This window comes from Hemiscyllium ocellatum, chromosome 46, assembly GCF_020745735.1.
Source record: "Hemiscyllium ocellatum isolate sHemOce1 chromosome 46, sHemOce1.pat.X.cur, whole genome shotgun sequence".
In the NCBI taxonomy this organism is placed as follows: domain Eukaryota; kingdom Metazoa; phylum Chordata; class Chondrichthyes; order Orectolobiformes; family Hemiscylliidae; genus Hemiscyllium; species Hemiscyllium ocellatum.
Window position 1 is genome coordinate 18865760 of NC_083446.1, and position 72089 is coordinate 18937848.

Here is a 72089-nt window from a genome sequence, read left to right on the forward strand (position 1 = left end):
CAGTTTTGTTGACCATCTTCATTACCGCTGGGACACCCTGTGCAGTATCTACAGGAACAGGATGAGGGAGGAGTTCAGACAGGCCAGTCAAGGGAAAGTCCTATAGCAAATTTGTGATAATCAGCGTAAACATTTGTTCCAGGAGAAGACCCACACCAATATCTCTGACTGTCAGTTTAAATTACATTTCTTACAATATGGAAAAAGGCTCGTCAGCCCAACCTTCTCAAGAGTAACCCATTCCCCTTACCTATTTTTCCCCTGACAATGCACCTAACACTAAGGGCAATATAGGATGGACAATTCACCTAACCTGCACATCTTTGGTCTGTGGTAGGAAACCCATGCAGCCACGGGGAGAATGTGCAAACTTCACACAGACAGTCATCCAAGGCTGGAAATGAAACGGTGTCCCTGGCGCTGTGAGGCAGCAATGCTGACCACAGAACCACCGTCCACCCCCATTACAGCAGCTCACCACGATCTAGTTTAATGGCAACTGCAAAGACACTATCAGTGCTAGGGATTCCACTTATCCCAAGTTATAAAGTTAGGATGACGTCCAAATTATCGGAATTATATAAAAGTGGATTTAGATGGCTTATCATATCTTCCTCCCGTATGCTGTGGAGATAGAGTGGACATTGACAGGGGCCCCTATTAAGTAAATGTGAAGGAACAGACCATACCACCACATGCCCATAGCCTGTCATCCATGAATTCAGCTCCTCTCACATCATGCTGCGGTCCGAACTGCACTCACCTTGATATATCTCGGGGTATTGGTGGTTATGATTGCAGTTTGTCAAAGGCACATGATCCTGATGAATACACACCAGGGGCTATAATGTAGATGGAACTCCCAGGGTCATCACTGTATTCGTATTCATTGACCGGATGTGGGCATCACTGGCTGGGCCTGTGATTATTACCCATCCCTAGCTGCCCTTTGGGAAGGATGGAGAATGACAATAAGAGTGACATCTGTGATACCACCATTTTTAGAAGTCCATATTGTTCTCCCTTCCTCCAAGAAAGCCCTTCATGTGCCTCCAGATACATGGGCAATTAGAGATGGGGAATAAATGCTGACCTCGACAGCAAAGCACACATTCAAGTGTGTAAGAAGAATCGCATTTCCTTCAGTGAGTGAAATGCTCTTGTTTGAAGAGGACTACTCTAGAGAACAGAAGACCAGTCCTGAGATATACTTTCACACATGGAATAAACTGGCTCGATGCAGCATTGGTTGAAATCATTTGTGATCTTGTGATGGGGCTCATGGTAATTGAGTGGGCAGCATTATTGCTGGCAGATTCCAGATTCTGTTTTTTGTGACATCATTATGATGTACTGAACAGCAACGGTCCTTCATAACTGGGATTAAGTTTGTTATTGTAATTAGTTGTTCATTGTCAGAGTTTGAAACAAAGCTGAGCAATGCTTTGTCGTGTCAATCTCCCAAAGGAGCTTTCAGACAGTATAAGGCAGCATCTCTGGGAATGCCATCAGCTCAGAGTTTCAAACAAGGAGCTTGTCAGCTGCCTGAAGGGACAGATCACCTCACATGGATAAATGCATCAACCAGATCAGCAGGTGGAGAAGATGTTCGCCACCATCCTTGCTTTTATTGGCGTTCCTGGTGTGGCATAAAGACATTTGGACTTAGTTTAATCTGCTGCTGATCTGCTCTCTGGTTATACCTTTTGAACAACAATATCGCCATCTCATAGACTTGTCAGCCATATCCAGACCCCAGAACAGTGATAACAATCAAGTGAGCAGCATTCTTGGTACAATTTTCCATTGACAGAGACTCCCAAAGTCACTGCTGTTGCCGAATTTCCTGATTTTAGTATTCTATCATCTGCTCTGGTTTCATATGTTCTGAAGGTATGAAGAGAGATAATGCAACTTAGTTCTGAAGAAGGGTCTCCGGACGTGAAACATTAACTCTGCTTTCTCTCTCACAGATGCTTGCCAGACCTGCTGAACAATTTCGGTTTTGTTTATACAAATGAGGCCTGCAAGAATCGTGAAGGTTAACGATCATCTGAGGAGAAATGTTAGGAAGCACTTCTACATGCAAAGGATGGGAGCGGTTTGGACCTCACTTCCACAAACGACAGTGGATACTGGAACTGTTAGTAAGTTTAAATGAGAACTTTTTTTAAACAAAGGAACTGAAGTATGCACGTGTTTTGAATTGTAAAGTTACATTCATCTACCATGCCTCCCAGAAATGTTCTCGTTCTCACAGTCTCCGGTTAGAGAACTCAAGTCTTGACAGATTCCCTCCTGTTCTCTGTATGTTGAGGCGTTTGTCATGTACAGATGTGTAGCTTCACAGTGCAAATATCACCTCAGTGTGAACACTCACTTGTTGTCACTAAAGCAGCCATGTATGCTCTATTATACTTAGTCAGTCATAGAGATGTACAGTATGGAAACATGCCCTTCTGTCCAACTCATTCATGCCAACCAGATATCCTAACCTAATCTAGTCCCATTTGCCTGCACTTGGCCCATATCACTCTAAACCTTTCCTGTTCATATACCTATCCAGATGCCTCTTAAATGATGTAATTTTATCAGTCTCCCCACTTCCTCCGGTAGCTCATTCCACACACACACCATCGTCTACGTGAAAAAGTTGTCTCCTTAGGTCCATTTTAAATCTTTCCCCTCTCACCCAAAGCCTATGCCCTCCAATTTTGGACTTACTCACCCGAGGGAAAAGACTTTGTCCGATCCATGCCCCTCATGATTTTATGAAACTTGACAAGTCTCCGACGCTCCAAGGAAAACAGCCCCAGCCTATTTCAGCCTCTCCCTATAGCTCAAATCCTTCCGAACGATTTCAAGATTCACAACATTCTTCCGATAGGAAGGAGACCAGAATTGCACATAGATAAGCTGCAGAGCTGGCAAATGGAGGTTAATGCGAGTAAGTGTGAGGTGATTCACTTTGGTTGGAGTAAGTGGAATGCAAACTAATGGGATAATGGTAAGATTCTTGGTAGTGTAGATGAGCAGAGAGATCTCGGTGTCCAGGCAAACAGATCCTTGAAAGTTACCACCCAGGTTGACAGGGTTATTAAGCAGGCATACAGTTTTTTAGGTTTTAATAATACAGTGATCGAGATCTGGAACAATGAGGTTAAGCTACAGCTGTACAAAACTCTAGTTTGGCCGCACTTGGAGTATTGTGTATAGTTCTGGTCACCGCATTATAATAAGGATGTGGAAGCTTTGGAATGGATGCAGAGGGGATTTACTAGGATGTTGCCTGATATGGAGGGAAGTTCTTACGAAGAAAGGCTGAGGGACATGAGGCTGTTTTCGTTAGAGAGAATAAGGTTGAGAGGTGACTTAATAGAGACATATAAGATAATCAGAGGGTTAGATGGGGTGGATAGGGAGAGCCTTTTTCCAAGTATAGTGACAGTGAGCACGCGGGGTCACAGCTTTCAATTGAGGGGTGATAGAGGACAGACGTCAGAGGTAGTTTCTTTACTCAGAGGGTATGGAATGCTTTGCCGGCAACAGTAGTAGATTCGCCAACGTTAAGTACATTTAAGCCATCATTGGACCAGCATATGGACATACATGAAATAGTGTAGGTGGAATGGGCTTCAGATTGGTATGACAGGTTGGAACAGCATCAAGGTCCGAAGGGGCTGTACTGCGCTGCAATGTGCTATGTTTTATGTTCTATGCACGTGGCCTAACCAATGTCCTGTACAGCCACAGCATGACCCTCCAATTCCTATAGTATACATCTACTATAAACCGACTGACTGCCACAGCTACCTGGACTACACCTCCTCCCACCCTACCCCCTGTAAAAACTCCATCCCATATTCCCAATTCCTCCGTCTCCGCCGCATCTGCTCCCAGGAAGACCAGTTCCAATACCGTACAGCCCAGATGGCCTCCTTCTTCAAGGACCGCAGATTCCCCCCAGACGTGATCGACGATGCCCTCCTCCGCATCTCCTCCACTTCCCGCTCCTCCGCCCTTGAGCCCTGCCCCTCCAACCGCCACCAAGACAGAACCCCACTGGTTCTCACCTACCACCCCACCAACCTCCGTATACAACGTATTATCCGCCAGCATTTCCGCCAACTCCAAACCGACCCCACCACCAGGGATATATTTCCGTCCCCTCCCCATCAGCGTTCCGCAAAGAACACTCCCTTCGTGACTCCCTCGTCAGGTCCACATCCCCCACCAACACAACCTCCACTCCCGGCACCTTCCCCTGCAACCGCAGGAAATGCAAAACTTGCGCCCACACCTCCTCCCTTACTTCTCTCCAAGGCCCCAAGGGATCGTTCCATATCCGCCACAAATTCACCTGCACCTCCACACACATCATCTATTGCATCCGCTGCACCTGATGTGGCCTCCTCTATATTGGGGAGACGGGCCGCCTACTTGCAGAACGCTTCAGGGAGCACCTCTAGGACGCACGGACCAACCAACCCAACCACCCCATGGCTCAACACTTGAACTCTCCCTCCCACTCCACCGAAGACATGCAGGCCCTTGGACTCCTCCATCGCCAGAACATAACATCACGACGGTTGGAGGAAGAGCGCCTCATCTTCCGCCAGGGAACGGTCCAACCACAAGGGATGAACTCAGATTTCTCCAGTTTCCTCATTTCCCCTCCCCCCACCTTGTCTCAGTCGACTCCCTTGAACTCAGCACCACCCTCCTAACCTGCAATCCTCTTCCTGACCTCTCCGCCCCACCCCACTCTGGCCTATCACCCTCACCTTGACCTCCTTCCACCTATCACATCTCCATCGCCCCTCCCCCAAGTCCCTCCTCCCTTCCTTTTATCTTAGCCTGCCTGGCACCCTCTCCTCATTCCTGATGAAGGGCTCTGGCCCGAAACGTAAAATTTCCTGTTCCTTGGATGCAGCCTAACCTGCTGTGCTTTAACCAGCAACACATTTTCACCTCCAATTCCTATACTCAATACACTGCCAAATAAAGGAAAGCATACCTATCTGCCTGCAACTCTACTTCCAAAGAACCATGAACCTGTACTCCAATGTGTCTAAGTTCAGTAACGCACCCTTACCATTAAGTGGATTTGTTCTGCTCTGATTTGCTTTTCCAAAATGCAGCACCTCACAATTATCTAAATTAAAGTCCAACTGCCACTCCTCAGCCCATTGGCACACTTAATCGGGATCCCATTGTAATCTGAGGTGACCTTCTATCCACTGCACCTCCAATTTTGTTGCCATCTGCAATGTTACTAATTATATCTCCTATGTTTGCATCCAAATCATTTATATAAATGATGAAAAGCAATGGACTCAACACTGATCCTTGTAGCACATCACTGGCTTTCACTCTGAGAAGTAACCTTACACCACCACCGCTCGCCTTCGAGCCAATTCAATTGACTAATTCTCCCTGTATTCTATATGCTCTAATCTTGCGAACCAGTTTCCCATGGGGAACCTTGTCAAACACCTTACTGAAGTCCATACAGATCCTGTTCACTGCTCTGCCCTCATCAATCCTCTTTGTTACTTCTTCAAAAACAATCAGTCAAGTTCGTGTCACATGATTTCCCACAAACAAAACCATTGCTACTTTAAAATTTCTCGAACTTTGGTCACTGGCCCCAAACAGCTCCCCCACTGACACCTCAGTCACCTGTCCTCAGTCTGTTACCATTGTGATAAGTTGTTTCATTGCTGTGAATTTGAATTACAATGAAAAAATCCCGGACTGACTGGACGCTACTCCTCCATCAAGTAGCTAGTGGGGCAGGATTATTGTAAATTCTGTGTTACATGATCTTGCCTCACTAGCTACCTGATGAAGCTATCGATAGCTCATGCTTCCAAATAAACCTGTTGTACTAAAACCGGGTGTTGTGTGATTTTTAACTTTGGCCACCCCCACTCCAACACTGACACATCTATGTCCTCATAGAATCCCTACAGTGTGGAAACAGGCTGTTCGGCCCAACAAGTACATACCAAGTGAATCTGATGGATTTATTCATTGATTAGAATAAAAGGATATTTCAGCACCTTCTTCAATTGCTGCCTGAAATTTGTCAGGGTCATGGCAAAAATGCCATGCAGCAACTGAGAAACGGCAGCATGAATCGCAATTCCAGCACAATTCATGTAGACATGTAGACCAGTAGCCTATCATAAGCATTTGGCTCCATGTCGAATACATTGTTAACACTGACAGTAACAAGATGCATTTAATTTCGCCTTTGCATTTCGGTGTCCGTGTAAGACTCTCCACTATTCTCCTGTGGGGTCTGCTGGTTATTAAAATGTGTCTGATGCTGAAAATATTGAGGAACAGAATGAGGTGAAATCGGAAAGTCGGGTTAGAATGTGGTGGAGGAACTCAATGATAATCCAAACTCAGGAGTAATAAACAACGATTATTACATCACAAAACCAGGGCGCATTATGCAGCCAATGCTGAGCTAGGAGCAAAAAATATTAGAAAATGTTCTTTAAACAGCTCAGCACAGTCGCTGCTCCCAGAACAGTTTTCTCACTGCAATATTTAATTTTCAGCTACTGGCAACAAATGGCCACAAATTGATCTGAGGTGAAAGATACGGCAAACCACACAGGACCATCCGACCAATGTAAAGCAGTACGGCAAAGATATTACATTTGGGAATGCACAACAGGAAACCGTGGTGCTCTCAATAAACAATAGGAATGTGTCTCAATATCAGGTTGAGGATAACTACCAGTAGACCTGCCACTACCATGGCCACCATGTAATGAGTGTCACATGGAGCCAATCCACAATCTTTATCAAGCAGCATGAAGATCATCACTACATGAACTGTGAAGAAGACAAGCAAACAAATTATACATTAATTTGGAGGTAAGCTTACAGTACCTTAATGGTTAGTACTGCTGCCTCACCGCGCCAGGGACACGGGACTGACTCCATTCTGGGTCAACAGCCTGTGCGGAGTTTGTACATTCTCCCTGTGTCTGCATGGGTTTATACTCAGTACTCCAGTCCAAAAATATGCAGGTTAGATGATTGGCCATGGTACATTTTCCCAAGAGTGACCAGGATTGTGCAGGTTCATTGGAAAGCTCTGGGAAATGCAGGGATAGGGTGGGGGTACTGGGCCTAGGGTCAGTGCAGACTTGAGGGGCTACATGGCATCTTGCACAGTGTAAGGATTCTATTCTGTACTTCGATGTCACACAGCACTCTGAGTAAAGGAGAAATGTCACAAATAGGAGGTGATTTGGTGCAATGATAATCGCTTTAAATGTAAGGGTACTCCCATTTTAAATTGAAATGAGGATTTTCCTTTGTCCTGAGGGATGTGCTAACTGTGGCATTCTCATCTGCATGGAGCAGTGAATATTCAAGGCTGAGCTCAGTAGATCCTTGATGGTAAAGAATTCCAAGTTTATTGGGAACAGAGATGGACTGGGAGTTCAGCCACAGTCAGTTCAACTCTGATCTGTCTGAATGGTGAAGCAGGAAACAAATGGTCAACTAGTGCTCCTACATCCCATGTAATGTCGCTCTGAATTACTCAAGGCTGTTACTGAGGCAGAGCAATACACCATTCAGCCCCTCTGAAGAGTTGCACAGGAACTTGCATTCAGCACGTAGAGCCTACTGCACAGTGTACCAAGGAGATGATGCAACTCTTTAAAACAGCTATAGAGGAAAGAGAGAAGAAGGAATAAAGATCAGTACAGCGCAGAAACAGGCCCTTCGGCCCACCAAGACTGTGCTCACATTGATGCCTTTCCAAATGTAAAATCTTTTATCTTTTCATGGTCCATATCCCTTTATTCCCTACCTATTCAAGAAGTTGATACTGTATCCACCTCCACCATTACCTTGGGAAGCATTTTCCAGGCATTTATCACCATCTGTGTAAAAAACCTGTCTTACACCTCTTTTAAACTTTCCCTTCTTTACATTAAAACTGCGTAATTGAGATTAGCATCCTGGGAAAAAAGCCTCTGACTATCCACAATAATAGCCTTGTGTGTCTGATTGCAGGTGTAGTGATATTATCACACTGGAGTCAGCACCTATCAGGGAGAACACTCAACATTTCTGATCAAATTATTTGCAGTTGGAGACAATAGGAACAGTTGAATCTGAATGTAACGAAGATGTTTATTCAGCAGCTAGACTGAGACAAAATGGGAGACTTGAGATATTGTGAAGTTGGAAGTGAACAGAATTGGTGCTGGAGAGAATATGGATGTACATATCAGCTTAGAGCAAAAGTACTTGTTGGAGTTGTGAACAGTTTGATTCCACTTCAGATATTGGCATTAATATTGTTTGTTAGTGAAGCAAATTGATGCGTGGAGACTGACATTAATGACATTCACTGAACGATTAGGTTCACTTAACCACATTCAAAACAATTTGTTTTATACCGTGGTAAATTAATACATTTGCTCAGTTTGGATTGGGATGTCTGAATGTTTCTGAGGATCGGACACAACAGCAAAGTGATTGATCTTAACTATTTAATGCTCCATAGATATGGAAATGTGGTCAGAGGACTGAAGAGTTTTCAGTTGCCATCTCTTTACATAAAAGAAGAGACAATTTCAGAAAGCTGAGTTGGAAAAAAAGAAGTTTAAATATCCCACAACAATGGCTGACAAAGATAATTAATTCCACATGGTATCAGATGCAAAGAAAAAAAACTTGCTTTCACTTGAGCTCAGTTAAAATTATTACTTCATTCACTGGACTTCTCCACTTCCCCAGCTGCGTATCCTCTTTAAGATGGTCCTAAAAATCTACTTGACATTTTTAACCTGACAGTTCCTTCCAAGTCTGAGTATCAACGATGTCTTATAAGATTGTTGGTGTGTATCTTGCTGCCTAGAGCCACTGCAATCCTATGGCAATCAGAGATTGTAGTATTGTGGGTGAGATTATTTATTCCAGACAATAATGCCGTGTCAGGATAATTTGTTGCAGCAGCATGATGTCAAATGGACAGGGTATCTGTGACTTATTCCTAATGTTTGTATCGGTGCAATAATGAGGCATACTTACTGTTGTGGAAATTAAATCGACTCGTCTCAAATGTTAGCAAAAGCAAAGAAAAATCTTTATTGTAACCTGTACAGGGGAGAATACACTTGGCAAAATGCTGCATGGAAGGAGCTGAACGCCTTTCACGTATTCCTTTTATACATTTCACTTATCCTTATCACACGCTCAAGGAAAAGAACTGGGAACATTCAGCTGTTGATATGAAGCTTATGTTTTCCCTGACTCTTGCTTTGTTTTGCAAGGTCTTCAATGCCAAGTTGTCTGCTTGAGAATCCAGCAAAATCAGATTGTCTACTTTAAACAAACTGCATTCCTTCATTCAATGAAACAGACTGCACGTGTTAATGCAACGAGTCCACCTCTTATTTATTCAATACCATGAGTTTAAGTCCTCGGTTCAAGGAAACAACTGCACACTTGCATTCAATGAAACAGACAGCCCATGTGTAGTGTTTCTGTCATTCATTCATTGAATCAAACTGCACTCATTCTTTCAATGAAATACTCTAATCCAATGAGTAGAGCTTTTGACTTTCATTCAATGATACAAACTACACGCATTCATTCAGGGAAACAGAATGCACGTGTTATTTCAATGAGTAGTGCCTCTCTGACTTATTCAGAATCCCGAGTTTCACACTTTCATTCAATGAAACAATGAGCATGTTAGGTGAATTGGCCATGCTGAATTGCCCCTGGTGTTCGGTGAAGGGGTAAATGTAGTTGGGTTACGCTTCGGCGGGTGGGTTTTGCTTCGGTACAGTGTGGACTTGTTGGGCCGAAGGGCCTGTTTCCACACTGTAAGTAATCTAATTTAAACGCATTTGTTTAGTGAATGCAACTGCATTCATTCCTTCAATGAAACAAACTGCACACATTCATTCAATGTGACTCACTACACGTGCTATTCCAATGAGTAGAGCTTTTGTTATCCATTCAATGAACCACATTGAACGCACTCATTCAAGGAAACAAACTGCATGCATTCATTGAATGAAACAGACTGCATATGATAAGTCAATGTCCCGAGCGTAACGCTTTCATTAAATCAAGCTAACTGCATTCATTTATTCATTGTTATCAAATTTCAAACATTGATTCCATGAATCAAACATAACTCATTTATTTAATGAAACAAACTGCATTCATTCATTTAAGGAAATACTCTGGACGTAACAAGGAAACACAGTCCATGCATTCATTGAATGAAACAGACTGCTCGCGTTAATTCAATGAGTAGAGCTTCTCTCATTTGTTCAATGTCTCGAGCTTAACGCTTTCATTCAATCAAACAACGTGCATTCATTCAATCATTGAATCAAACTTCAATCATTTATTCAATGAATCAAACGTTATTCGTAGATTCAATAAAAAAACTTAATTAATTTATTTATTTCGTGAAACCAACGGCATTCATTAATTGAATGAATCAGACTACACTCATTCATTCAATGTAAAAAACTGTACGTGATCATTCCATGAGTATAGCATCTCTCATTCATTGAATGTTTCAAGCTTAACTCATTCATTCAATGAAGCAAACTGCACGTGTTATTTAAATGAGTGGAACTTCCCTCATTCAGTCAGTGGCATGAGTTTCGCGCATTGATTCGATGAATCAAACTGCACTGACTCATGCTATGAAACAGACTACACATGGTAATTCAAAAATCGGAGCTGCTCTCATTTTTTCAAAGTTTAACGTTTTCATTCAATGAAACAAACTGAATTCATTCAATCATTGAATCAGACTTCAATCATTCATTCAATGGTTCAAACGTTACTCATTGAGTCAATGAAACAAATTTAACTCAATTATTTACTCACTAAATTCAACTCCATGCAATCATTCAATGAAACAAACTGCATTATCTATTCCAGTGAGTAGAGCTCTTCCCATTCATCAACTGACACAAACTTCACACATTCATTCAAAGTAACAAACTGCACACATTCGTTCAACGAGACTGGCTGCACGCTTTAATTCTCTCATTCATGCTTGTCTCGTTCATTCAATGTCATCAGATCCACAATTGAACCAAACCGCAAATATTCATTCAATGAAACAAGCTACATTTGTTAATTCAATGAGTAGCGTTTACCTCATTCATTCAGTGCTCTGAGTTAAATGAATCGTTTAAACGAAACAAACTGCACGCTTTCATGAAATGATACAAAATGCATTCATTTAATCATTGAAATTAAACTTCAATCATTGATTCAATGAAACAAACTTAACTCATTTATTTAGTGAAACAAACTGCATTCATTTATTCAATGGATCAAACTGCACTCATTCATTCAATGAAATACACTGTGCGTGTTCTTCCAATAAGTAGAAGTTTTCCAATACATTCAATGAAATGAATTGGACACATTCGTTCAGTGAGACAAGCTGCATCCATTCATTCAATATAACAATACTGCACGTGTTAATTTAATGAGTTGGGCTTCTCTCGTTTATTCAATACCATGAGTTTAACACTTTCATTCAAAGAAACAAGCTGCACTCTTGCATTCAATAAAACAGACTGCCCATGTAAATACAATAAGTAGAGATTCTGTCATTTATTCCATGTCTCGAGCCGAAAGCTTTCATTCACTGAAACAACATTCATTCCTTCAATCATTGAATCAAACAGTAATCATTGATTTAGTTAATCAAACGGTATTCAGTGATTCAATTAAATAAACTGAAATGATTTGATTATGAATCCAACAGCACTCATTCATTCAATGAATCAAACTACATTCATTCTTTCAATGAAATACTCTGGACGTCCTAATCCAATGAGTAGAGCTTTTGACATTCATTAAATGTGCAAACTACACGCAATCATTCAGAGAAACAGACTGCACATGCTATTTCAATGAGTAGTGTTTGTCTCATTTATTCAGAGTCCCGAGCCTAACAGTTTCATTCAATGAAACAATCAGCAAATTCATTCAAACTTCAATAATCGATTCAATGAATCAAACGTAATACATTTATTCAATGATATAATCTGAACGCATTTGTTTCGTAAATCCAACTGAATTCCTTCCTTAAATGAATCAAACTGCACACATTCATTCAATGCAACACACTACACGTGCTAATGCAATGAGTACAGCTTTGGCTATCCATTCAATGCAACACATTGAACGCATTCATTCAAAGAAACAAACTGCATGCAATCATTGAATGAAATAGACTGCACATATTAATTCAATGTCCCGAGCATAATGCTTTCATTAAATGGAACATTTAATCAAACCTCAAATATTGATTCAATGAATCAAACTTAACTCAGTTATTGAGGGAAACAAACTGCATCCTCTCACCAATGAATATGTACAGTCTTTGAATGAATTCGTTAAACTGAAGGCACTGAATAAATGAGAGAAACACTACTCATTTAATTAACACGTGCACTTTGCTTCATTGAAAGAACGTGTTAAGCTTGAAACATTGAATGCATGAGAGAAGCTATATTCATTGTTTTAACACATGCAATGTGTTTCCTTGAATGAATTCATGCAGTTTGTTTCATTGAATGAATGGCGAAAGCTCTACTCATTGGATTCGCAGGTGTAGTGTATTTCATTGAATGAATGAGCGCAGTTTGATTCATTGAACAAACGAATGCTGTTGGTTTGACTAAGTAAATGACTTTAGTTTCTTTTCTTGAATCTATGAAAACGTTTGATTCATTGAATCAATCATTGTAGTTTGATTCAATGATTGAAAGAATGCACGTTGTTTGATTGAATGAAAGCGTTAAGCTCGAGACATTGAACAAATGAGAGAAGCTCTACTCATTGAATTAACACGTGCAGTCTGTTTCAGTCAATGAATGCATACACTTTGTTTCGTTGTCACGTCCAGAGTATTTCATTGAATGAATGAATGCAGTTTGTTTCACTAAATATATTTGTATGTTTGATTTATTGGATCAGTGTTTGAAGTTTGATTTCAATAATTAAATGAATACAGTTAGTTTCATTTAATGAAAGCATTACGCTCGGGAGCATGGAATTAACATGTGCGGTCTGTTTCAGTCAATGAATGCAGGCATTTTGTTTCTTTAAATGAGTGCGTTCAATGCGGCTCACTGAATGGATCGCAAAACCTCTCCTCGTTGGTTAGCACGTGTAGTGTGTTACATCGAATAAATGTGTGCAGTTTGATTCATTGAAAGAAGGAATGTAGTTGGATTCACTGAACAAATGCGTTCAGATTATATCATTGAATGAATGTAACACGTTTGATGAATTGAATCAATGATTGAAGTTTGGTTCAATGATTGAATGAATATGCTGATTGTTTCATTGTGGTTGTTGTGGTTTTGTGTCGGGATCTGTCAAAGGGGGGTGTGATTGCAGTGTTATGTAGGTATCACGAATGGAGGGTGATTGCAGTGCTAGGTATGCATCAGTCAGGGAGGGGGTGTTTAGTTTATTTGTCCAGATCAGTTGATTCAGTGATGGGTCCGTATACGTCAGTGAGGGGGTGAATGTATTGTGGGGTAGGGATCACTCAGGAAGGCTGAGATTGCAGTATTGGGTTGGGTTCAGTCAGGAAGGGGGAACATTATTGCCTACATTATTGTGAAGAGATCAGGCTGTGAGAGGGAAATTACCTTATTATGTAGGCATCAGTCATAGAGCTTTAGAATCAAAGAGATGTACAGCATGGAAACAGACCCTTCGGTCCATCCGTCCATGCTGACCAGATATCCCAACCCAATCTAGTCCCACCTGCCAGCACCCGGCCCATATCCCTTAAAACCCTTCCTATTCATATAACCATCCAAATGCCTCTTAAGTGTTGCAGTTGTACCAGCCTCCACCACTTCCTCTGGCAGCTCATTCCATACGGGCGTACCACCCTCTGCGTGAAAACGTTGCCCCTTAGGTCTCTTTTGTATCTTTCCAGTCTCACCCTAAAACTATGCCCTCCAATTCTGGACTCCCTGACTCCAGGTAAAAGATTTTAGCTATTTATTCTAAGTTTGGGAGAAGATTTGTAGCTCGCGTGCTCGTTGTTGTATTTCTGTTCGCCGAGCTGGGAATTTGTTTAACAGACGTTTTGTCCCCTGTGTAGATGACATCCTCAGTGCTTGGGAGACTCTTATGAAGCGCTTCTGTGTTCTTTCCTTTGGCATTTGTAGTGTTTCTATCCTATCCATGCCCCTCCTAAGTTTGTAAACCTCTATAAGGTCACCCCTCAGCCTCCAATGCCGCAGGGAAAGCAGCCCCAGCCTGTTCAGCCTTGTGGAACGCCTTACTGAAGTCCATATTGATCATATTTACTACTCTGCACTCATCAATCCTCTTTGTTACTTCTTCAAAAAACTCAATCCTAAGTTTCTGAGGCATGATTTCCCATGCACAACGCCATGTTGACGATCCCTATTCAGTCCTTGCATTTCCAAATACGTCTCCATTCTGTCCCTCAGGATTCCCTCCAACAACTTTCCCACCACCGAGGTCAGGCTCACTGGTCTATAGTTCCCTGGCTTGTCTTTACCGCCCTTCTTAAACAGTGGCACCACGTTTGCCAACCTCCAGTGTTCTGGCACCTCACCTGTGATTATCGATGATACAAATATTTCTGCAAGAGGCCCAGCAATCACTTCTCTGGTTTCCCACAGAGTTCTCGGGTACACCTGATCAGGTCTTGGGGATTTATCCACCTTTACCTATTTCAAGACATTCAGCACTTCCTCCTTCGTAATCTGGACATTTTGCAAGATGTCACCATCTATTTCCCTACAGTCTATATCTTCCATATCCTGTTCCACAGTAAATACTGATGCAAAATATTCATTTAGTATCTCCCCCATTTTCTGTGGTTCCACACAAAGGCAGCCTTGCTGATCTTTGAGGAGCCCTATTCTCTCCCGAATTACCCTTTTGTCCTTAATGTATGTGGAAAATCCCTTTGGATTATCCTTAATTCTATTTGCCAAATCTATTTCATGTCCCCTTTTTGCCCTCCTGAATTCCCTCTTATGTATACTCCTACTTCCTTTATACTCCTCTAAGGATTCACTCGATCTATCCTGTCTATACCTGACGTATGCTTCCTTTTTTTCTTAAATAAATCCTCAATTTCTTTAGTCATTCAACATTCTATATAACTCACAGCCTTTCCTTTCACCCTGACAGGAATATATTTTCTCTGGATTCTTGTTATCTCATTTCTGAAGGCTTCCAATTTTCCAAACAACCCTTTACCTGCGAATGTTTGCCTCCAATCAGCTTTCGAAAGTTATTGCCTAATACCATCAAAATTGGCCTTTCTCCAATTTCGAACTTCAACTTTTAGATCTGGCCTATCCTTTCCCATCACTATTTTAAATCTAATAGAATTGTGGTCGTTGGCTCCAAAGCGCTGCCCCACTGACACCTCAGTTTCCTGCCCTGCCTTATTTCCCAAGAGTAGGTCTAGTTTTGCACCTTCTCTAGTAGATACATCCACACACTGAATCAGAAAATTTTCTTGTATGCACTTAAGAAATTCCTCTCCATCTAAACCTTTGACACTATGACAGTCCCAGTTTATGTCAGGAAACTTAAAGTCCCCTACCATAACTACTGTACTATTCTTACAGATAACTCAGATCTACAGATGTTGTTTCTCAATGTCCCTCTCTCAATCCCAATAAGGAGATCATCCCTTTCTTATTTCTCGGTTCCACCAAAATAACTTCCCTGAATGTATTTCCGGGAATATCTTCCCTCAGCATGTTCCTAACCATGCCTTCTCTGTGAGCCCCTTGCATTGAAATAAATGCAGTTTAATTTATTAGTCCTATCTTTTGCCTGCCTGGCGTGACTGATTGACTCACTTCTGTTCTTAATTGTACCAGTCTCAGATGGGTCTGTTTCCTCACTGTCTCCATGGGTAAACACCACCCCACACCAGCCTCGCATCTTACCAGTTTAAATCCTCTCGAGCAGCTCTAGCAAATTTCCCTGCCAGTATGTTCGTCCCCTTCCAATTTAGGTGCAATCTTTTCATCTTGTTCAGATCACTTCTACCCCGAAAGAGATTCCAATGATGCAGAAATGGGAATCCTTCTCCCATGCACCAGCACCTCAGACATGCTTTTTTCTGCTGTATCCTCCTATTCCTGCCCTCACTAGCTCGTAGCACTGGGAGTAATCCAGATATTGCTAGACTTGAGGACCTCCTTTTTAAATTACTGCCTAACTCTCTGATATCTCCCTTCAGAATCTCAACCATTTCCCTTCTATATCGTTCGGTCCTATGTGGACAATGACCTCTTGCTGGCTCCCCTCCCCCGTGAGAACATTCTGCACCCTGTCTGAGACATCTTTGATCCTGGCACCAGGGAAACAACACACCATTCTGCTTTTTTCTCTGCTGGCCACAGAAATGTCTGTCTTTACTTCGGACTACAGAATCCCCGAACACAATTGATCTCTTGGAAGCCGAACTACCCCTCGTTGAATTAGAGCCAGTCTCAATACCAGAAACTTGACTGTTCGTGCCCCATTCCCCTGAGAATCCATCACCCCCTACATTTTCCAAAACATCATACATGTTTGAAATGGGTATATCCACAAAAGACTATCTGCCTGCCTCTCTTACCTTTCCTGGAGTGAAGCCATCTATGTGACTGTATCTGAGACTTCCCCCACTTCCTATAACTGCCATCCTTCGCATACCGTTGCTGTTGCAAATTCCTCATCGCTTCTAACTGACTCTCCAACCAATCCATTCGATCTGGGATTGAGTGTCGTGACGGGTATGGATTAGTGAGTGAGGTGAGTGGGTGATTGCAGTGTTGGGTAAGGATCAGTTCGGGAGGGGATGATTGTAATTTTGTGTCGGGATCAGTAAGGGACAGTGAGATTACAGTGATGGTAGAGAACTGTGAGGGAGTTGTTGATTGCAGTTTTGTGCAGAGATCTGTCTGTTGGTGCATCTGGTGTTTTGGCGACAGTACTGATACAGATACTGGCTGTATCTGGAACTGTAACCAACGAATCTATATTGTTTCAAAGTCAACAGAGTGTCCGTTCACTGAAGGATAGAAAGTGTTTTTTAAATTTAAAGTACAGCGACTGATGCCAGGTGAGAGATGAGCTGTTCCAAAATGGATACATGTTGCAATTACCTAAGGTTTGACTGCTGTTTTGACCCCAATTCCAATTTACCCAATTAGTTTAAATTATGCCCCGGATACCAGAAACCAATGGAATTTGGTTTGATTATTTTGACACCTTGAAACTGATTATAAGAATTTAATAAGTATTGGGTGTTATACAAACCCGGTATTTTGAAAGTATGAGGGAGAACAACTGCCATCGAATCGTGAGCAACTGCTGTCAAGCCCGAGACCTAAATGCTCTTCTCGAATCTTCATCTCAAAGAAATTAAAAAACAATTTCTACCAAAGGTATCTTTTCATGTAAAACCTTCTCACAGTTAAAAAAACGGAAACAAGACAGCCCAGCGAGATCAGCAGTTAGAGGATTCAAAACAGAGGAACCTATTTGGTCTTGAGATTAAGTTAATGCAATTTATCATGTGTCCAGTTTAATAATTTGAACAGTGTATTTTTCTGGAGTTGGAGTCAGATACTAAGAAGGTAAAACAGAGGGATTTGGATTTGTGAACAGCTGTTGTTTCGTGTTCACTATTAAAGTTAAGAAAATCATTGTTATTTTCTTTAAGTAATCGAATTTTGGAGTTCTCTGTCCCTCATATTTTTACAGATTACAGAGCGAACCAAGACTCTCTGGGTGTTTGCTTTAATTAACAGAAGTTCGACTTCTGCGTCTTAACCAATGGCAGGAAATTTCTGATGAGACGGCAATGGATAAGAAGCCACAGAAACTGGAAGTTTGATGCTGAAAAATAGAGGCCAGCCATTTGTTTGGTGAGTGGGTTCTGATAATATCATGTAATAACCTGCCACAAATCCTTCCTTCAAAACAGCTCATAGGTAGCTATTTTGGGCATTAGTGTAGGGTCGGTTGACATGGAATATTTGCAGATTAACTAGTCTGTTGAATGGCAACAGAACCCGATGAAGAATTTGATTTTGATGGACTCTTAGAGGTTCTAAGCTGATAGGTCATACCCAGTTGGGAATTCAATTTTACTGGACAATCCCTTTGGATTGTGCTAAGATGGGGAATCTGCAGGTTCCCAGCTCAACCTTTTCCCTGCACTGGGAGAAGGACTGTCTGTAGGATGTGATGGAATATGCTCCACTTGCCTGGATGAGTTCAGCTCCAACAAACACTCTCGAAACTTGACACCATCCAGGACAAAGCAACCCGCTTGATTGGCACCCCGCCCACAAATATCCATTCCCTCCACCAAAGATGCTCAATAGCAGCAGTGTGTACCACCTATAAATGCAGTGCAGATATTCAGCAAAGATTCTCAGACAGCATCTTCCAAGCCCACAACCACTTCCATTTGGGACAATGGAAACAAATACATTGGAACACCACCCAATACAAGTTGCCTTCGAAACCTCTCACCATCTTGAAGTGAAAATATACCCCTGTGTTAAATTCCCGGAATTCCTTCCAGAACAACATTATTGGTCGACCTACATGGGCAATAGTGGTTCAAGAAGGCAGTTCACCACCAACTTCTCAAGTGGCATCTAGGGATGGGAAATAAATGCTGGGCCTGGGCAGTGACGCCAACATCCCAGGAATTAATTTGAAAAATGATTTCATGTCTGGAACAATAGGATCCTCCTGTGGCTTCACTAAGGAGTTTTATTTATTCGTTATGCAAGAAATTTGTTGAAAGTGCTGCTTTGCTGTGTTACTGATCTTCAGACTGAACCGAGATAATGTTGCTGCATAAATACTTTTGTTTGTGCAAAAATCTAAGGTCTGCAACATATAACCAAGTTTTGTGAAGTTATGCAGGAAAGGTGAGTAATCTTCAGGATGGACTCCTTGAATAACATAATGTAAGAAACTTAAAAACATAGGTGAAGAACAAAATCACAGACTTCCTTCTGCTCTCCATCTCTGAGTCTCTGTGCTGTAGACACAGCACATTATGCAGTGTTGTTGACCACGTTCATTACCGCTGCGACACCCTTTGCAGTATCTACAGGAACAGAATGAGGGAGGAGTTCAGACAGGCCAGTCAAGGGAAAGTCCTATAGCAAATTTGTGACAAGCAGCGTAAACATTTGTTCCAGAAGACCCACACTAATATCTATGACTGTCAGTTTAAATTAAATTTCCTACAACATGGAAACAAAGTCTTCAGCCCAAACTTCTGAAGAGTAACCCTTACCTATTTTACCCCTGACCGTATGGGCAATTTAGGATGGCCAATTCACCTAACCTGCACATCTTTGGTCAGTGGTAGGAAACTTCACACAGACAGTCACCCAACGCTGGAAATGAAACGGTGTCCCTGGCACTGTGAGGCAGCAATGCTTACCAATGAGCCACCGTTCACCCCCATTACAGCAGCTCACCAAGGTCTGGTTTAATGGCAACTGCAAAGACACTGTCAGTGCTAGGGATTCCACTTATCACAAATGATAAAGTTAGGATGATGTACAAATTATCGGAATCATGGAAAAATGCATCAACCAGTTCAGCAGGTGGAGAAGATGTTCTCCACCATCCTTGCTTTTATTGGCGTTCCTGGTGTGGCATAAAGACATTTGGACTTAGTTTAATCTGCTGCTGATCTGCTCTCTGGTTTTACCTTTTGAACAACAATATCGCCATCTCATTGAATGGTCAGCCATATCCAGACCTCAGAACAGTGATGACAATCAAGTGAGCAGCATTCATGGTACAATTTTCCATTGACAGAGACTCCTAAAGTCACTGCTGTTGCCGCATTTCCTGACTTTTGTATTCTGTCATCTGTTCTGGTTTCATATGTTCTGAAGGTATGAAGAGAGATAATGCAACTTAGTTCTGAAGAAAGGTCTCCGGACTTGAAACATTAACTCTGCTTTCTCTCTCGCAGATGCTTGCCAGACCTGCTGAACAATTTCGATTTTGTTTATACAAATGAGTCCTGTGTTTGCAAGAATATTGAATGTTAAGGGATCATCTGAGTGAAATCCTACAAGACATTAACAGAAAAAGATAAATGATTTACATTGGCTTGCGATGCTCTAACGAGGGGACACAGTCTGAGAATGTGAACCAGAGCATTCAGGAGAAATGTTAGGAAGCACTTCTACATGCAAAGGATGGAAGAGGTTTGGAACTCACTTCCACAAACGACAGTGGATACTGGAACTGTTAGTCAGTTTATAGGAGAACTTTTTTTTAAACAAAGGAACTGAAGGATGCACGTGTTTTGATTTGTAAAGTTACATTGATCTCCCATGCCTCCCAGAAATGTTCCCGTTCTCACAGTCTCTGTTTAGAGAAATCAAGTCTTGACAGATTTCCCTCCCTTTCTCTGTATGTTGAGGTGTTTGTCATGTACAGATGGGTAGATTTACAGTGCAAATATCACCTCAGTGTGAACACTCATTTGTTGTCACTAAGGGAGCTCTGTATGCTATATCATACTTAGTCATAGTTATGGAAATGTACAGTATGGAAACATGCCCTTCGGTCCAACTCATTCATGCCGACCAGATATCCTAACCTAATCTAGTCCCATTTGCCAGCACGTGGCCCATATCACTCTAAACCGTTCCTGTTCATATACCTATCCAGATGCCTCTTAAATGATGTAATTGTACCAGTCTCCACCAAATCGTCTGGTAGCTCATTCCATACACACACCATCCTCTACGTGAAAAAGTTCTCTCATTCGGTCCATTTTTAAGCCAAAGCCTATGCCCTCCAAGTTTGGACTCACTCACCCCAGGGAAAAGACTTTGTCCCGATCCATGCCCCTCATGATTTTATGAAACTTGAGAAGTCTCCGACGCTCCAGGGGAAACAGCCCCAGCCTATTTCAGCCTCTCCCTATAGCTCAAATGAAGTTTAATGCGGATAAGTGTGAGTTGATTCACTTTGGTCGGAGTAACTGGAATGCAAAGTAATGAGCTAATGGTAAGATTCTTGGTAGTGTAGATGAGCAGAGAGATCTCGGTGTCCACGTACACAGATCGTTGAAAGTTACCACCCAGGTTGACAGGGTTGTTAAGCAGTCATGCAGCTTTTTTTAGTTTTTAATAATGCAGGGATCGAGTTCTGGAACCATGAGATTATGCTTCAGCTGTACAAAACTCTAGTGCGGCCGCACTTGGAGTATTGTGCACAGTTCTAGTCACCGCATTATAATAAGGATGCGGAGGAGATTTACTAGGATGATGCCTGGTATAGGGGGGAAGGTCTTACGAAGAAAGGCTGAGGGGCTTGAGGCTGTTTTCGTTAGAGAGAAGAAGGTTGAGAGGTGACTTAATAGAGGCATATGAGATAATCAGAGGGTTAGATAGGGTGGATAGGGAGAGCCTTTTTCCAAGTATAGTGAAAGCGAGCACGCGGGGGCACAGCTTTAAATTGAGGGGTGATAGAGGACAGATGTAGTTTCTTTACTCAGAGAGTATGGAATGCTTTGCCTGCAACAGTAGTAGATTCGCCAACTTTAAGTACATTTAAGCCATCATTGTACAAGCATATGGACATACATGGGATAGTGTAGGTGGAATGAGCTTCAGATTGGTATGACAGGTTGGAACAACATCTAGGTCCAAAGGGCCTGTACAGCGCTGCAATGTTCTATATTCTATGCACGTGGCCTAAGCAATTTCCTGTACAGCCACAGCATGAGCCTCCAATTCCTATACTCAATTCTCTGACCAATAAAGGAAAGCATGCCTTTACAATCATCCCCTCCCGAACTGATCCTTACCGAACACTGCAATCACCCATTCACCTCACTCACTAATCCATACCCGTCACGGCACTCAATCCCAGATCGAATGGATTGGTTGGAGAGTCAGTTAGAACCATTTCCCTTCTATATCTGCCTGCAACTCTACTTTCAAAGAACCATGAACCTGTACTCCAATGTCTCTTTGTTCAGCAACGCACTCTTACCATTAAGTGGATATGTCCTGCTCTGATTTGCTTCTCCAAAATGCAGCACCTTACATTTATCTAAATTAAACTCCAACTGCCACTCCTCAGCCCATTGGCCCACTTAATCAGGATCCCATTGTAATCTGAGGTAAACCTCTTTACTAACCACAGCACCTCCAATTTTGTTGCCATCTGCAAACTTACTAACTATATCTCCTATATTTGCATCCAAATCATTCATATAAATGATGAAAAGCAATGGACAGAACACTGATCCTTGTAGCACATCACTGGCCTTCACTCTGAAAAGTAACCTTACACCACCACCGCTCGCCTTCGAGCCAATTCAAATGGCTAATTCTCCCTGTATTCTATATGCTCTAATCTTGCTAACCAGTATCCCATGGGGAATCTTGTCAAACACCTGACTGAAGTCCATACAGATCCTGTTCACTGCTCTGCCCTCATCAATCCTCTTTGTTACTTCTTCAAAAACAATCAGTCAAGTTCGTGTCACATGATTTCCCACAAACCAAACCATTGCAACTTTAAAATTTCGCGAACTTTGGTCACTTGCCCCAAAGAGCTGCCCCACTTACACCTCAGTCACCTTTCCTCAGTCTGTTACCATTGTGATAAGTTGTTTCATTGCTGTGAATTTGAATTACAATGAAAAAATCCCGGACTGACTGGACGCTACTCCTCCATCAAGTAGCTAATGGGGCAGGATTATAGTAAATTCTGTGTTACATGATTTTGCCTCACTAGCTACCCGATGAAGCAATCAATAGCTCATGCTTCCAAATAAGCCTGACTACATCCAGGTGTTGTGTGATTTTTAACTTTGGCCACCCCCACTCCAACACTGACACATCTATGTCCTCAAAGAATCCCTCAAAGTTTCCCTGTGGAAACAGACTGTTCGGTCCAACAAGTACATACCAAGCGAATCTGATTGATTCATTTATTGACTAGAGTAAAAGGATATTTCATCACCTTCTTCAATTGCTGCCTGAAATATGTCAGGATCATGGCAAAAATGCCATGCACCTACTGAGAAACGGCAGCATGAATCCCAATTCCAGCACAATTCATGTAGATATGTAGACCAGTAGCCTATCACAAGCATTTGGCTCCATGTCGAATACATTGTTAACACTGACAATAACAAGATGGATTTACTTTAGCCTTTCCATTTCGGTGTCCCTGTGAGACTCTCCGCTGGTCTCCTGTGGGCTCTGTTGGTTATTAAAATGTGTCTGATGATGAAAATATTGAGGAGCAGAATGAGGTGAAATCGGAAAGTCGGGTTAGAATGTGGTGGAGGAACTCAACTACGATCCAGACTCAAGAGTATTAAACACCGATTATTACATCACAAAACCAGAGCGTATTATGAAGCCAATACCGAGCTAGGAGCAAAAAACACCAGAAAATGTTCTTTAAACAACTCAGCACAGTCGCTGCACCCAGAACAGTTTTCTCACTGCAATATTTAATTTTCAGCTTTTGGCAACAAATGGCCACAAATTGTTCTGAGGTGAAAGATACGGCAAACCACACAGGACCATCCGACCGATATAAAGCAGTATGGCATAGATATTACATCTGGGAATGCCCAACAGGAAACTCTGGTGCTCTCAATATACAATAGGAAAGTGTCTCAATATCAGTTTGAGAATAAATACCAGTACACCTGCCACTACCATGGCCACGAGATAATGAGTGTCACATGGAGACATTCCACAAAATTTATCAAGCAGCATGAAGATCATCACTACATTAACTGTGAAGAAGACAAGCAAACAAATTATACATTAATTTGAAGGTAACGTTGCAGTACCTTAATGGTTAGTACTGATGCCTCACAGCGCCAGGGACATGGGACTGATTCCAGTCTGGATCAACAGCCTGTGCGGAGTTTGCACATCCTCCTTGTGTCTGCATGGGTTTCTACTCAGTGCTCCAGTTCAAAAATGTGCAGGTTAGATGATTGGCCATGGTACATTTGCCCAAGAGTGACCAGGATTGTGCAGGTTGATTGGAAAGCTCTGGGAAATGCAGGGAAAGGTGGGAGCACTGGGCCTAGGATCAGTGCAGACTTGAGGGGCTACATGGCATCTTGCACAATGTAAGGATTCGATTCTGTACTTCTATGTCTCACAGCACTCTGAGAAAAGGAGAAATGTCACAAATAGGAGGTGATTTGGAGCAATGACAATCGCTTTAAATGTAAGGGTACTCCCATTTTAGATTGAGATAAGGATGTTCCTTTGTCCTGAGGGATGTGTTAATTGTGGCATTCTCATCTGCATGGAGCAGTGAAGATATTCAAGGCTGAGCTCTGTAGCTCCTTGATGGTCAAAGAAGGCCATGTTTATTGGGAACAGAGATGGACTAGGAGTTCAGCCACTATCAGATCAACTCTGATCTGTCTGAATGGTGAAGCAGGAACCAAATGGTCAACTAGTGCTCCTACATCCCATGTAATTTCACATTGAATTCCTCAAGGCTGTTACTGAGGCAGAGGAATATACCATTCAGCCCTTCTGAAGAGTTGCATAGGAACTTGCATTCAGCACTTAGAGCCTACTGCACAGTGTACCAAGGAGGTGATGCAACTCTTTTAAACAGCTATAGAGGAAAGAGAGAAGAATGATTAAGGAACAGTACAGCGCAGGAACAGGCGCTTCGGCCCACCAAGACTGCCTTTCCAAATGTAAAAGCTTTTATCTTTTCATGGTCCATATCCCTTGATTCCCTACCTATTCAAGAAGTTGCTATTGTATCCACCTCCACCATTACCCTGGGAAGCATATTCCGGGCACTTTTCACCATCTGTGTAAAAAGCCTGTCTTACACCTCCTTTAAACTTACCCTTCTTCACGTTAAAACTACGTAATTGAGATTAGCATCCTGGGAAAAAGCCTCTGACTATCGACAATAATAGCATTGTGTGTCTGATTGCAAGTGCAGTGATATTATCACATTGACGTCAGCACCTGTCAGGAAGAAAACTCAACATTTCTGATCAAATTATTTGTAGTTGGAAGACAATAGGAACAGTTGAATCTGAATGTAACGAAGATGTTTATTCAGCAGCTAGACTGAGACAAAATGGGAGACTTGAGATATTTTGGAGTTGGAAGTGAACAGAGTTAGTGCTGGAGAGAATATGGATGTACATATCAGCTTAGAGCAAAAGTGCTTGTTGGAGTTGTGAACAGTTTGATTTCACTTCCGATATTGGCATTAAAATTGTTTGTTAAGGAATGTGGTTTGTGGACAGAAGTCATGGCAATGGCTTCCTTTTTTACAGTATTTTAATTATAAGGACTGTAAGGTAGTTCAAACAGATTATTGAATTCATAGTCAGATAGAAAGACTTATCGGGAATTATAGTGAGGAGAATATAGAAATCAGCTTGAATCAGCAAAGCACACTAAAGATCCACTCAATCTTGATGAAGGTTGTAATGACCCAAATATAAATCCCTGGTCAATATTGGAACGTTCCAATCAATTGTTCTCACATTCTGGTCCATTATTGGAACACTCCAATGCATTATTCTCAGACTCTGAGCTCTTTTCTCCCTCACTCTCGAGCTATTGATCCTGGTTAGTGCTGAAGGTGAAGTTCCTACTGATACTATGTGATAACATATTATAAAAGCCCCTTTTAATAGGAAATAAACCTTTTTAGTGAAACAAATTGATGCGTGGAGACTGACAGTAATGACAATCACTGAACGAGCAGTTTCACTTAACCCTCTTCAAACCAATTTGCTTTATACCATGGTAAATTAATACATTTGCTCAGTTTGGACGGGATGTCTGAATGTATCTGAGGATCGGACACAACAGTAAAATGATTGATCTTCACTATTTAATGCTCCATAGATATGGAAATGTGTTCAGAGGATTGAAGAGTTTTCGGTTGCCATCTCTTTACATAAAAGAAGAGATAAACCCTGTAATAAAGAACAGCAAATGTAATGTTATTAAAATATTGACGATACTTCCAGAGTCTACCTTTTGGGGAGAATAATTTGTTCCTCAGAAGCATTGGATTCACAAGAAGCAACTAGAATAGAGATGAAAATGGAAAACACACGTATGGAGAAGAAAGGTCAGTTTATTAAGCTAGTATCAGAGCAGATCAATGAAGATGGTGCTGTAGATTTTCTCAACTATAATACAATCAAGAGCCATTTAATAGACAATTTCAGAGAGCTGAGTTAGAAGAAAAGAAGTGTAAATATCCCAAAACAATGGTATCAGATTCAAAGAACAAAACTTGCTTTCACTTGAGCTCAGTTAAATTTTTTAACTCATTCACTGGACTTCTCCACTTCCCCAGCTGCGTATCCTCTTTAAGATGGGCCTCAAAATCTACTTAACATTTTTAACCTGACAGTTTCTTCCAAGTCTGAGTATCAACGAAGTCTTATAAGATTGTTGGTGTGTATCTTGCTGCCTAGAGCCACTGCAATCCTATGGCACTGAGAGATTGTAGTATTGTGGGTGAGATTATTTATTCCAGACAATAATGCCGTGTCAGGATAATGTGTTGCAGCAGCATGATGTCAAATGGACAGGGTATCTGTGACTTATTCCTAATGTTTGTATCGGTGCAATAATGAGGCATACTCACTGTTGTGGAAATTAAATCGACTCGTCTCAAATGTTAGCAAAAGCAAGGGAAAAGCTTTATTGTAACCTTTACAGGGGCGAATACACTTGGCAAAGTGCTGCATGGAAGGAGCTGAACAACGTTCACGTATTCCTTTTATACATTTCACTTATCCTTATCACATGCTCAAGGAAAAGAACTGGGAACATTCGGCTGTTGAGATGAAGCTTATGTTTTCCCTGACTCTTGCTGAATTTGACTGTTTTGCAAGTTCTGCAATGTCAAGTGGTCTGCTTGTAGAATCCAGCAAAATCAGATTGTCTACTTTAAACAAACTGCATTCCTTCATTCAATGAAACAGGCTGCACGTGTTAATTCAAAGAGTACACCTCTTATTTATTCAATACCACGAGTTTAAGTCCTCGGTTCAATGAAACAAACTGGACACTTGCATTCAATGAAACAGACTGCCCATGTTAGTACAATGTGTAGAGTTTCTGTCATTCATTCCATGTCTCGAGCTAAACGCTTTCACTCAATGAAACAACTTTCATTCATTCAATCATTGAATCAATCTTCAATCATGGATTTAGTGAATCAAACGGTGTTTCAGTGATTCAATTAAATAAACTGAAAAAATGGTTATGAATTCAACAGCACTCATTCCTTCAATGAATCAAACTGCACTCATTCTTTCAATGAGTAGAGCTTTTGACTTTCATTCAATGATACAAACTACACGTATTCATTCAGGGAAACAGACTGCACGTGTTATTTCAATGAGTAGTGCCTCTCTCACTTATTCAGAATCCCGAGCTTAATACTTTCATTCAATGAAACAATGAGCATTCATTCAATCATTGAATCAATCTTCAGTCAATGAATCAAACGTTAAAGATCCTCTCAATGATATAGACGGCTGCAATGACCTAAACGGTGTGGGCGGCACGGTGCCACCGTGGTTAGCACCACTGCCTCGCCGCGCCAGAGACCTTGGTTCAATTCCCGCCTCAGGCGTGTCTCTGTGTGGAGTTTGCACATTCTCCCTGTGTTACGTGGGTTTCCTCCGGATGCTCCGGTTACCTCCCACAGTCTAAATCTGTGCATGTTAGGTGAATTGGCTGCGCTGAATTACCACTGGTGTTTAGTGAAGGTGTAAATGTAGGTGGGTTACGCTTCGGCGGGTGGGTTACGCTTCGGGTCAGTGTGGACTTGTTGGGCCGAAGGGCCTGTTCCCACACGGTAAGTAATCTAAGTTAAACGCATTTGTTTAGTGAATCCAACTACATACATTCCTTCAATGAATCAAACTGCACACATGCATTCAATGTAACACACTACACGTGCTATTCCAATGAGTAGAGCTTTTGTTATCCATTCAATGAACCACATTGAACGCACTCATTCAAGGAAACAAACTGCATGCATTCATTGAATGAAACAGACTGCATATGATAAGTCAATGTCCCGAGTGTAATGCTTTCATTAAATCAAGCTAACTACATTCATTTATTCATTGTAATCAAATTTCAAACATTGATTAATCAAATAATTAATCAAGGAACCAAACTTAACTCATTTATTTAGTAAATCAAACTGCATTCATTCATTCAAGGAAATACCCTGGACGTAACAACGAAACACAGTCCATGCATTCATTGAATGAAACAGACTGCTCGCCTTAATTCAATGAGTAGAGCTTCTCTCATTTATTCAATGTCTCGAGCTTAACGCTTTCATTCAATCAAACAACGTGCATTCATTCAATCGTTGAATCAAACTTCAATGATTGATTCAACGAATCAAACGTTATTCGTAGATTCAATGAAAGAAACTTAAGTCATTTACTTAGTCAAACCATCTGCATTCATTTGTTCAAAAATCAAACTGCACTCATTCATTCAAAGAAACACACGGCACGTATTAATACCAGGAGTAAAGCTTCTGTCATTAATTGACTATTTCAAGCTTAACTCGTTCTTTCAATGAAGCAAAGAGCACGTGTTAACTAAATGAGTTAGACGTTCTCTCATTTATTCAGTGCCTTCAGTTTTACGAATTCATTCAGAGACACGAACAGCACGCATTCATTCAAAGAAACAGATTGCACATATTCATTCATCAGAGGAGCTTCTCTCATGTATTCAAAGTCCCGAGCATAACGCTTTCATGAAATGAAACTAACTGCATTCATTTAATCAATGAAATCAAACTTCCAACAATAATTCAATGAATCAAACTTAACTCATTTATTTAATGAAACAAACTGCACTCATTCAATAAAATACACTGCATGTATTCATTGAATGAAGCAAACGTTATACATTAATTCAAAGAAAAAAACAACTCATTTATTTAGTAATCAAACAGCATTCAATGATTGAAACTGCACACATTCATTCAATACAACACACTGCACGTGCTATTCCAATGAGGGGAGCTTTTGCTATTCGTCTAATGAACATTTAACGCATTCATTCAACGACACAAACTGCATTCATTGAATGAAAAAGACTGCACGTGTTAATTTAATGAGTAGAGCTTCTCTCGTTTGTTCAATGTCTCGAGCTTATCGCTTTCATTCAATGAAACAACGTGCATTCATTCAATCATTAAATCAAACTTGAATCATTTATTCAATGAATCCAACGTAGATTCAATAAAAAACTTAATTAATTTATTTATTTCGTGAAACTAACTGCATTCATTAATTGAATGAATCAGACTACACTCATTCATTCAATGAAAGTCACTGTACATGATCATTCCATGAGTATAGCATCTCTCATTCATTGAATGTTTCAAGCTTAACTCATTCATTCAATGAAGCAAACTGCTCGTGTTATTTAAATGAGTAGAGCTTCCCTCATTGAGTTTCGCGCATTGATTCAATGAATCAAACAAATTTAAATCATTTATTTACTCACTAAATTCAACTCCATGCAATCATTCAATGAAACAAACTGCATTTTGTATTCCAGTGAGTAGAGCTTTTCCCATTCAACAACTGAAACAAACTTCACGCATTCATTCAAATTAACAAACTACACACATTCATTCAACGAGACTGGCTGCACGCATTAATTCTCTCATTCATGCTTCTCTCGTTCATTCAATGTCATCAGTTCCACCATTGAAACAAACCGCAAATATTCATTCAATGAAACAAACTGCTTTTGTTTAATCAATGAGTAACGTTTACCTCATCCATTCAGTGCTCTGAGATAAATGAATCGTTTAAACGAAACAAACTGCACGCTTTCATGAAATGATACAAAATGCATTCAGTTAATCATTGAAATTAAACTTCAATCATTGATTCAATGAAACAAACTTAACTCATTTATTTAGCTAAAAAAAACTGCATTCGTTCATTCAATGGATCAAACTGCATTCATTCATTCAATGAAATACATTGCGTATGTTCATCCAATAGGTAGAGTTTTTCCAATGCATTCAATGAAATGAATTGGACGCATTCATTCAATGAAACAAACTGCATTCATTCATTCAATATAACATACTGCACGTGTTAAATTAATGAGTTGGGCTTCTCTCGTTTATTCAACGCCATGAGTTTAACGCATTGTTTCAAAGAAATAAACTGCACACTTGCATTCAATAAAACAGACTGCCCATGTAAATACAATAAGTAGAGATTCTGTCATTTATTCCATGTCTCGAGCCGAACACTTTCATTCAATGAAACAACGTTCATTCATTCAATCATGGAATGGAACATAAATCATTGATTTAGTTAATCAAACGGTATTCAGTGATTCAATTAACTAAACTGAAATGATTTGATTATGAATCCAACAGCACTCATTCATTCAATGAATCAAACTACATTCATTCTTTCAACGAAATACTCTGGACGTCCTAATCCAATGAGTAGAGCTTTTGACATTCATCAAAAGTACACACTACACGAATTCTTTCAGTGAAACAGACTGCACATGTTATTTCAATGAGCAGTGTTTGTCTCATTTATTCAGAGTCCCGAGCCTAACAGTTTCATTCAATGAAAAAATCAGCAAATTCATTCAAGTATTGAATCAAACTTCAATCGTCGATTCAATGAATCAAACGTAATACATTCATTCAATGATATAATGCGAACGCCTTGGTTTCGTAAATCCAGCTGAATTCCTTCCTTAAATGAATCAAACTGCACACATTCATTCAATCTAACACACTACACGTGCTAATGCAATGAGTACAGCTTTGGCTATTCATTCAATGCACCACATTGAACGCATTCATTCAAAGAAACAAACTGCATGCATTTATTGAATGAAATAGACTGCACATGTTAATTCAACGTCCCGAGCATTATGCTTTCATTAAATGTAACTAAGTGTATTCATTTAATCAAACCTCAAACATTGATTCCATGAATCAAACTTGACTCAGTTATTGAGGGCAACAAACTGCATCCTCTCACGAATGAATATGTACAGTCTGTTTATTTGAATGAATGCGTGCATTTAATTTCATTTAATGAATTCGTTAAACTGAAGGCACTGAATAAATGAGAGAAACACTACTCATTTAATTGACACGTGCACTTTGCTTCATTGAAAGAACGTGTTAAGCTTGAAACATTCAATGAATGAGAGAAGCTATATTCATGCAGTGTGTTTCTTTGAATGAATTCATGCAGTTTGTTTCATTGAATGAATGGCAAAAGCTCTACTCATTGGATTAGCAGGTGCAGTGTATTTCATTGAATGAAGGAATGAGCGCGGTTTGCTTCATTGAACTAACGAATGCAGTTGGTTTGATTAAGTAAATGACTTAAGTTTCTTTTGTTGAATCAACGAAAACGTTTGATTCATTGAATCAATTATTGTACTTTGATTCAATGATTGAATGAATACATGTTGTTTGATTGAATGAAAGCGTTAAGCTCGAGACATTGAACAAATGAGAGAAGCTCTACTCATTGAATTAACACGTGCAGTCTGTTTCAGTCAATGAATGCATACATTTTGTTTCCTTGTCACGTCCAGAGTATTTCATTGAATGAATGAATGCAGTTTGTTTCACTAAATAAATGAGTTAAGTTTGATTCATTGAATCACTGTTTGAAGTTTGATTTCAATAATTAAATGAATGCAGTTAGTTTCATTGAATGAAAGCGTTACGCTCGGGGGCATGGAATAAACATGTGTGGTCTGTTTCAGTCAATGAATGCAGGCATTTTGTTTCTTTAAAGAGTGTGTTCAATGCGGCTCACTGTATGGATCGCAAAACCTCTCCTCATTGGTTAGCATGTGTAGTGTGTTACATTGAATAAATGTGTGCAGTTTGATTCATTGAACGAAGGAATACAGTTGGATTCACTGAACAAATGTGTTCTGATTATATCATTGAATGAATGTATCACGTTTGATGAATTGAATCAATGATTGAAGTTTGGTTCAATGATAGAATGAATATGCTGATTGTTTCGTTGAATGAAAGTGGTAAGCTCAGGAGTCTGAATAAATGAGAGAAGCACTACTCATTGAAATAACTCGTGGAGTCTGGATCTCTGAATGAAAGCGTGCAGATTATATCTATGATTGAATGTCAAAAACTCTACTCATTGTATTAAGACGTTCAGAGTATTTCATTGAAAGAATGAATGCAGTCTGATTCATGGAATGAATGAGTGCTGTTGGATTCATAACCAAATTATTTCAGTTTATCTAATTGAATCACTGATTACCGTTTGATTATCTAAATCAATGATTGATGCTTGATTCATGATTGAATGAATGAACGTTGTCTCATGGACTGAAAGCGTTTGTCTCGAGACATGGAATAAATGACGGAAACTCTACTTATTATATTAACATGGGCAGTCTGTTTCATTGAATGCAAGCGTGCAGTTTGTTTCCTTGAACCAAAGCATTAAACTCATTGAATTGGAAAAAAATGAGAGAAGCTCTACTGATTATATTAACACATGCAGTATGTTACATTGAATGAATGTATGCAGTTTATTACACTGAATGAAATGTGCAATTTATTTCATTGAATGAATTCCAAACGTTCCACTTTTTCAATGAATGTATGAGCGCAGTTTGATTCATTGAATGAATGAATGCAGATTGTTTCAGTAAATAAATGAGTTAAGTTTGTTTCATTGAATCAATGTTTAAAGTTTGATTTTATTGATTGAATGAATGCAGTTTGTTTCATTTAATAAAATCGTTATGCTCGTGACATTGAATACATGCGAGAAGGTACTCTCACGAATGAAGATGTGAAGTCTGTTTATTTGAATGAATGTGTGCAGCTAGTTTCTGTGAATGAATTCGTTAAACTGAAGGCACTGTATACATGAGAGAAACACTACACATTTAATTAACACGCGCACTTTGTTTCACTGAAAGAACGAGTTAAGCTTGAAACATTGAAAAATGAGAGAAGCTATACTCATTGATTTAACACGTGCAGTTTGTTCAGTTGAATGAATACAGGCAAGTTTGTTTCATTGAATGAACAGCAAAAGCTCTACTCGTTGGATTAGCATGTGCAGTGTATTTCATTGAACGAATGAGGGCTGTTTGATTCATTGAATTAACGAGTGCAGTTGGTTTGACAAATAAATGACTTAAATTTCTGTCGTTGAATCTGCGAATACGTTTGATTCATTGACTAAATGAATGCACGTTATTTGATTGAATGAAAGAGTTAAGCTCGAGACATTGAATCAATGGGAGAAGCTCTACTCATTGAATTAACACGTGCAGTCTGTTTCATTCAATAAATGCATACGCTTTGTTTCGTTGTCACGTCCAGAGTATTTCATTGAATGAATGCAGTTTGTTGCACTGAATGAATGCGTGCAGTTTATTTCGTTGAATGAATTTTAAACGTTCTACTCATTGGATGAACAGGCGAGGTCGATTTCATTGAATGAATGAGTGCAGTTTGATTCATTGAACGAATGAATGCATTTTGTTTCATTTAATGAAAGCGTGCAGTTTGTTACTTTGAATGATTGCGTGAAGTTTGTTTCAGTTGATGAATGGGAAAATCTCATCTCACTGGAATAGATAATGCAGTTTGTTTCATTGTATGATTGCATGCAGTTGAATTTAATGAGTAAATAAATGAGTGAAATTTATTTCATCGAATCAATGAGTAACGTTTGAACCACTGAATGAATGATTGAAATCTGATTCAACGATTGAATGAATTCAGTTTGTTTCATTGAATGAAATCGTTAAACTTGAGACATTGAAGAAATGAGAGCAGCTCCTATTATTGAATTAACATGTACAGTCTGTTTCATTGAACGAGTGCGTGCAGTTTGTTTCATTGAATAATGCGTGAAACTCATGTCACTGACTGAATGAGGGAAGCTCTACTCATTTAATTAACACGTGCAGTGTGTTTCATTGAATGAATAATTGCAGGTTGATTTATTGAATTCATGAATGCAGATAGTTTCACTAAATAAGTTAATTAAGTTTCTTTCATTGAATCTAGGAATAACGTTTGATTCATTGTACAAATGTGTGAAGTTTGATTCAATGATTAAATGACACCGTTCAGCTCGAGACATTGAAAAAAATGAGAGAAGCTCTACACAATAAATTAACACGTACGGTCTTTTTCATTCAATTAATGCACGTTGAATGAATGCGTTCAATGTGGTTCATTAAACGAATAGCAAAAGCTCTCCTCATTGGATTAGCACGTGCAGTGTGTTACATTGAATGAATTTGTGCATGTTGATTCATTGAATGAATGAATGCAGTTTGTTGACGATGAATCAATGCGTGGAACTGATGGCATTGAATGAACGAGAGGAGCATGAATGAGAGAATTAAAGCGTGCAGCGTGTTTCGTTGAATGAATGGGTGCAGTTTGTTAATTTGAATGAATGTCAAAAGCTCTACTCATTGAATGAGCACGTGCAGTGTATTTAATTGAATGATTGTGTGCAGTTTGATTCATTGAATTAACGAATGCAGTTGGTTTGACTAAATAAATGACTTAAGTTTCTTCCGTTGAATCTACGAATACGTTTGATTCATTGGATCAATCATTGTAGTTTGATTCAATGATTGAATGAATGCACATTGTTTGATTGAATGAAAGCGTGAAGCTCGAGACATTGAACAAATGAGAGAAGCTCTACTCAGTGAATTAACACGTGCAGTCTGTTTCATTCAATGATTGCATGCAGTAGAATTTAGTGAGTAAATAAATGAGTTAAATTTGTTTCATCGAATCAATGGGTAACGTTTGAACCAGTGGGAGTTTGGTTTGGGCCAGTGGGCGTTTGGTTTGGGCCAGTGGCGTAATGGATAACGCGTCAGAATTCAGATCTGAGATGTTAGATTCGAGTCCTACCTGGCTCGTGGGGGATGTCTCACTTTAACCGTGGTCCGCGTTGACGCTCCCCACTGAAGTCCTTGTCGGGATGGCGCTTCTGCATTTAAAACTTGTGTTCGTTCTATTGTCCATTTCAAATTTCAGCTCACCACAACGGACACTTCTCTCAGTCTCGGGGTGTCTCCCTCTGTGGGTGGAAATGAGCATGAGCTCCTCAAAAGAGTTGCAATTCGCTGTGAAAACGTCATACTTCTGCCCCATTATTGTGCCATTGAAAAACACAGGATAACTTCATTGACATTTGACCTGAAAACACACAAGACTTTGAGCCAAAGTTGGAAACTGCGACTTGAGGGGTCTCTTTTTCGTCGCAATGCACAATGGGCAGAATGGCCTTTTCCCACTTTGTAAATCTTCGAAGACAAGTTGAAAATAATCTGCAACGAAAATCTTCAGAAAGGGTGTTTTATTTCGCCCAAATACAATAGTATCTATCGCCTTGTGTTGCTATTTACTTGTGAGGATTCGTTACTCAAAGAACTGTGGCCCGGATCCTATTCCCGCTCACGGAATGGTTGTCTTGTTCAGCAAATATTTCGGTGTACCACTACTTCTGCGGATTTTCCGATGCAAGCAGGTTTTGTCCAAAACATTATGAAGGTTAACATAAAACAAACAGCTGCAGTTGCTGGAACTCTGAGCGAATAACGAAAATTGTTCACGGAAAACAGCAAGCCTGGCAACAGAAACGTCGACTTTCCTGCTCGTCGGATGCTGCCTGACCGACTGTGCTTTTCCAGCAATACTCTGATCTAAAATCTGGTTTCCAGCATTTGAAGTCCTCACTTTTACCTAGTTTCTTCAGTGTCGCTTGTTCCCAATTCAACAATTGCATCTCGAGCGGTTTCATGTCTGTTCCTCCATGCTGAGGAGTTGAAGAGTGAAGAAAAGTAACTCACCCCATCCATCTCTGGGGTAATTGGGGACTGAAAGAGAATCTTATCACATTGAAATATATCTACATGCGACTTAATCTCTGTCTTTTATTGGGAAGCATCTCTTTCATTGTAACCATCAGGAAAGACCATTTCCTTCGCCAGAATATGTCACTAACTTTTGTTTGTTTCATGTCCAAGAACACTCAGATCAATAGCTCCCTTGAAAAGCTCTGTTGGTCATGTTCGCAAAGAGATCTAGCAAATTGCCAAGTGTGATTTTCCTTTCAATAAATAATTGTGACTCAGTTTGGCTGCAAATATCTTTTCGTAATTTTGCGCTTTTCTTCTTCTACATTGGTGTCTAGCACCTGCCAAATGACAGCAAAGTTAAGAAAGGAGAGGGAAGCGTTGAGCCCAACACGACAGCGACAGCTTTCAATGCGTTTGCCTCGTTTCTCTGTAGTCATGGCCGAGTGGTTAAGGCGATGGATTTGAAATCCATTGGGGTTTCCCCACGTAGTTTCGAATTCTGCTGACTGCGTTCTCAATGCCTTCCTTTCGGAGCAATTTTCGTTCTAACTTTGCAAACCAGGCCGGTCATTTGATAAGACTTGGGAAACTTGAGTTCTTCAGCAGAAATCTTCCATATTTAAAACGTTATATCTGTTTCTCTTTCCAGATACACTGCTCGAAACATCGGGTTTCTGCAGTTGTTATTGAACTTCCTGAGCAGAAGTGCTGCTTTTCATTAGATTCCTTTAATCCCAGTTCTTGTTCACTGACGCTGGTCAGTGGCAACACTTCTTCCTGCACGTCAAAGTGCCCACTCCCCACCGCACCCTCTCCCATCATTACAAACAACAGTAGGAAATTGCCACTTTACCATCTGTGTTCCAAAGTGAAACTCACCAGCCTCGGGAATCTCTCCACCAAACGGGACTTCTCATGTCTGACGTGGTGCAAGCCAGAGGATTGTGAAGAGAGACTGTGAAAATATTGTCAATTGGCAGTTGGAAAAATGTTTTGGAAGCAACACATGTAATCTAGGCACCAGCTTTGGAAATCTTGAGAAAGTCTTTGGGAAATGGAATCAGAGGAGAATGAAGATGTGTGAACTCTCGGACCGAGTAGAGGACCGAACATTGACTCTGATGTTCTCGGGACAGGAACTCATCTGAGACAAAGAATTCTCGCTCCCGTACGTGAGGAACACAACTTACATCTGGATTCTGGGACAGTGAAAAACTCTGGAACAATCAAGAAAATATCCAAATATTGACTGGGATCGCTGCAGTACGACTACTATAGATGGGTCAATTTTTGTCCAGTGTGGGCAGGTGGGCTTCCTGACACAGTATGTAGACAGGCCTTCAAGGGACGAAGCCACTTTAGATTTAGTAGTGGGTAACGAGCCTAGCCAGGTTTTAGATTTGGAAGTAGGTGAGCACTTTGCAATGAGGAGCTTATTACGAAGCAATGAGGTTGGGTTTAGGAAGCATGGAATAGTGTAGGAAACTGCAGGGGCTGAGCACATTAAAAATGTCGAGCTTATTCAAGGAAAAACTCCTGTGTGTCCAAGATAAGTATGTACTTGTCAGGCAGGGAGGAAGACATAGAACGCTTGAGCCGTGGTTTACTAAGGAAGTGGAATCCCTGGTCAAGAAGAACAAGAAGTCTTATGTTAGGACAAAATGTGAAAACTCAGTTAGAGCGCTCGAGGGTTACAACGATGTCGGAAAAGACCTAAAAAGAGAGCTGAGATGGGCCAGATAGAGACTTGAGAAGTTGTTGGCGGATAGGATCAGGGTTAACCCTAAGGCTTTCCATAGGTTAACCTCAGGCTTTCCATAGGTATGTCAGGAATATAAGAATGACGAGAGTTAACTTTGGGACAGTCAAGGATAACAGCGGGAAGTTTGTAATTCTTTGTAAATCTTCGAAGACAAGTTGAAAATAATCTGCAACGAAAATGTTCAGAAAGTGTATTTTATTTAGACCAAAAATTATAGTATCCCGTCAAATGTCCCACTGCCGACGATAACAGCCCTCTATACTGTCCACGACACCTTCAACCTTTGTGTCATCTGCAAACTTGCTGACCCGTCCTTCAATCCCCTAATCTAAGTCATTAATAAAAATTACGAACAATAGAAGCCCAGTTACAGAGCCGTGTGGAACATGACTCACTACAGACTTCCCTGTAGAATATTTTCCTTCTACTACCACTCGCTGTCTTCTGTTGGCCAGCCAATTCTGTATCCAGACAGCTATGTTCCCCTGAATCCCATTCCTCCTGACCTTCTGAAGGAGCCTGCCATTGTGAACCTTAACAAATGCCTTGCTGAAGTCCACATGCACTACATCCACAGCTCGACCCTCATCAACTTTTCTAGTCACATCCGCAAAGGACTCGATAAGATTTGTGAGGCATGATCTGCCCTCACAAAGCCGTGTTGAATGCATTTAATCAAGCCATGTTCTTCCAGATGGTCATAAATCGTATCCCTCAAAATCCTTTCAAACACCTTGCAGTCGATCAGTTTGGGAGGGCGTGATTGCAGTGCTGGGCAGGGATCAGTCAGGGAGGAGGAGATTGCATTGTTGGGGAGGGGTCAGTCTGACAGGGGATGATTGCAGTGTTGGGTAGGCATCAGTCGGAGAGGAGGTGATTGCAGTGATGGGAAGGGATCAGCCAGAGAGGGGGTGATTGCAAAGTTGGGTAGGGACCAGTCAGAGAGGGGGTGAGTACAGTGTTGGGAAGGGATTAGTCAGGGAGTGGGAGATTGCAGTTTCGAGTAGGGTCAGTCAGAGAGGGGTGAGTGCAGCATTGTGTAGTGATCAGGCAGGGAGGAGTGATTACATTATTTGGTACAGATCAGTCAGGGAGGGGTGAGTGCAGTGTTGTTTACGGATCATTCAGGAAGGATGTCAGTGCAGTGTTGGGTAGGGTTCAGTCAGAGAAGGTGAGATTGCAGTGTTGTGTAGGGATCAGATAGAGAGAGGGAGATTGCAGAGTTGGGCACGGATCAGTCAGAGAGAGGTAGATTGCAGTGTTGTTAGGGATCAGTCAGGGAAGGGGTGAGATTGCAGTGTTGGGTAGGGATCAGTCAGGGAGCGGGAGATTACAGTGTTGGGTATGGATCAGTCAGAAAGGGGGAGATGGCAGAGTTGGGTAGGGATCAGTCAGGGAGGGGGAGATTGCAGATTTGGGTCGGTATCAGTCAGAGAGTAGGGCATTGCAGAGTTGTGTATCGATCACACAGGGAGGGGGAGATTGCAGAGAAAAGTAGGATTCAGTAAGGGAATGTGTGGGTGCGGTGTTGTGCAGGATTCCATCAGGGAGGAGGGGATTGCAGTATTGGGTATGGATCAGTCATAGAGAGGGAGATTGCAGTTTTGGGTAGGGATTAGTCAGAGAGGGGGAGTTTGCAGTGATGGGTAGTGATCAGTCAGGGAGGAGGTAATTGCAAAGTTGGGAAGGGATCAGTCAGAGAGGGGATGAGTGCAGTGTTGGGAAGGGATTAGTCAGGCAGGGGAAGATTGCAATTTTGGGTTGGGTCAGTCAGAGAGGGGTTGAGTGCAGTTTTGTGTAGTGATCAGGCAGTATTGTGTAGTGATCAGGCAGGGATGAGTAATTACAGTATTGGATACAGATCAGTCAGTGAGGGGTTGAGTGCAGTTTTGTGTAGTGATCAGGCAGTATTGTGTAGTGATCAGGCAGGGATGAGTGATTACAGTATTGGATACAAATCAGTCAGGGAGAGGTGAGTGCAGTGTTGGGTAGGGATCAGTCAGAGAGGGTGAGATTGCAGTGTTGTGTAGGGATCAGATAGAGAGAGGGAGATTGCAGAGTTGGGCACGGATCATTCAGAGAGAAGAAGATTGCAGTGTTGTTCGGGATCAGTTAGGGAAGGGGTGAGATTGCAGTGTTGTGTACAGATCAGTCAGATGGGGGAGATTGCAGTGTTGGGTAGGGATCTGTCAGGGAGCGGGAGATTGCAGTGTTGGGTAGGAATCAGTCAGGGAGGGGGTGATTGTAATGTTGGGTAGGGATCAGTCAGAGAGGGTGAGATTGCAGTGTTGTGCAGGGATCAGATAGAGAGAGGGAGATTGCAGATATGGGCCCGGATCAGTCAGTGAGAGGGAGATTGCAGTGTTGTTCGCGATCAGTGAGGGAAGGTGTGAGCTCAGTGTTGGGTAGACATCAGTCAGGAGGGGTTAGTGCAGTGTTGGGCAGGGATCACTCAGGAAGGGGGTGAATGCAGTGTTGGGTAGGGATCAGTCAGGGAGCGGGAGATTGCAGTGTTGTGCAGGAATCAGTCAGGTAGGAGGTGATTGTAGTGTTGGGATAGGAAGCAGTCAGGGAGGGGGTGAGTGCAGTGTTATGTTGGGTTCAATCGGTGAGGGAAAGATTGCAGTGTGGGTTAGGGAACAGTCAGGGAGGGGATGATTGCAGTTTGGGGTAGGCATCCATTAGAGAGGTGTGATTGCCGTGTTGGGCAGGGATAAGTAAGCATGGGTGTGAGTGCGTGTTGGGTAGGCATCAATCAGTGGTGGGGAGATTGCAATTTTGGGTATGGATCAGTCAGAGAGGGGCAGATTACAGAATTGAATAGGATCAATCAGAGAGAGGGAGATTGCAGTGTAGTTAGGGATCAGCAGAGAGGGGGAGATTGCTGAGTTGGGTAAGGATCAGTCAGAGATGGGGAGATTGCAGAGTTGGGTAGGGATCACTCAGGGAGGGGGATATTGCAAAGAAAAGTAGGATTCAGTTAGGGAATGTGTGGGTGCAGTGTTGTGCCGGATTCCATCAGGGAGGAGGTGATTGCAGTGTTGAGTAGGGATCAGTCATAGAGAGGGAGATTGCAGTTTTGGGTAGGGATTAGTCAGAGAGGGAAAGATTGCAGTGATGGGTAGGGATCAATCAGGGAGGGGGTGATTGCAAAGTTGGGAAGGGATCTGTCAGAGAGTGGGTGAGTGCAGTGTTGGGAAGGGATTAGTCAGGTAGGGGGAGATTGCAATTTTGGGTAGGGTCAGTCAGAGAGGGGGTACGTGCAGTATTGTGTAGTGATCAGGCAGTATTGTGTAGTGATCAGGCAGGGATGAGTGATTCCAGTATTGGATACAGATCAGTCAGGTAGGGGTTGAGTGCAGTGTTGCGTAGGGATCAGTTAGGGAGGATATCAGCGCAGTGTTGGGAAGGGATCAGTCAGAGAGCGTGAGATTGCAGTGTTGTGTCGGAATCAGATAGAGAGATGGAGATAGCAGAGTTGGACACGGATCAGTCAGTGAGAGGGTGATTGCAGCGTTGTTCGATATCAGTCAGGGAAGGGGTGAGTTCAGTGTTGGGTAGACATCAGTCGAGGGGGCATAGTCGAGTGTTGGGCAGGGATCACTCATGAAGGGGGAGAATGCAGTGTTGGGTCGGGATCAGTCAGGGAGCGGGAGATTGCAGTTTTGCGTAGGGATCAGTCAGGGAGGAGGTGATTGTAGTGTTGAGTAGAAAGCTGTCAGGGAGGGGGTGAGTGCAGTGTTGGGTAGGGATCAGTCTGAGTGAGGGAGATTGCAGTGTTGGTTAAGGATCAGTCAGGGAGTGAGAGATTGCAGTTATCAGTATGGATTAGTCAAGGAGGGGGAGATTGCAGTGTTGTGTAGGGGTCCACCAGGGAGAGGGAGATTGCGTGTTGGTGAGGGGTCAATCAGGGAGGGGGTAATTACAGTATTAAATTTGATTTGCTACTTTATGGAAACAGGCTCATCATCCCCGCAAGTCATGTTGACCCTCTGTAGAGTAACCCAGCCAGAATCATTCTCCTACCGTATATTTACCCTTGACGAATTCACCAACACTCTGGGCAATTTAGCACAGCCAATTCACCTGACCTGCACATCTTTGGATTCTGGGAGGAAACCCACAGAGACAGTGGGACATTGTGCAACTCCACATAGATAGACACCTGAGGTGGGAATTGAAGGATAGGAATCAGTCAGGGAGGGATGATTGCAGTGTGGGGTGGAGATCAGTTATGGAGGAGCACATTACCATGTTGTGTCTGGATTAATCAGGAAGGGTGTGATTACAGTGTTGTGGAGGGATCTGTCTGGGAGTGGGAGATTACAGTGATGGGTAGAGCTCAGACAGGGTGGATATTCCTTTATTTTGCAGGGTTCAGTCAACGTGTGGTTGATGGTGGTGTTGTGTCGGGATCAGTCAAAGGGAGGTGTGTGATTGCAGTGTTGTGTAGTTATCACGAAGGGAGGGTGATTGCAGTGCTAGGTATTGATCAGTCAAAGGGAGGGGTGATTACTTTATTTTGTCCAGATCAGTCACGGATCAATTGATTCAGTGATGGGTCCGGAGCAGTCAGTGGGGGGGTAAATGTAGTGTGAGGTAGGGATCACTCAGGAAGGCTGAGATAGCAGTGTTGGGTTGGGATCAGTCAGGAAGCGGGAGATAACATTACTGTGAAGGGATCAGGCTGTGAGGGGGAAATTACTTTATTGTGTAGGCATCAGTCATGGAGCTTTCGAATCAAATAGATGTACAGCATGGAAACAGGCCCTTCGTCTATTCCGTGCATGCCGAACAGATATCCCAACCCAATATTGTCCCACCTGCCAGCACACGGCCCATACCCCTCCAAACCCTTCCTATTCATATAACCATCCAAATGCCTCTTAAATGTTGCAATTGTACCAGCCTCCACCACTTCCTCTGGCATCTCATTCCATACACGCGTACCACCCTCTGCGTGAAAACTTGCTCCTTAGGTCTCTTTTATATCTTTCCTGTCTCACCCTAAAACTCTGCCCTCTAGTTCTGGACTCCCTGACACCAGAAAAAAGACTTTCCCTATTTATCCTAAGTTTGGGAGAAGATTCGTAGGTCGGGTGCTCGTTGTTGTAGTTCTGTTCGCCCAGCTGGGAATTTGTGTTGAGACGTTTTGTCCCCTGTGTAGATGACATCCTCAGCGCTTGGGAGCCTCTTATGAAGCGCTTCTGTGATCTTTCCTCTGGCATTTGTAGTGTTTCTATCCTATCCATTCCCCTCATAATTTTGTAAACCTCTATAAGGTCATGTCTCCGCCTCCAATGCTTCAGGGAAAACAGCCCCAGCCTGTTCAGCCTCTCTCTATAGCTCAAATCCTTCAACCCAGGCAACATCCTTGTCAATCTTTTCTGAACACTTTCAAGTTTTTCCAATAGGAAAGAGACCAGAATTGCACACAATATTCCCACGCTGGCCTAACCAACGTGTAAAGACGCAACATGACCTCCCATCTCCTGTACGCAATACACTGGACCAATAAAGGAAAGCATACCAAACCCCTTCTTAACCATCCTACCTACCTGCAGTCCAAAGTCTCTTTGTTCAGTAACACGCTTTAGGACCTCATCATTAAGTGTAGAATTCCTGCTAAGATTACCTTTTCCAAAATGCAGCACTTCGCATTTATCTGAATTAAACTCCATCTGCCACTTCCCAGCCCTTTGACCCATCTGGTGCAGATACTAATTTGAGTTAACCCTCTTTGCTGTCCACTACACCTCCAATTTTAGGATCATCTGCAAGCTTACTAACTGTACCTGTTATGCTCGCATCCAAATCATTTACGTAAATGTCAAAAAGTAGATAACCCAGCACCGAACATTGTGTCATTCCGCTGGACACAGGCCTCCAGTCTGAAAAACAACCCTTCACCATCACACTCTGTCTTCTACCTTTGTGCTACTTCTGTATCCAAATGGCTAGTTTTCCCTGTATTCCATGAGATCTAACCTTGCTAACCAGTGTCCCCTGGGGAACCTTGTCGAACGCCTTACTGAAGTCCATATTGATCATATCTACTACTCTGCCCTCATCAAACCACTTTGTTACTTCTTCAAAAAACACAATCCTAAGTTTCTCAGGCATGATTTCCCATGCACAACGCCGTGTTGACGATCCCTAATCAGTCCTTGCCTTTCCAAATACTTGTACATTCTGTCCCTCAGGTTTTCCTACAACAACTTGCAACCCACCGTGGTCAGGATCACTGGTCTATAGTTCCCTGGCTTGTCTTTACCGCCCTTCTTAAACAGTGGCACCACGTTTGCCAACCTCCAGTGTTCTGGCACCTCACCTGTGATTATCGATGATACAAATATTTCAGCAAGAGGCCCAGCAATCACTTCTCTGGTTTCCCACAGATTTCTCGGGTACACCTGATCAGGTCCTGGGGATGTATCCACCTTTACCCATTTCAAGACATTCAGCACTTCCTCCTCCGTAATCTGGACATTTTGCAAGATGTCACCATCTATTTCCCTACAGTCTATATCTTCCATATCCAGTTCCACAGTAAATACTGATGCAAAATATTCATTTAGTATCTCCCTCATTTTATGTGGCTCCGCACAAAGGCCGCCTTGCTGAACTTTGAGGGGCCCTATTCCCTCCCTAGTTACCCTTTTGTCCTTAATGTATTTGGAGAAACCCTTTGGATTCTCCTTAATTCTATTTGCCAAAGCTATTTCATGTCCCCTTTTTGCCCTCCTGAATTCCCTCTTAAGTATACTCCTACTTCCTTTATAATCCTCTAAGGATTCACTCGATCTATCCTGCCTATACCTGACGTATACTTCCTTCTTTATCTTAACCAAATCCTCAATTTCTTTAGTCATTCAGCATTCCCTATAACTCACAGCCTTACCTTTCACCATGACAGGAACATATTTTCTCTGGATTCTTGTTATTTCATTTCTGAAGGCTTCCAATTTTCCAACTATCCCTTTACCTGCGAATGTCTGCCTCCAATCAGCTTTCGAAAGTTATTGCCTAATACTATCAAAATTGGCCTTCCTCCAATTTCGAACTACAACTTTTAGATCTGGTCTATCCTTTCCCATCACTATTTTAAATCTAATAGAATTATTGTCGTTGGCCCCAAAGCTTTGCCCCACTGACACCTCAGTTTCCTGCCCAGCCTTATTTCCCAAGAGTAGGTCTAGTTTTGCACCTTCGCTTGTAGATACATCCACATACTGAATCAGAAAATTTTCTTGTATGCACTTAAGAAATTCCTCTCCATCTAAACCTTTAACACTATGGCAGTCCCAGTCAATGTTAGGAAAGTTAAAGTCTCCTACCATAACTACTCTACTATTCTGACAGATAACTCAGATCTCCAGATGTTCTTTCTCAATATCCCTCTGACAATCCCAACAATTTGATCATTCCGTTGTTACTTCTCTGTTCCACCCAAATAACTTCCCTTGATGTATTTCCGGGAATATCCTCCTTCAGCACAGCTGCAATGCTATCCTTCATCAAAATTGCCATTCCCTCCTCTCTTGCCTCCGTTTCTATCCTTCCTGTAGCATTTGTATCCTGGAACATTAAGCTGCCAGTCCTGCCCAGCCCTGAGCCTTGTTTCCGTAATTGCTATGATATCCCAGTCCCAGGTTCCTAACCATGCCTTTTCTGTGAGGCCCTTGTATTGAAATAAATGCAGTTTAATTTATTAGTCCTATTTTGTCCCTGCCTGGCGTGACTGTTTGACTCACTTCTGTTCTCAATTGTACCAGTCTCAGATGGATTTCCTTCCTCACTATCTCCCTGGGTCCACCCTAACCCCACCCCACCACATCTTACTAGTTTATATCCTCCCGAGCTGCTCTAGCAAGTTTCCTTGCCAGTATGTTAGTCCCCTTCCAATTTAGGTGCAATCCGCTCATCTTGTACAGGTCACTTCTACCCCGAAAGAGATTCCAATGATGCAGAATTTGGAATCCTTCTCCCATATACCAGCACATCAGACATGCATTTTTCTGCTGTATCCTCCTATTCCTGCCCTCACTAGCTCGTAGCACAGGGAGTAATCCAGATATTGCTCGCCTTGAGGACCTCCTTTTTAAATTACTGCCTAACTCTCTGAAATCTCCCTTCAGAATCTTAACCTTTTCCCTTCCTATATCGTTCGGTCCAATGTGGGCAATGACCTCTTGCTGGCTCCCCTCCCCCGTGAGAACATTCTGCACCCTGTCTGAGACATCTTTGATCCTGGCACCAGGGAAACAACACACCATTCTGCTTTTTCTCTGCTGGCCACAGAAATGTCTGTCTTTACTTCAGACTACAGAATCCCCGAACACAATTGATCTCCTGGAAGCCGAACTACCCCTCGTTGAATTAGAGCTAGTCTCAATACCAGAAACTTGACTGTTCACGCCACATTCCCCTGAGAATCCATCACCCCCTACATTTTCCAAAACATCATACATGTTTGAAATGGGTATATCCACAAAAGACTAGCTGCCTACCTCTCTTACCTCTCCTGGAGTTAACTCATCTATGTGACTGTATCTGAGACTTTTCCCCCCTTCCTTTAACTGCCATCCATCGCATACCGTGGCTGTTGCAAATTCCTCATCGCTTCTAACTGTCTCTCCAACCAATCCATTCCTTCTGGGATTGAGTGTCGTGACGGGTATGGATCACTGAGTGAGGTGAGTGGGTGATAGCAATGTTGGGTAAGGATCAGTTCGGGAGGGGATGATTGTAATTTTGTGTCGGGATCAGTAAGGGACGGGGTGATTGCAGTGTTGTGCAGAGATCTGTCAGGTAGACGCAGATTTCATAATTGGTTTGGGATCAGTCATGGAGAGGGCGATTACACAGTGGGTTGAGATCAGTCAGGAAGAAGTAGATTACCATGTTGTGTCTGGATTAATCAGGAAGGGTATGATTGTAGTGTTTGGGGGGAATCAGTCACGGCGGGTGTGTGTGCAATAATCATTATGGATCAGTCAGCGATGGCACGATTGCAACGTTGGGTAGGAATCATTGAGGGTGGGGAAGATTGCAGTGTTGTACAGGGGTTAATCAGGGAGGGGTTGTTTGCAATGTTGGGGAGAGATTAGTCAGGGACGGGATGATTACAGTTTTGGGTCGTTTTCAGTCATGGTGATTGTGATGTTGACTAGGGATTAGTTAGCGAGCGTATCATTGCAGTGTTGGTGCATCTGTTTTTTTTGGAGACAGTACTGATGGATATATAGGCTGTATCTGGAACTGCAACCAACGAATCTATATTGTTTCAAAGTCAACAGAGTGTATGTTCACTGCAAAATAGAAAGTGCTTTTTGAATTTAAATTACAGCAACTGCTGCCAGCTGAGAGAGGAGCTGTTCCAAAATAGATACGTGTTGCAATTACCTGAGGTTTGACTGCTGTTTTGACTACAATTCCAATTTAGCCAATTAGATTAAGTTATCCCCAGGATATTAGAAACCAAAGTCTTTTGGTTTGATTATTTTGACACCTTCCATCTGATTATCGGAATTTAATGAGTCGTGGGTGATATATAAACCCGATATTTTGGAAGTATGATGGAGAACAACTGCCATCGAATAGTGAGCAACTGCTGTCAAGCCCGAGAGCTAAATGCTCTTCTCGCATCTTCCTCTCAAAGAAATTAGGAAACAATTTCTACCAGAGGTAAGTTTTCATGCTAAACCTTCTCACAGTTAAAAAAAAACAAGACAGCCCAGCGAGGTCAGCAGCTAGACGATTGAAAACAAAGGAACCTATTTGGTCTTGAGATTAAGTTAATGCAATGTGTAATAAGTGTCCAGTTTAATAATTTGAACAGTGTATTTTTCTGTAGTTGGAGTCAGATACGAAGAAGGTAAAAAAGGGGGATTTGGATTTGTGAACAGCTGTTGTTTAGTGTTCACTATTAGAGGTAAGAAAATCATTGTTATTTTCTTTAAGTAATGGAATTTTGGAGTTCTCTGTCCCTCATATTGTAACAGATTACAGAGTGAACCAAGACTCTCTGGGTGTTTGGTTTTATTAACAGAGGTTCGATCTCTGCGTCGCAACCAATGGCAGGAAATTTCTGATGAGACTGCACTGGATAAGCAGCCAAAGAAACTGGAAGCTTGACGCTGAAAAATAGAGGCGAGCATTTGTTTGGTGAGTGGGTTCTGAAAATATCATGTAATAACCTGCCACAAATCCTCCCTTCAAAACAGCTGATAGGTAGCTTTTTTGGGCATTAGTGTAGGGCCGGTTGATATGGCATATTTGCAGATTAAATAGTCTGTTTAATGGCAACAGAACCCGATGAAGAATTTGATTTTTGATTGACTCTTAGAGGTTCCAAGCTGATAGGACTTACCCAGTTGGAAATTTCATTTATTTTCCTGGACAATTCCTTTGGATTGTGCTAAAATCTAGAATCTGCAGGTTCCCAGCTCAACCTTTTCCCTGCACTGGGATGAGGACTGTCTGTAGGATGTGATGGAATATGCTTCACTTGCCTGGATGAGTTCAGCTCCAATAAACACTCTCGAAACTTGACACCATCCAGGAAAAAAAACCCGCTTGATTGGCACCCCGCCCGCAAATATCCATTCCCTCCACCAAAGATGCTCAATAGCAGCAGTGTGTACCACCTATAAATGCAGTGCAGATATTCACCAAAGATTCTCAGAAAGCATCTTCCAAACCCACAACCACTTCCATTTAGGAAAATGAAAACAAATACATTGGAACAACATACAATACAAGTTGCCTTCGAAACCTCTCACCATCTTGAAGTGGAAATATACCCCTGTGTTAAATTCCCGGAATTCCTTCCAGAACATGGTTCGACCTACATGGACAAGAGTGGTTCAAGAAGGCAGTTTACCATCAATATCTCAAGGGGGAACTAGGGATGGGTGCTAAATGCTGCGCCTGGGCAGTGACGCCAACATCCCAGGAATTATTTTGAAAAATGGTTTCATGTCTGGAACAACAGGATCCTCCTGTGGCTTCACTAAGGAGTTTTATTTATTCATTATGCAAGGAATTGTTTTTAAAGTGCTGCTTTGCTGTGTTACTGATTTTCACTCTGAACCGAGATAATATTGCTGCATAAATACATTTGTTTGGGCACAAACTTAGGGTCTGCAGCATATAACCAAGTTTTGTGAAGTTATGCAGGAAAGGTGAGTAATCTTCAGGATTGACACCGTGAATAACATAATGTAGGAAACTGAAAAACATAGGTGAAGAACAGGAGGATATAGCTTCAAGAGATGGCGAAGAACAAAATCACAGACTTCCTTCTGCTCTCCATCTCTGAGTCTCTGTGCTGTAGACACTGCACAGTATGCAGTTTTGTTGACCACCTTCATTACCGCTGGGACACCCCTCTGCAGTATCTGCAGGAACAGGATGAGGGAGGAGTTCAAACAGGCCAGTCAAGGGAAAGTCCTACAGCAAATTTGTGACAAGCAGCGTAAACATTTGTTCCAGAAGACCCACACTAATATAACTGACTGTCAGTTTAAATTACATTTCCTGCAATATGGAAACAGGCTCTTCAGCCCAACCTTCTGAAGAGTAACCCATTCCCCATAACTATTTTACCCCTGACAATGCACCTAACACTATGGGCAATTTAAGATGGCCAATTCACCTGACCTGAACATCTTTGGTCTGTGGTAGGAAACCGATGAAGCCACGGGGAGAATGTGCAAACTTCACACAGACAGTCACCCAAGGCTGGAAATGAAACGGTGTCCCTGGCACTGTGAGGCAGAAATGCTGATCACTGAGCCACCGTCCACCCCCGTTACAGCAGCTCACCACGATCTGGTTCAATGGCAACTGCAAAGTCACTGTCAGTGCTAGGGATTCCACTTATCCCAAGTGATAAAGTTAGAATGACGTCCAAATTGTCGGAATTATATAAAAGTGGATTTAGATGGCTTATCATATCTTTCTCCCGTATGCTGCGGAGATAGAGTGGACATTGACAGGGGCCCCTCTTAAGTAAATGTGAAGGAACAGATAATACCATTACATGCCCATAGCCTGTCATCCATGAATGCAGCTCCTCTCACATCAAGCTGCGGTCCGAACTGCACTCACCTTGATATATCTCGGGGTATGGGTGGTTATGTTTGCAGTTTGTAAAAGGCACATGATACTGATGAATACACACCAGGGGCTATAAAGTAGATGGAACTCCCAGGGTTATCACTTTATCCTTATTCATTGACCGGATGTGGGCATCACTGGCTGCGTTTATTACCCATCCCTTGCTGCCCTTAGGGAAGGATGGAGAATGACAATAAGAGTGACATCAGTGATACCACCATTGTTGGAAGCCCATCTTGTTCTCCCTTCTTCCAGGAAAGCCCTTCACGTAACTCCAGATACATAGGCAATTAGAGATGGGGAATAAACGCTGACCTCGACAGCAAAGCACACATTCAAGTGTGTAAGAAGAATCGCATTTCCGTCAGTGAGTGAAATGCTCTTGTTTAAAGAGGGCAGCTCCTACTCTAGAGAACAGAAGAACAGCCCTGAGATATGCTTTCACACATGGAATAAACCGGCTCGATGCAGCATTGGTTGAAATCATTTGTGATCTTGTGATGGGGCTCATGGTAATTGAGTGGGCAGCATTATTGCTGGCAGATTCCAGATTCTGTTTTTTGTTACATCATTATGATGTACTGAACAGCAACACTCCTTCATAACTGGGATTAAATTTGTTATTGTAATTAGTTGTTCATTGTCAGAGTTTGAAACAAAGCTGAGCAATGCTTTATCCTGTCAATCTCCCAAAGGAGATTTCAGACAGTATAAAACAGCATCTCTGGGAATGCCATCAGCTCAGAGTTTCAAACAAGGAGCTTGTCAGCTGCCTGAAGGGACAGATCACCTCACATGGATAAATGCATCAACCAGTTCAGCAGGTGGAGAAGATGTTCACCACCATCCGTGCATTTATTGGCGTTCCTGGTGTGGCATAAAGACATTTGGACTTAGTTTAATCTGCTGCTGATCTGCTCTCTGGTTTTACCTTTTGAACAACAATATCGCCATCTCATTGAATGGTCAGCCATATCCAGACCCCAGAACAGTGATAACAATCGAGTGAGCAGCATTCTTGGTACAATTTTCCATTGACAGAGACTCCCAAAATCACTGCTGTTGCCGAATTTCCTGACTTTAGTATTCTGTCATCTGTTCTGGTTTCATATGTTCTGAAGGTATGAAGAGAGATAATGCAACTTAGTCCTGAAGAAGGGTCTCCGGACTTGAAACATTAACTCTGCTTTCTCTCTCACAGATGCTTGCCAGACCTGCTGAACAATTTCGGTTTTGTTTATACAAATGAGGCCTGTGTTTGCAAGATTCTTGAAGGTTAAGGGATCATCTGAGTGAAATCCTACAAGAAATTAACAGAAAAAGATAAATGATTTACATTGGTTGGCAATTCTCTAACGAGGGGACATAGTCTGAGAACGATAACCAGAGCATTCAGGAGAAATGTTAGGAAGCACTTCTACATGCAAAGGATAGGAAAGGTTTGGAACTCACTTCCACAAACGACAGTGGACACTGGAACTGTTAGTCAGTTTAAATGAGAACTTTTTTTTTAAACAAAGGAACTGAAAGATGCGCGTGTTTTGATTTGTAAAAATGCATTCATCTATCATGCCTCCCAGAAATGTTCTCGTTCTCACAGTCTCTGGTTAGAGAACTCAAGTCTTGACAGATTGCCCTCCTTTTCTCTGTATGTTGAGGTGTTTGTCATGTACAGATGTGTAGATTTACACTGCAAATACCACCTCAGTGTGAACACTCACTTGTTGTCTCTAAGGGAGCCCTGTATGCTCTATCACACTTAGTCATAATCATAGAGATGTACAGTATGGAAACATGTCCTTCGGTTGAACTAATTCATGCCAACCAGATATCCTAAACTAATCTAGTCCCATTTGCCAGCACTTGGCCCATATCACTCTAAACCTTTCCTGTTCATATACCTATCCAGATGCCTCTTAAATGATGTAATTGTACCAGTCTCCACCACTTCCTCTGGTAGCTCATTCCATACACACACCATCCTCTACGTGAAAATGTTGTCTCCTTAGGTCCATTTTAAATCTTTCCCCTCTCACCAAAAGCCTATGTCCTCCAATTTTGGACTCACTCACCCCAGGGAAAAGATTTTGTCTGATCCATGCCCCTCCTGATTTTATGAAACTTGAGAAGTCTCCGACGCTCCAGAGAAAACAGCCCCAGCCAATATCAGCCTCTCCCTATAGCTCAAATGAAGTTTAATGCGGATAAGTGTGAGTTGATTCACTTTGGTCGGAGTAACTGGAATGCAAAGTAATGAGCTAATGGTAAGATTCTTGGTAGTGTAGATGAGCAGAGAGATCTCGGTATCCACGTACACAGATCGTTGGAAGTTACCACCCAGGTTGACAGGATTGTTAAGCAGGCATACAGTTTTTTAGCTTTTAATAATACAGGGATCGAGTTCTGGAACCATGAGGTTATGCTACAGCTGTACAAAACTCTAGTGCGGCCGCACTTGGAGTATTGTGAACAGTTCTAGTCACCGCATTAGAATAAGGATGTGGAAGCTTTGGAATGGATGCAGAGGAGATTTACTAGGATGTTGCCTGGTATGGAGGGAAGGTCTTACGAAGAAAGGCTGAGGGGCTTGAGGCTGTTTGCGTTAGAGAGAAGAAGGTTGAGAGGTGACTTATTAGAGACATATAAAATAATCAGAGGGTTAAATAGGGTGGATAGGGAGAGCCTTTTTCCAAGTATAGTGAAAGCGAGCACGCGGGGACACAGCTTTAAATTGAGGGGTGATAGAGGACAGATGTCAGAGGTAGTTTCTTTACTCAGAGAGTATGGAATGCTTTGCCTGCAACAATGCCAACTTTAAGTACATTTAAGCCATCATTGGACAAGCATATGGACATACATGGGATAGTGTAGGTGGAATGGGCTTCAGATTGGTATGACAGGTTGGAACAACATCAAGGTCCATAGGGCCTGTACAGCGCTGCAATGTTCTATATTCTATGCACGTGGCCTAACCAATGTCCTGTACAGCTACAGCATGACCCTCCAATTCCTATACTCAATTCTCTGACCAATAAAGGAAAGCATACCAAATGACTTCTTCACTATCCTATCTGCCTGCAACTCTACTTTTAAAGAACCATGAACCTGTACTCCAATGTCTCTTTCTTCAGCAACGCACCCTTACCATTAAGTGGACATGTCCTGCTCTGATTTGCTTTTCCAAAATGCAGCTTCTCACATTTATCTAAATTAAACTCCAACTGCCACTCCTCAGCCCATTGGCCCACTTAATCAGGATCCCATTGTAATCTGATGTAACTTTCTTTACTATCCACAGCACCGCCAATTTTGTTGCCATCTGCAAACTTACTAACTATATCTCCTATGTTTGCATCCATATCATTTATATAAATGATGAAAAGCAATGGACTCAACACTGATCCTTGTAGCACATCACTGGCCTTCACTCTGAAAAGTAACCTTACACCACCGCTCGCCTTCGAGCCAATTCCAATGGCTAATTCTCCCTGTATTCTATATGCTCTAATCTTGCTAACCAGTATCCCATGGGGAATCTTGTCAAACACCTGACTGAAGTCCATACAGATCCTGTTCACCGCTCTGCCCTCATCAATCCTCTTTGTTGCTTCTTCAAAAACAATCAGTCAAGTTCGTGTGACATGATTTCCCACAAACAAAACCATTGCTACTTTAAAATTTCTCGACCTTTGGTCACTGGCCCCGAAGAGTTCCCCCACTGAAACCTCAGTCACCTGTACTCCGTCTGTTACCATTGTGATAAGTTGTTTCATTGCTGTGAATTTGAATTACAATGAGAAAATCCCGGACTGACTGGACGCTACTCCTCCATCAAGTAGATAGTGGGGCAGGATTATTGTAAATTCCGTGTTGCATGATCTTGCCTCACGAGCTACCCGATGAATCTATCGATAGCTCATGCTTCCAAATAAACCTGTTGTACTATAACCAGGTGTTGTGTGGTTTTTAACTTTGGCGATCCCCAGTCCAACACTGACACATCTTTGTCCTCATAGAATCCCTACAGTGTGGAAACAGGCTGTTCGGCCCAACCAGTACATACCAAGTGAATCTGATTGATTCATTCATTGATTAGAATAAAATGATATTTCAGCACCTTCTTCAATTGCTGCCTGAACTTTGTTAGGGTCATGGCAAAAATGCCATGCAGCAACTGAGAAACGGCAGCATGAATCGCAATTCCAGCACAATTCATGTAGACATGTAGACCAGTAGCCTATCACAAGCATTTGGCTCCATGTCGAATACATTGTTTACACTGACAGTAAGAAGATGGATTTACTTTAGCCCTTGCATTTCGGTGTCCCTGTGAGACTCTCCACTGTTCTCATGTCGGCTCTGCTGGTTATTAAAATGTGTCTGATGATGAAAATATTGAGGAACGGAATGAGGTGAAATCGGAAAGTCGGGTTAGAATGTCGTGGAGGAACTCAATTATGATCCAGACTCAAGAGTAATAAGCACCAATTATTACTTCACAAAACCAGGGAGCATTATGCAGCCAATACTGAGCCAGGAGCAAAAAGTACCAGAAAATGTTCTTTAAACAGCTCAGCACAGTCGCTGCTCCCAGAACAGTTTTCTAACTGCAATATTTAATTTTCAGCTTCTGGCAACAAATGGTCACAAATTGATCGAAGGTGAAAGATACGGCAAACCACACAGGACCATCTGGCCGATATAAAGCAGTACGGCATAGGTATTACGTCTGGGAATGCCCAAAAAGAAACTGTGGTGCTCTCAATATACAATAGTAATGTGTCTCAATATCAGGTTGAAGATAACTACCAGTAGACCTGCCACTACCATGGCCACCAGGTAATGAGTGTCACATGGAGACAATCCACAATCTTTACCAAGCAACATGAAGATCATTAACTGTGAAGAAGACAAGCAAACAAATTATACATTAATTTGGAGGTATGTTAACAGTACCTTAGTGGTTAGTACTGCTGCCTCACAGCGCCAGGGACATTGGGACTGATTCCATTCTGGGTCAACAGCTTGTGCGGTGTTTGCACATTCTCTCTGTGTCTGCATGGGTTTCTACTCAGTACTCCAGTCCAAAAATGTGCAGGTTAGATGATTGGCCATGGTACATTTGCCCAAGAGTGACCAGGATTATGCAGGTTCATTGGAAAGCTCTGGGAAATGCAGGGATAGGGTCGGGTACTGGGCCTAGGGTCAGTGCAAACTTGAGGGGCTACATGGCATCTTGCACAGTGTAAGGATTTTATTCTGTACTTCTATGTCTCACAGCACTCTGAGAAGTGGTGAAATGTCACAAATAGGAGGTGAATTGGTGCAATGACAATCTGTTTAAATGTAAGAGTACTCCCATTTTAGATTGAAATGAGGATGTTCCTTTGCCCTGAGGGATGTGCTAACTATGGCAATCTCATTTGCAGAGAACAGTGAAGATACTCAAGGCTGAGCTCAGTAGCTCCTTGATGGTCAAAGAAGTCCATGTTTATTGGGAACAGAGATGGACAGCGAGTTCAGCCACTGTCAGATTAGCTCTAATCAGTCTGAGTGGTGAACCAGGAACCAAATGGTCAACTAGTGCTCCTACATCACATGTAATGTCAAACTGGATTCCTCAAGGCTGTTACTGAGGCAGAGGAATATACCATTCAGCCCCTCTGAAGAGTTGCATAGGAACTTGCATTCAGCACTTAGAGCCTACTGCACAGTGTACCAAGGAGGTGATGCAACTCTTTTAAACAGCTATAGAGGAAAGAGAGAATAATGAATAAAGAACAGTACAGCGCAGGAACAGGTCCTTCGGCCCACCAAGACTGTGCTCACATTGATGCCTTTCCAAATGTTAAACATTTTATCTTTTCATGGTCCATATCCCTTGATTCCCTACCTATTCAAGAAGTTGCTATTGTATCCACCTCCACCATTACCTTCGGAAGCATATTCCAGGCACTTATCACCATCTGTGTAAAATAAACCTGTCTTACACCTCCTTTAACTTTCACTTCTTTACATTAAATCTACGCAATAGAGATGAGCATCCTGGGGGAAAAAAGCCTCTGACTATCCACAATAATAGCTTTGTGTGTCTGATTGCAAGTGTAGTGATATTATCACATGAAGTCAGCACCTATCAGGGAGAACACTCAATATTTCTGGTCAAATTATTTGTAGCTGGAAGACAATAGGAACAGTTGAATCTGAATGTAAAGAAGATGTTTATTCAGCAGCTAGACTGAGACAAAATGGGAGACTTGAGATATTGTGAAGTTGGAAGTGAACAGAATTGGTGCTGGAGAGAATTTGGATGTACATATCAGCTTAGAGCAAAAGTGCTTGTTGGAGTTGTGAACAGTTTGATTCCACTTCAGATATTGGCATTAAAATTGTTTGTTAAGGAATGTGGATTGTGGACAGAAGTCATGGCAATGGCTTCCTTTTTACAGTATTTTAATATAGGGGCTGTAAGTTGAAACAACTTATTGAATTCACAGTCAGATAGAAAGACTTATCAGCAATAATAGTGAGGAGAATATAGAAATCAGCTTGAATCAGCAAAGCACACTAAAGATCCACAGGCTTTCCATAGGTATGTCAGGAATATAAGAATGACGAGAGTTAACTTTGGGACAGTCAAGGATAACAGCGGGAAGTTTGTAATTCTTTGTAAATCTTCGAAGACAAGTTGAAAATAATCTGCAACGAAAATGTTCAGAAAGTGTATTTTATTTAGACCAAAAATTATAGTATCCCGTCAAATGTCCCACTGCCGACGATAACAGCCCTCTATACTGTCCACGACACCTTCAACCTTTGTGTCATCTGCAAACTTGCTGACTCGTCCTTCAATCCCCTAATCTGAGTCATTAATAAAAATTACGAACAATAGAAGCCCAGTTACAGAGCCGTGTGGAACATGACTCACTACAGACTTCCCTGTAGAATATTTTCCTTCTACTACCACTCGCTGTCTTCTGTTGGCCAGCCAATTCTGTATCCAGACAGCTATGTTCCCCTGAATCCCATTCCTCCTGACCTTCTGAAGGAGCCTGCCATTGTGAACCTTAACAAATGCCTTGCTGAAGTCCACATGCACTACATCCACAGCTCGACCCTCATCAACTTTTCTAGTCACATCCTCAAAGGACTCGATAAGATTTGTGAGGCATGATCTGCCCTCACAAAGCCGTGTTGAATGCATTTAATCAAGCCATGTTCTTCCAGATGGTCATAAATCGTATCCCTCAAAATCCTTTCAAACACCTTGCAGTCGATCAGTTTGGGAGGGCGTGATTGCAGTGCTGGGCAGGGATCAGTCAGGGAGGAGGAGATTGCATTGTTGGGGAGGGGTCAGTCTGACAGGGGATGATTGCAGTGTTGGGTAGGCATCAGTCGGAGAGGAGGTGATTGCAGTGATGGGAAGGGATCAGCCAGAGAGGGGGTGATTGCAAAGTTGGGTAGGGACCAGTCAGAGAGGGGGTGAGTACAGTGTTGGGAAGGGATTAGTCAGGGAGTGGGAGATTGCAGTTTCGGGTAGGGTCAGTCAGAGAGGGGTGAGTGCAGCATTGTGTAGTGATCAGGCAGGGAGGAGTGATTACATTATTTGGTACAGATCAGTCAGGGAGGGGTGAGTGCAGTGGTGTTTACGGATCATTCAGGAAGGATGTCAGTGCAGTGTTGGGTAGGGTTCAGTCAGAGAAGGTGAGATTGCAGTGTTGTGTAGGGATCAGATAGAGAGAGGGAGATTGCAGAGTTGGGCACGGATCAATCAGAGAGAAGTAGATTGCAGTGTTGTTAGGGATCAGTCAGGGAAGGGGTGAGATTGCAGTGTTGGGTAGGGATCAGTCAGGGAGCGGGAGATTACAGTGTTGGGTATGGATCAGTCAGAAAGGGGGAGATGGCAGAGTTGGGTAGGGATCAGTCAGGGAGGGGGAGATTGCAGATTTGGGTCGGTATCAGTCAGAGAGTAGGGCATTGCAGAGTTGTGTATCGATCACACAGGGAGGGGGAGATTGCAGAGAAAAGTAGGATTCAGTAAGGGAATGTGTGGGTGCAGTGTTGTGCAGGATTCCATCAGGGAGGAGGGGATTGCAGTATTGGGTATGGATCAGTCATAGAGAGGGAGATTGCAGTTTTGGGTAGGGATTAGTCAGAGAGGGGGAGTTTGCAGTGATGGGTAGTGATCAGTCAGGGAGGAGGTAATTGCAAAGTTGTGAAGGGATCAGTCAGAGAGGGGATGAGTGCAGTGTTGGGAAGGGATTAGTCAGTTAGGGGGAGATTGCAATGTCGGGTAGGGTCAGTCAGAGAGGGGTTGAGTGCAGTTTTGTGTAGTGATCAGGCAGTATTGTGTAGTGATCAGGCAGGGATGAGTAATTACAGTATTGGATACAGATCAGTCAGTGAGGGGTTGAGTGCAGTTTTGTGTAGTGATCAGGCAGTATTGTGTAGTGATCAGGCAGGGATGAGTGATTACAGTATTGGATACAAATCAGTCAGGGAGGGGTGAGTGCAGTGTTGGGTAGGGATCAGTCAGAGAGGGTGAGATTGCAGTGTTGTGTAGGGATCAGATAGAGAGAGGGAGATTGCAGAGTTGGGCACGGATCATTCAGAGAGAAGAAGATTGCAGTGTTGTTCGGGATCAGTTAGGGAAGGGGTGAGATTGCAGTGTTGTGTACAGATCAGTCAGATGGGGGAGACTGCAGTGTTGGGTAGGGATCTGTCAGAGAGCGGGAGATTGCAGTGTTGGGTAGGAATCAGTCAGGGAGGGGGTGATTGTAATGTTGGGTAGGGATCAGTCAGAGAGGGGTGAGTGTGCTTTGGGTAGGGATCAGTCAGAGAGGGTGAGATTGCAGTGTTGTGCAGGGATCAGATAGAGAGAGGGAGATTGCAGATATGGGCCCGGATCAGTCAGTGAGAGGGAGATTGCAGTGTTGTTCGCGATCAGTGAGGGAAGGTGTGAGCTCAGTGTTGGGTAGACATCAGTCAGGAGGGGTTAGTGCAGTGTTGGGCAGGGATCACTCAGGAAGGGGGTGAATGCAGTGTTGTGCAGGAATCAGTCAGGGAGGAGGTGATTGTAGTGTTGGGATAGGAAGCAGTCAGGGAGGGGGTGAGTGCAGTGTTATGTAGGGTTCAATCGGTGAGGGAAAGATTGCAGTGTGGGTTAGGGAACAGTCAGGGAGGGGATGATTGCAGTTTGGGGTAGGCATCCATCAGAGAAGTGTGATTGCCGTGTTGAGTAGGGATAAGTAAGCATGGGTGTGAGTGCGTGTTGGGTAGGGATCAATCAGGGGTGGGGAGATTGCAATTTTGGGTATGGATCAGTCAGAGAGGGGCAAATTGCAGAATTGAATAGGATCAATCAGAGAGAAGGAGGTTGCAGCGTAGTTAGGGATCAGTCTGAGTGAGGGAGATTGCAGTGTTGGTTAAGGATCAGTCAGGGAGTGGGAGATTGCAGTTATCAGTATGGATTAGTCAAGGAGGGGGAGATTGCAGTGTTGTGTAGGGGTCCACCAGGGAGAGGGAGATTGCGTGTTGGTGAGGGGTCAATCAGGGAGGGGGTGATTACAGTATTAAATTTGATTTGCTACAGTATGGAAACAGGCTCATCATCCCCGCAAGTCATGTTGACCCTCTGTAGAGTAACCCAGCCAGAATCATTCTCCTACCGTATATTTACCCTTGACGAATTCACCAACACTCTGGGCAATTTAGCACAGCCAATTCACCTGACCTGCACATCTTTGGATTCTGGGAGGAAACCCACAGAGACAGTGGGACATGGTGCAACTCCACATAGATAGACACCTGAGGTGGGAATTGAAGGATAGGAATCAGTCAGGGAGGGATGATTGCAGTGTGGGGTGGAGATCAGTTATGGAGGAGCACATTACCATGTTGTGTCTGGATTAATCAGGGTGTGATTACAGTGTTGTGGAGGGATCTGTCTGGGAGTGGGAGATTACAGTGATGGGTAGAGCTCAGACAGGGTGGATATTCCTTTATTGTGCAGGTTTCAGTCAAGGTGTGGTTGATTGTGGTGTTGTGTCGGGATCAGTCAAAGGGGGGTGTGTGATTGCAGTGTTGTGTAGTTATCACGAAGGGAGGGTGATTGCAGTGCTAGGTATTGATCAGTCAAAGGGAGGGGTGATTACTTTATTTTGTCCAGATCAGTCACGGATCAGTTGATTCAGTGATGGGTCCGGAGGAGTCAGTGAGGGGATGAATGTAGTGTGAGGTAGGGATCACTCAGGAAGGCTGAGATAGCAGTGTTTGGTTGGGATCAGTCAGGAAGCGGGAGATAACATTACTGTGAAGGGATCAGGCTGTGAGGGGGAAATTACTTTATTGTGTATGCATCAGTCATGGAGCTTTCGAATCAAATAGATGTACAGCATGGAAACAGACCCTTCGTCTATTCCGTGCATGCCGAACAGATATCCCAACCCAATATTGTCCCACCTGCCAGCACACGGCCCACACCCCTCCAAACCCTTCCTATTCATATAACCATCTAAATGCCTCTTAAATGTTGAATTGTACCAGCCTCCGCCACTTCCTCTGGCATCTCATTCCATACACGCGTACCACCCTCTGCGTGAAAACTTTGCTCCTTAGGTCTCTTTTATATCTTTCCTGTCTCACCCTAAAACTCTGCCCTCCAGTTCTGGACTCCCTGACCCCAGGGAAAAGACTTTCCCTATTTATCCTAAGTTTAGGAGAAGATTTGTAGGTCGGGTGCTCGTTGTTGTAGTTCTGTTCGCCCAGCTGGGAATTTGTGTTGAGACGTTTTGTCCCCTGTGTAGATGACATCCTCAGCGCTTGGGAGCCTCTTATGAAGCGCTTCTGTGATCTTTCCTCTGGCATTTGTAGTGTTTCTATCCTATCCATTCCCCTCATAATTTTGTAAACCTCTATAATGTCATGTCTCCGCCTCCAATGCTTCAGGGAAAACAGCCCCAGCCTGTTCAGCCTCTCTCTATAGCTCAAATCCTTCAACCCAGGCAACATCCTTGTCAATCTTTTCTGAACACTTTCAAGTTTTTCCAATAGGAAAGAGACCAGAATTGCACACAATATTCCCACGCTGGCCTAACCAACGTGCAAAGACGCAACATGACCTCCCATCTCCTGTACGCAATACACTGGACCAATAAAGGAAAGTATACCAAACCCCTTCTTAACTATCCTACCTACCTGCAGTCCAAAGTCTCTTTGTTCAGTAACACGCTTTAGGACCTTATCATTAAGTGTAGAAGTCCTGCTAAGATTTGCTTTTCCAAAATGCAGCACTTCGCATTTATCTGAATTAAACTCCATCTGCCACTTCCCAGCCCTTTGGCCCATCTGGTGCAGATACTAATTTGAGGTAACCCTCTTTGCTGTCCACTACACCTCCAATTTTAGGATCATCTGCAAGCTTACTAACTGTACCTGTTATGCTCACATCCAAATCATTTACGTAAATGTCAAAAAGTAGATAACCCAGCACCGAACATTGTGTCATTCCGCTGGACACAGGCATCCAGTCTGAAAAACAACTCTTCACCATCACACTCTGTCTTCTACCTTTGTGCTACTTCTGTATCCAAATGGCTAGTTTTCCCTGTATTCCATGAGATCTAACCTTGCTAACCAGTGTCCCCTGGGGAACCTTGTCGAACGCCTTACTGAAGTCCATATTGATCATATCTACTACTCTGCCCTCATCAAACCACTTTGTTACTTCTTCAAAAAACACAATCCTAAGTTTCTCAGGCATGATTTTCCATGCACAACGCCATGTTGACGATCCCTAATCAGTCCTTGCCTTTCCAAATACTTGTACATTCTGTCCCTCAGGTTTTCCTACAACAACTTGCAAACAAAAAAGACAATCCGATTTTCGTCCCGTGGAGTATCCGCACTTACTCAACCTAGGACAGCCCAGCCATCTCTGAACTCATCCAGGATAATTCACATGCTCAGTGCAAGAGCCATCCAACAACAGCATCAACATTATTCCAGCTGTTTGACGCCATTATTTTAAGAACACCAATAACACAGAAACAGACTTCGTTTCATTATTATATTGACTTCTCGTGTAAGGTTGTTCTCTTAAGACTAATAAATTCATTCCCATATATTCGTATTGATATTAGAGTCGGTCCTGCGAGCTGTTCATCACAGCATGGTGGCTTGTTTAACACTCTATCCATCACCTGTAATATTTACTCCCAGATGCACTGCTGGTACTCCCTCTCAACAGCCACTTGGATGGAACAAGGTCAACTGGACGGGAACTTCTCAAGGGCAATTAATGCTGGTCTAGCTCCACGAAAATCCCAAATGAACAAAAAAGACAATCCGATTTTCTAATAATTATGAAACAGCGAAGACATTTTTTTTGATCTGATGAGTTTGTCGCTGTCTTTGATGTTGTGTGGTCTATTTCCGTGAAACCATTTCGTGCATATATTGGAAGAACAAAAAATCTCAGCTCACAGATACAAGGTAACGCAGCATTTAAACGCAAAATGCTTCCTCAACCATACGCAAGCTGTCTTCTTCCTTTTGACGAGAAGCTCCTGTGCTCTCGTCATCCAAAGTTCCTTTATCTCACCCCTTCTTGCCTGTCTCAAAGGAACACATTTGTGCATCAGTCGCAACAACTGCTCCTTAAACCGTCTCCACATGTCTATAGTGCCCTTTCCATGGAACAATTGCTTCGCAAAGCAATCTGAGAGTATCATAGTTTCCTTTTCCCCAATTAAGCATCCTCCCATTGTGCCTGCTTCTCTCCTTCTCCATAGCTATGTAGAATGTGAGGTAGTTGTGGTCACTATCACCAAAACGCTCTCCAACCACAAGATCTGACACTTGCCTCAGATTATTGCCAGGCACAAAATCCAAAATGTCCTCTTCCCTCGTCGACCTGTCAACGCACTGAGTTAGGAATCCCTCCTTAACACACCTTACAAAAACAGCTCCTTCCAAAACCATCTGCTGGAAGGAGGTTCCAATTAATATTGGGAAAGTTAGTCACCCATTACAACTACCTTATTCCACTCACACTATCCAAAATCTGCCGACCTATACTTTCTTTAATCTCCCTGCTTCTTTCAGGGGCCCTGTAGTAAACTTCTAATGAGGTGATTACTGCCTTACTTTTCCTAAGTTCCACTCATACTGACTCAGTAGGCAGACCCTCCTCGATAATGGTAACTTCTGTAGCTGCGATACCCTCTCTGATTAGTAGTGCTACACCCCCTCCTCTTTTTACCTTCTCCCTATTCTTTTTAAATGATCAAAACCCTGGAACATCGAGCAACCAATCCTGCCCCTGAGAAACGCATGTCGCTGTTATGTCCACAACATCATAGCTCGAAGCTCATCAGGTTTATTAACATGTTTCCCAGTATTACCGAGCACAGTGACTCCGTTTTGGGGGTGGGGGGGGAGGGGACATGGTGTCTCCGTGGTTAGCACGGCTGCCTCACAGTACCAGGGACCTGGTTTGAGGAAATGCGGAGGGGGCATTGTGTCTCAGTGGTTAGCATGGCTGTCTCACAGTACCAGGGACCCGTTCTGGGTGGGAAGGGGGAGGGGACATGGTGTCTCATTGGTTAGCATAGCTGTGTCATAGTAACAGGAACCCAGTTTGCTTTCGCTCTCAGGACTTTGTCTGTTGAATTTTCACATTCTTCCCGGGTCTGCTAGCGTTTCCTCCAGGTGCTCCAGGTTCCTCCCACAGTCCCACCAATCATGTGCAGCTCGGTGTATTAGCGATGTGAGATGCAGGGGTAGATTAGTAGTCGGCTCAGCCATGGGAAATGCAGGAGTAGGGCATGGGGTGGGTCTGGGTGCAATGATTTTCAGTGGGTCAGTGTGGATTCGAAGGGCCTATGTCCGATAAAATAAGGAAAAAAATGTTAAATCAAACAATGGAAGATACTGGAAGCCTGAACCATAAAGACACAGAGTGCTGGGGAAATGGAGCAGGTTTGGCAGCCTGTGCGGAGAGAAAACCAAAGTTAACATTTTGAGTCCACTGACCATGAATCAGATCCGAAAGCAGCTGGGAATTAATGTAATGTGTGTTGGTGAGGTGAGATAAATATACGGAGAAATAAGAGATAGAATACATAAACAAAGGGATTATTGATAATCAGCCGGGATGGAAATAAATGTGACATTATTTTAATTTATTTTTCACTTCCCCCCATATTCCTGAGTTTCATGCACGTGTGGGCACATATCCACGTCCTTGTTTGAAGTGAGTTCCGTCCCCATGATCTTTTTCCTCAGTATGGCTATCTTCTGTCCTTTAAGAATGGGACATGTTTGATGTTGGTTGGGCCAGGTTTTATTTCTCCTTCCTATTTGCTCTTGAAAAGCTGTTGGGGAACTGCCTTTCTGAACCACTGTACTTCGATGTGCTGTCGGCTGCCAGTGCTCAAGTCTATCTGGTTTCACTTCTTTGGGATCTTGTAATGTTATAACTGAATGGTTGACTTGGCCATTTCAAAGGGCATTTGAGAATCTACCATTGCTGAGGGTCTGGAGTAACATGTAGGTCAGACCAATGACGGGAGCCAGTTTCCTTCCCGTGGTAAACGAGTAGCCGAGGTTATTAGTTTTAGAAACCATCAATCTTTCATTAGCTGGTTCCATCCAAATATTTTATTGAATTCAAATTCGACCATCTGCTGAGGGGAGATTGAAGGCCGGGTATGGGTCATTACCTGGGTCCCCAGATTTATAGTCTGGAGAAAATAACAGTAGACCATCACCTCCCCAACAACTCCATCCGAAATAGCAGTGTTGTTATTATCATGACAGGTAAAGAAAAATGTGCAGTTACATTGTCAAATACTTCCATGGAGAAAAAAGCTGTTAATATTTCAGGTGACAGCGACTATGCAGAGATCCTACGGATTTTCAGCCCAGAATAAAAACTGAAGTGAAAGGCATTTTTAACATTGTGTGGATGTGCCTGTCTACAGCGTTTTGACTTGTTCCTGTCGTCGAAAGTCAGTGGAGGTTCTCTGGATGATTTTCTCCGATTTGTAGTGTCAGCTGCTGCAATCATTCAGGGAGATTCGAGTATCTAGTGCTCCCATTCTGGGCAAGGTGTGGCCACTACATTTATAGAGTGTCTGGGTCTACAGGGAGGAGCAGGACATTGCACTATCTTTTCTGAAATTTCTACAAATATTTCCCAATGACATACTTTTCCAGATGCAAAGTGTGAAGCCAGTTTATTTCAACAAGGTGGAGGTCACAGAGCTGTGAACTTCCTTCAGCATATCCAATAATCTCACACCAGGGAGAGGATTGTACTCACAATCTCCAACAATTGTTTTGTTCTGGAACATTCCAGGCAGGAATGTGTGACATACCCATTATGCCAGAGTGCCATCCTCTCGAGTATTCATGAGGTGACAGAGGTTACCTCAGTGTTGGTTCTGTTTCCACTGAGGAAGCAACATAAAATCCTCCTGATATATAAAGGAGCAGAGTGACTGGGGAAATTGAGAAACTGCAAGAAATTAGAATTATTAAAGTGGAAATACTGAGGAAAAAAATCATTGTATTGAAGCTTGGTAAGTTTCTGGACCAGATGGGTGATGAATTGAGAGGGTCACAGATTTAGGGCTGGAGACTTGTGTTTGCTGGATTTATCTGCCCGGAGCAAGAACGGACACAGTGGGTCAGTGGCCTCCTTCAGTACTGCCAATTCCATAACTCTATGAGGGATGTCAAAGTCGGTCAAAGCGCTTTATATTATGGAAAGGGTCCTGCAGATTTGAAAGTAGCTACTGTTATCGCAAATATTTAAAACAGGAGGGAGCGAGGGACAACAGAATATCAACTGATGGATAAACTGATGTCAGTTATGAGGGAAATATTTGATTTTTAAGTCATTAATAACAACTAGATATTTGCAGAATAATGATATGATTTGCAGAGTCAGCTTAGATTCAGGGAAGGGAAAATCGTTTTTGATAAACTAGCAGGAGTTTTTGGAGGATGTAAAGTGTGACATCGACAAATGAGAACCAATGGGAATAGTGTATTTGAATATTCAGAAGGCATTTGACAGGTGAGCGAAGAACGTTAGAGTCCCTCTGTAATAGGCGAATATGTTAAATGGATTGAGAATTGGATAATGGGGAGAACACGAAGAGTAAGGTCCTGCTCTGAACTGAAGGTCATTGCTCAGAGGGTATAAAATGTATCAGTGCTTGGAGCAAAGCTGTTCACAAGGCAAAAAAATAATGTGAATTTGCGCAACAAATGCAGTCCTTTCCATTATGTATTGGTAAGAAGATGAGAGGTTGGGAACTGCAGTTGTTAAAAGGCAAATAATCAGAACAGTGAATGGTGTGTTATCATTTATTATAAAATCATTCAAGTAAAGAAGTAAAGACATCTTCCTGCAGTTGTAGAGTGTTGCTGGGATAGTATTTGGGGCACTGTTGGCAGAATGTCTCTCCTTTGTAAGGAACGATTTTGTTGCGATCGAGGATGCAAAGGATTTTCACTAGACTGATTCCTGGATGAGAAAGACAGAATAAAGGAAATGAGTGTTTAATCTGTAACACTGTGAGGGAATAGCAAGCGATTACGTTTAAACTTGAGGATTATGGACTAACACTCATTATGTCGAGAAAAAGTCAGTGATTTTGTGAAAAATTGCATTTTCCACATGATACATTTTTCCCAATATTTCACGTACCTGTGTCGACTCTACATGTTGGTTGAAATGGAGTTTTATGATCTAAATAAACTCTCACCGTCTCTATCTGAATTGTATGCGACCCTGCACCGTTCATAAATCTGTCAGTAGCCACAATGCCTTATTCCTGAAAGAATTAGCCATTCCCACCAGCTTCTGACCTCCACAGGAACGCCAGTCTGTCTTCTCACAGATAGAAGGTATTTTCTTGAGACTTTGCACAAAACCTCCATTTTCCATCCACACCTTCAGCAAACCACATTAAAATGCTTCGCGTCTACCACGAGCAATAGAGCCAGTAGGAACAAAATGCAACAGTCTATCTGTGGGGTATCAGTAACATCCTCCCATTTCTGAATAAGTAGCTTGACAGACTGCAATGCCTCTTCCTGGTCATATGGATGTGGCTCAATGACTTGACTTAGCAACACCTGGTTCCACTTGAACACCTCGATGTGCTGACTACACTCTTTCCCTACTTGTGTAATTGGCAGTAAGGACTGAATGGGCTTTTTCAATCGTTTCAAAGGGTTGAATAGTGTCCTTATATTCTGCTGAAACCAGCGTGAGGTGCTGAATGAGCTCCTCATGTTTAAATGTGGAGATGAGCAATGTCTAGCAGGACTGTTACATGAATGATACCTACAGCACAGTTTAAATGCTATCCAGGCCTTACTGCACGTGGACACGGACTGCTTCAGCGGCAGAGAGGTTGCAACTTATTCTGAACATTATGCGATCTTCAGAGAACATCTCCCACTTCTGACTGTATGCTCTGGGAAAAAAATGTTTAAGCAGCTAAAGAAAACTACCTACAGCATGCCTGCAAAGATGTCCTGTGACTGAGTTAGTTGATCCTCACCAAACACAAACATCTTCCCTTGTACTCTGAATGGCCTCCAACCAGTAGGAAGTTTACACATCGTTCCCATTACATTCAATTCTGTTCGGGTTCATTGATACCATCCTCAGTTAAATCCTGCTTTGATATCAAGGCCTGTCACCTTATCTTGTGTTCATATTTTAATTCATGTCAATAGGTCATGGTGTGTATACAGAGAATAGTGGCTATTAAGACTTCTCTATTCCGGAGGGTTAAGGGAGATGGATCACTGAGAAGTTTGGGGGCGGTGGGGTGCACAATGGATATTTGACGCATCGGAGAGTTGAGGGCTGCAGAAATTGGGCACAAAAGCGGAGTAGAGGCGTTGATTAGATCAGTCATGATTTTATTGAAGGAAAAGACAGGCTTAAAGGCCTGAATGACTTATTTGTGTTTCTGTTGTTCTCGCATTCGGTTATTGGAAAGTCATTTTCCTGGAAATTCTGTTATTGAAGATTGCAGTCAGGGAGACCAGATGATTTTGTGAGCCACCTCTGGGTGTGGTATGGGAGTTGTACACATAATGAATCTGGGTCTGCAACATAATCAACAAATGAACACAGATCTGTAAAAAGAGGGGAGTAGGATGTTTCACACTGGCACTGATTATTTCTTTACCCAAGAATATTTTCCAACACCATACCAAACTGTGTGTGACAGTCTTCAGGCGCTAAGAAAAAGTGACGACTGCAGATGCTGGAGATCAGAGTCGAGAGTGTAGTGCTGGATAAGCCCAGCAGGCGAAGCAGCAACCGAGGAACAAGAAAATCGACATTTCGGGAATAATTCCTTTGTCATGAATCCTGATGAACAGTTTATGCCCAAAACGTTGATTCCCTTTCTCCTTGAATGCTGTCTGACCTGCTGTGCTTTTCCAGCACTACACTCTCGTGTCTTCAGGCCCTGAATGGTCTGCTCTGTTTCTGTGTACCAGCTTATCGACGTAAATGTCCGCCAAATGCTCTTGTCTGGCAGGTTTGAGGAGCAGAATGGAACATTGGGACGTTGGACTGAGGAGCAGGATTGGGTAATGAGACACTTTGAGTCTTCTCCAGCAGACAGTAAGATTGTAGGTGATCAGTTTGTGGTCTCAGCCCCAATTTCCTATCTATAGTTCATTGTCCTTTATTGTACAATATCTAATATATTGCTTTGACTCAACGCAAACACACAGGCACCACAAACATCTGGGGAAGAACATTTCCACTCAAACAGCCCTTTGTGAATGTCTCCTCATCCATGCTCACACTGCCGTTAGAGGGGTCATTGTTTTATTTTCTAGTGCCTCTATTCGACTGGTAATAATAAAATTAAAATATAACCACATTGGTGTTATGGCCAATGATATAGTTCTCAGACTAGGTCACGTTCTTTGTGAGGGACACATCAGATCGATATCTTATATTTGGAAAAGAAAATCACCAAATCAAATATACTCAAAGTAAGATGGACAGGTACGTGACAAGCAGTTTGGACACATATGTACATTTATCTTTATCTTTCAATGCATACACCAACACACTTTGTGCATACACACAGGCACCTACACAAGTGCACACAGACACATCCATACACATTGCTGAAGACAGACAGAAAATAAGTGCAGAATGCCAGCACTAAAGAGTTTTACACGAAACGGTTAAATTCAAGACAGAAAGGAAAAACAAAATAAATGGTATTCTGCTTCTGAGGTTATTCTGCTCACACAAGCTGTTGGCAATCGGATTCCTTCCTGTGTCATTTGGAGTTGGCTGAATTCCCTTTGCTTCAGGCAATGTGGTGATTCCAATGAATCCTCAACAAGAATTCTTCATGAATGGTAAATATGGTTGACAGGTTTTCGCCACTCATAAGTTGCTGTGAGAAGGAAGAAGGAAAGAGAGGGAGCAGCGAGCTGTGGCTTCTCAAGCAGGTTGATTCTCTCGATCTTTTAGCTGAAATATGTAATAATGTAATCTGACCACCATACTGGATCATGTGAAGCCTCGTTGAACATTCTCAGGATTATATGAATCCATCTCTGTAACGTGCTCCCTGTAGGAGCAATTTATAAAGTATTATTTGAAGATACGTTTGTACGTGTCCTCATAATTTTGTCCAATAAATTCATGTCCTCAAAGTATCTGTTTTAAAATTAGCACATCGTTCTCCTAAATTTGAATCCTTAGTTCTTGTTTCACATAATCGTAGGAAGTGACCATTAGCTACGCAACTGATACACTATCCTCAAGATCTTATACGGTTCAGTATGAACATCAGTCATTCTCAATCCTGATGTACTTTCGCCCTGGAAAGGTTTATGAAATGACGAGGGGCATGGAAATGGTGACATTTCCTTGATTAGGAGAATCCAAAACTCGATCCAATAAATTTACGGCGAGAGAGGAAAGATTTATAAGAGACAAAAGTGGTAACCTTTTCATGGAGTGTATGAAATGAACTGTCAGAGAAAGTGTTGGAAGCTGGGACAATTGCGGTATTTAAAGCCCATTTGGTTTGGTGCGTGACTAAGCAGTATTCAGTGGGATATGGGGCAAATGCTGGCAAATGGGACAAGATTAATTTAGGATATCCAGTCGGCATAGACAAGTTGGACCAAAGTTTCTGTTTCCATAGTGTATGACAGAATAAGGCCTTCATTCCAGGGGAAAAAAAAGTAAAGTGAAACATTCTTACAAAGACTCGAAAACAATTGAGTATATTTACTATTCAGTTTAGGGAACCATAGTTTTCTACAATGCATATAATTTGGCCTCACGAAAACAGACGCAGTAAAATGTCCTGAAAGCCATTGTATAAAGTAGAGTCACTCCATATATCTTCATAATCACTCGCTACTTTTGCATAATAACTTTGTCTGATGTCTATATCAGGATTCATAAATCCCTTTGCACACTGAGTTTTGCGACCTCGCGCCATTTAAACAGTTTGCTGTTGTTTTACCTTTCTTTCACAATACAAACCTCGGTAGCCCAGCTTATACTGTTTCATCTGAGGGTTTGCGCACTAAACTCCCCTCTGTATATCCCATTACAGACTCTCTACCTTCACTCGATATCTTATTGAATGACTATCTTGGTGGCTGAGCTAATTGACCTCCAATACAATCAGTCCCCATATCCAAATCATTGACAGGTTCGAAATAGTTATTGATCTTGCACTGATCTCTGAGGTACCACAATAAGTTAAAGTTTTGCAACCTGAGAATAAATATTTATCCCTTACATCAATTTCCTGATAGTTAGTCAGGGCTCCCTGTTCCTGTGTAGCAGCCTAGAAAGTTTGGATGGCCTCCTCCTGTTCTCTGTATTGTACTCAAACAGCTGAATGACTTCATCCTCTGCATTTATAAATTCGTAGGGAACACAGAAGTCTCCTCGTGTCTCATTGTACCGATCCTGACTGACTGAATGGGATCTTCCTCTCTCTGTCACAGCCTCGAGGGTTGAGTGAGAGAACAACACATGGGGCACGAGCAGCAGTTGGCCACTCAACCCCTCGAGCCTGCTGCAACATTCCGAATGTGCATTGTTGATGTGATTGTAACTATATATCCCCTTCCTGTCTGTTCGCAATAAACATGGATTATCTTGCTCATCAAAGGGCTACGGAACTCAACCTTGAGTGTTTTCAGGAACTCCATCTTCACTGTTCCCTGGGGATGAGAACACCACAGATCACACTATCCTAATGAGAAAGGAACATCCCCGTCTCAGTCTGAAATGGGAAAGTCCTTATTCTCTAAAATGCGTTCCCCTCAAACCTATCACTACTATTTCGAAACACAAGGACACAACAATTAGGAACAGATATACACCATTCAGCCCCTCAAAACTGTCCACATTTCCATTACCTCTCTTCAATCAAATACTTACCAAATGTAGCATCCACTGAAGTTAAAGGAATTCCAGGTACTATAAGCACACAAGAGTGTAGTAAATAAGAACATAGAAAAATACAGGACAGTACAGCCCTTCAGCCCTCAATGTTGTGCCATGCTTTTAGCCTATTTTAAGATAAAACTAAACGGCATGCCCTTTATTTTACTATCTTCCATGTGCCTATCCAAGAGTCACTTAACTGTTCCTAATGTAAGTGATTCTACTACCACCGCTGGCAATGCATTCCAAGCACCCACCACTCTCTGTGTAAAAAAAACCTGCCTTTGACATCTACCAAAACCTTTCTCCAAATATCTTAAAATTATGCTCAACTCGTGACAATCATTTTCGCCCTGGAAAGAAGTCTTTGGCTACTTACTCTGTTTGTAACTCTCACCATCTTGTTCAGCTCCATCACGTTACCTCTCATCCTTCTTTAATCCAATTAGAAAAGACATAGCTCTCTCAACCTTTCTTCATAAGACAAGCCCTCTAGTTCAGGCAGCATCCTGGTAAATCTCCTCTACACGCGCTCTACAGCTTCCACATCCTTTCTATAATGAGGCGATCATAACATTTCAAATGTGGTCTCACCAGGGCTTTTTCGACCTGCAGCATAATCTCCGGCTCTTAAACTCAGTCCTAATGCTAATGAAAGCCAGCACAACATCCGCCTTCTTAACAACCCTATCAACTTAGG

The 72089-nt window shown here is 42.2% G+C and overlaps 1 non-coding gene across 1 annotated transcript; it reads left to right on the forward strand.

Annotated features, from left to right (window-relative positions):
- The first annotated feature begins 36449 nt into the window (after positions 1–36449).
- On the forward strand, positions 36450–36531 carry trnas-uga (transfer RNA serine (anticodon UGA)). The gene has a single exon. It is a non-coding gene; the product is annotated as a tRNA-Ser (tRNA).
- Positions 36532–72089: the final 35558 nt, after the last annotated feature.